This window comes from Phoenix dactylifera, chromosome 9 (assembly GCF_009389715.1).
Source record: "Phoenix dactylifera cultivar Barhee BC4 chromosome 9, palm_55x_up_171113_PBpolish2nd_filt_p, whole genome shotgun sequence".
NCBI lineage: Eukaryota > Viridiplantae > Streptophyta > Magnoliopsida > Arecales > Arecaceae > Phoenix > Phoenix dactylifera.
The window spans coordinates 1,440,481-1,511,163 of NC_052400.1; the positions used below are offsets into that span (position 1 = coordinate 1,440,481).

The window sequence follows — 70,683 nt, forward strand, 5'->3', positions numbered from 1 at the left end:
ATGCAGTACAATACCTCAAACAAGATACATAGTGTCATGACTATGATTGACATATACAGAACGCATTTATATTTGTTAGCATTAGGGCATGCGAAATTATTTTTCATCCATCTCTACGAGCTTATACATGGAATAACCTTCATAGGCTCATGCGTGAGATTTTGTTTAGCAATCTTGGACGAGGTTATGATCTTAATTAATCCAGAGCTAGAAAAATAATTGCTATAAAACTTGAAATTGAGATAATGAGACATGGTTGATCAGACATATGAAACCCATGCTGAATAAAAGATTTTACTTGTTGGTATTTGGGATACATATCCCTTTTGATAAGCTGGATATTTGATGTATGTATATGCGGATATTTATTAGTTTAATTAAGTTATATTGGATATTTAAAAAGAGGTTTCATAATTTATATTTTTGTTTTGGTGTCACTTATTGTTATTTTTAAACTATATTATTATATTAGTGTGAATATGCAGAAATTTTTATCGGGCTATAAAGCTCACAACCCTCTTTCTTTTTTTTAGAGTTGCAGGTGTGTAGTACTTAGCTATAGTTGAGATCACAGGTGGAAAGGGATGAATAAAAAAAGCATCATTGTTACTAGTTGGATGAATGAATTTAACTTTATACAAGTTTGTTACTTGTTATGAAATGAGATTATTTTTGTTTAAGGATATTGAGGTGATAATAAATTTTTAAGCCTAGCATATTTTCTAAGACCCTGCCCTAGAGAGTATACGGCCATGTCACGTAACTGACTCGGGTGATGGGTTTCGGGCGTGACAAATACTATGCCTTAAAATTGCTTATCAAGTATAGGATATTAGAAACATATTGAACACACTCATATTAAAATTAATTCTTAGAGCATGTATTTTGAACATTTGATATTGCATTATTTATTTCATTCATTAATCATTTTTATTATTAAAATTAAATTCTTTGCACTCTCTTCGGGCAAAACAAAAAAAAACAAATAGAGTAGTTCTATTTTTGCAAGAAAAACTACCTTTGTATCTAAAATCATTGACATCTAGATATAATAGCAGTTTTTCATGCAATGATCATTTCACTTATCAACATTGTGTATCATCTAATATTGTCGTCTGATACAACCTCCTTTGCTTATCCCTACCTTCTTACTAATTTTTTTTGTTAATTAATTACATCATGCTGTATAGTGAAGGTTACTTTCTCGTACTTATAGTGAAGAAAAGCATTTATATAGTGGTCGTGCACAGACATATGCATAAAAATCCTATGTGGGAGATAATCCATATGAAAAAATAATTAAAATAATTAAAATATCTTTAATGGATAGATGATTAAAAAGAAATATTTATATGACGATCGCGTTGAGAGACAAAAAAAAAATAATTTTAATATTTTATTTAATTAAAATAACTATGATTTTTATTAACGGTGTTAGGAAAACTGTTATATTAGGAATATTTATGAAAAATAGTGTTTTAACAGAATACATAAATAAATATAAATTTTAAAAAAATATTTATACAAATTTAAATTAAAAAAAAAAAGAAGTATTTATGCAAAAACAACCCTAACATAAACCACGTACAGAAGCCTGTCACAACACATAAAAAGAGGGTGGGCGTAGGCGAAGCGGTTCCCGGACGCACCCCAAGTATCTCTCCACCGTTATATGGTCGGAATCACCCGCGAAACTGCGGTTCAAACCCTCCTTCCCTCCCTTCCTCCCTCTCTCTCTCATGGCGCCCACTTCTCTAATTCCCCTGGCCCTCTCTTTCCTCCTCTCCGTCTCCATTAACCCAACCCTACCTTCCTCCCTCATCAACGAACTGAACCAACCGCCGCCGCCCGATTTCCCGGCAATAGTCTCCAACAACTGCCTGAAAGACCCCTCCCTCCGTTACTGTAACTCCGCAGCCACTGATATCACCAACATCTACAAATCCACCGTCGTTGCCCGACACCTCTGCACCGCATCCAACAACTCCGACTGCAACCTCTCCTTCGCCAAGATCGACCTCCGCTCCCGTCCAAAGGTCTCACCTTTATACCTCTCCTTCGCCTTCTTCTGGAAGTACTGCCCCTTGTCGGTGCTATCCATCGATCTCTCGAACAATTCGCTCGATGGCCCGTTCCCATCTGATGTTCTCCAATGTACCCAGATCCATTCGCTCGATATAAGCCTGAACAAGCTCGATGGGACTCTCCCTTTGGAGAACTTCACCCTCCTATCCAACCTCTCCTTCCTTAACCTGTCCTACAATCACTTCTCGGAAGGCAACATAGAAGGAATCGCATTCTTCGAGCGCTTTAACTCCTCGAGCTTTCTTCACTCGGGTCTTTTCCCCGGCGACCACCACTACGGGTTCAGAGTCACCACAGCAATCTTATTGCTGATTGGTGTTTTGGTCTCTGTTGTCTCAGTAGTAGGTTGTTTTGGATGGGTGTTTGTGCGTCGACCGGACCTTTTGCCGTCATTTCTTCGGAGAAGCCAGAAGTTTACACTGGCAATGCTCAAGAAGTCTACTGATGGGTTTTCAGAGGATAATTTGGTGCGGAGAGGAGAAAGGGGGGAGATTTACAAAGGGAGACTCAGAGGTGGGCTTGAGGTTGAGATTAAAGTACAAAGAGGGAGGATTTCAGTCGAATCGCGCAGGGCCTTCGATGAAGAGTGCCGGGTTCTTGTGCAATTACGACATAAGAACTTGGTTAAGGTGCTGGGTTGGTGTAATCAGAGGGAATTAAGGGCTGTAGTGATGGAAAGGATGTGGGTCTGCAGTGTGGAAGGGTGGCTTTTGGGATCGCCGCCATGGAAACAGAGGCTAAAGGTCTCGATGGGAGTGGTCGAGGCGATGTGTTATCTTCAAGAGCAGCGGCCTTCCGTCGGATATGATCTTAGGACCAGAAATGTGATGCTGACCGAAGACAATGAGCCTTTGATTTTGAAGTTCAAGGTTCTGGATCAGAACACCGAATCAACAAGTAAGTACTGAAACAAATGGCTTCTGGGAAATGGTTGTTTCTTCTCTTTTTTTTTCTTCTGGGTACTGAGTTCTTCTCTTTTTAAGTACTAATAGTAGTTCTAATAGTATTATTATCAGATGTTTTAATCTATTGGAACTTATTTCTCTATTTCAAATGGTTTATTCATAGGAGGTCAGCAATAAACATTTTTTACTTACATTTAATTAAATCTCTCCAAGAAGTTAAATAATTTCTTAGTTTATACTCAATAGCTTATACATATATATACATACCATTAAAGATGGCTGCTTCAGTGATTTCAGCTTTGTGTCATAGATGTGGATAGACTCTCTTTATTACCTTAAGTTATTTAGATTACGGAAAATTGCCGGCCTTGTGACATTCTACGAATAGTATTAAAGGCATGCGATCTCAACGAAGTTTTTGGGTGGGGTGATCTCCTCCTCCACTTAAAAAAGTCTTCCACGCATGTTTTGACAAAACAATGCTCAATTATAAAAAATAAAGAAAAAGCAAACATGTTCCCGTCCTTAATCATGCCAAATGTTTCATATGGCATCTACATTCTTGTATATGCTTATAAAGGAATGAAGAAAATGATCATTTCTATCAAGAAAAAAAAGAAGAAGAAGAAAATGATCATCTTCCAATATAATATTTAAGATTAATGTGTTATGGTTGACCCTTTGCTGAGAATGTAGACAAATGATTGCTAATAAGATAACATCTTAGAACGTATACATTTTCCATGAGTTTGGTGCAGCACACAAATAATTTTGACAGACACTGCATTGTTTATGCTGACTACACTCCGATTCACCGCAAAGAACTAATAAGCTAGGCCGATGTGCATCAAGTAAATCATGTGCCCTAATTTAGACCCAATAAGGAGTTTTATTTCTTCTCTTAGAGTTCAAACAGCATTGAAGGAAGATTTATAGAAGGTTATTGTTAGGCCTGGTAATATGCATTGTTGATGCTTCCCAAAAGGCCAAGTTCAAGTTATTAGTTGACAGTTACATTACAAGTACTTGAAGAACAGAGTCTCCAAAAACCAACTACACAGAACAGTGTCATCTCTTGCTATTTTGAGAGAACACCATAAGTGGTATTTTTTCTTAAAAGCGGCAATTTATATAGGTCTAACGTAAGTATATCCTGCCAAATCATGAGAGAGTAAAGAGTACAAGGGAGAGAAAATGTCTCCTGTAGATGTCCAGAGGAATTTTCCGAAAGGCCGGGCGACGAAGGAGGCGACCAGTTTGATGTCCTATTCGCCTCCCGAAACATATGTACTGCCTGAAAGCCGCCTATCAGATGAGAGGATGGCCATCACCATACCTATCCACACCTCGGATCCAGTCAATCACCACAGAAGAATCTCCCTCGAGATACACCCACTTGGCTTCGAGGAACCTCCTCGTATAGGACTTAGATATGACTAAGAAATCCCTATGCTTTAATTTTGTAAAAGTAATATGTTTTTACTATTTGGTTGCAGACATTTACAAGTTTGGCTTGTTTCTTTTGGAGTTGGTGACCAACAAGCGTCCGCATGAAGCATTCGAAAGAGGTGAAATGGGGTTGATCGATTGGGTCAGCATGCATTACCCTGGTCATGAGAAGAAGGTAATAGATGAGAAGATGAAACTCACCAGCACTACATACAAGCAAATAAAACACACCATAGACATCGGACTAGCATGCACTGATCTGTCTGCAGGTCATCTGCCGACTATAAGCCATATTTACAGCACTCTTCGTAAAGTTGTTCATCTTCTCTAGTTCAGACTGCTAAAAGCCATAGAAGACCTCACAAGTAAAGGAAAGAAGAGCGAGGAGACACAACATGTACATTTCTCATGAAGACAGAGACCATAAGCTTGCGAGCGCCATGGTGATTTGCTGCACTGCAGCAGCCTCCTCCTGTTTTGTTTCTGTATGCCAATAATTTATGGTGAATGTGAATTGGCTGGAGAATATTTTTTCTTGGTGGTTGGTTCATCTAAGAGTTCTTTGATTATTCCTTGCAAGAGACTGCCATATATTTTTAGTATCTTGACATGAACCATGGTTTTGAAAAGCTTCAAGTTTGAAAAATGTTTGGCTTGATAAGCTACCACATTTTCAGGGGCCATATATAGCTATCTGAGAGTTTTTTTGCCATAGTTCTTAAAACAAATTTTCTTAAATCATATTTCTTAAATCATACACGAATAAAACATTGAATGGTTTTATAGAATTCGTAGTCCATAAATAAGTGTTTAACAGTAGAATGAATAATGATGAAATTATTCTTTTCATAATAAAAATATAATTTTCGTAAATATGAAGTTCATAGTTCCTAAACGGGCCATTAATATTAAAATATTCATAAAATTATTATTTTATAATAAATTATGGGTATCATAATACCGTATGCTTGATATTTAATTTTAAGAAAATATAATATCATCAATATTGAGTATCATAAGCATAGAAAATATATAGAAATTTAAAAATTAATATGGAGTGTCAGGATTACTTGCAAGTTCGAAAACTACTAAGTAGTATAAGATTTAGTTACCTCTTTTGTTTTAGACTTTCAAATTTTACTAGGCGAACCAGCTAAACCTATTTAAAGATATTAAAAGCGAGATTAATTTTTATTCGAATTATAATAATAAGAAAAAAAAACGGTTGGTCGGATGATAGTGTTTAACAGCTCCAAGCAAGTCAAGTCTAAGCAACTCGATCAAGGAATCATTGGGTATAGACTTGATCAGGGCTAAAGTCATTCGACAAGGTTCATCATCAGTGGGTTCCAAGGATACTAATAGGGATGGGATGATCGGTCCAGTAGGCGGCTTGGGCAGCAAAGTAGTGTAGGATCTCTTTTCAGGAGTCAACTTGAATCCATAGAATAGGGAGATAGAATTTAGTTCATGGATCCATAAGTCTTCTTAAAGAAAGAAATAGGGAGATGAGAGAGAAATAAGAGAGGGATGGCTCTCTCTCCTCCCCCCCCCCCTCCCTCTTCTTCTCTTCTTCTTTCCTCTTTCTTTCTTCTTCTTCTTGCAAGTAAGTGGGTGGTTCAAGGTGGTTTCTGTGGCCGAGGTCCAGTAGGTGGCAGTAGGCTATGGAGACATGAGGCGGAGGGAGGCCGGCGACGACGAGCGGCCGTCCAAAAATCAAACTAAAAATAAGGCGGAGAAAGGGATTTATTGGCTCGGTCATTCTCGGATCCTAGCCTACTTGCTGGCTGCTGGCGTTCTAGCTCCGATGGAGGCCGATGCAAGAAAAGGGACGAGGCCCTTGGCGACGAACGCCAGCAGCGATGACGGTCAGAAAAAGGGAGAAGGAGGTGAAATAGAGCAAAATAAGGGATCTTTTTTCTTGAGCAGTTTTTGGTCAATTTCTTGGCCGGCAGCCAAGAATCCTAGTCGTCAGAAGAAGAAGAAGGAAAGGGGAAGAAGGCTAGGGCATTACCTTGGTTCCGGCAATATCCGACATTCCCAATTTTTGGCGAGCCTAGTGATGGGATGCCATGAGTTTGAAGGGAGAAAAGAGGGAGAAAGGGTCGAGACACTCGATGGTGGTGGAGGGCTCGTTCTTATAGAGGAGCCCCTATGGTCTTAAGAAAAAAATCAGTATAAAAATACTATTGCAAATCTTTCCATTTCAGATAGGAGCAAAGATGATGGGAGAACAAAATAAATGATGATATTCTGCATGTTTTTAAACCCTTTAAATGTTTCTAAATAGAAATTTCAATGTTTTCAAGATATAGGATGAATGCATGAAATAAATATTATGCGAACAGGTTTCTAGCAATAGAACAAAAAAACTTAATTTGTCTTTTGTTTCTATGACTATGGACTGGATAAATGATTTGAATTACATCCCCTTCATGGTCCACCATATATTTGGGTATTCCAAGGGGGAAAAAAAAAGTCACACCACAAACAAGCTTTATTGCGAAGCTTTATTTGGCGGTAATTTAACCTTCCCTCCAATAAACGAATACAAACCCAGCCTCACTTCCATGCCAAGTCCAGAGGTGTCACCATGGCCCTTCCCAGAGCCGCCTACCTCGCCAACCTCCTCCAATCCTTCATCACCAAGCGATCCCTCCGCCCCGGCAAAGCCGTCCACGCCCAAATTTTCTCCGCCGGTCTCTCCGCCGACACCTTCCTCTCCAATCGCCTCATTGAGCTCTACTCCCACTGCGAAGCTCTCAGCTACGCCACCAAAGTCTTCCACTCCATCCCCCACCCCAATGTCTTCTCCTGGAACGCCATCATCTCTGCCTGCTCAAAAGCCGATGATTTGGAGTTCGCCCACCAACTATTCGATCAAATGCCCGACAAGAATGTCGTGTCGTGGAATACCATGATCAGCGCCCTGGCGCGGGGTGGGTTGGAAAGAAAGGCGTTGGATTTTTATTATATGATGATCGAGGAAGGACTCCTCCCGACCAATTTCACCTTTGCCAGTGTGTTGAGCGCCTGCAGGAACCTAATGGCTTTGGAAGATGGGAGGCAGTGCCATGGGCTCGCTGTGAAGGTTGGTCTCGATGAGAATTTGTTCGTGGAGAATGCATTGCTTGGCATGTACACCAAGTGCGGAAGTGTTAGTGATGCATTTGAGATATTTGATGGGATGGCACGGCCAAATGAGGTGTCATTCACTGCCATGATGGGTGGTTTGGTGCAGAGTGGTTCTGCTGAGGAAGCTGCGAGATTGTTTGGAAAGATGCACAGGAATGGAATTCCTATAGATCCGGTTGCAATTTCGAGTATTTTGGGTGCTTGTGCCAGAGCAGAGGATGAGGAATCAGCTTTGCTTAATCAAAATTCTCGGCTTTATGGGATTTTAGTTGGCCGATCGATACAAGCTCTTTCAATTAAGTATGGATTTGAATCAGGTTCCCATGTGGGCAACTCATTGATTGATTTGTATGCAAAGCATGGTGACATGAATGAGGCAGAAGGGGTGTTCAACTCACTGCCTGGTGTTAATGTTGTTTCCTGGAATATTTTGATAGCCGGGTATGGTCAGAGAGGTGACAGCAAGAAGGCGATAAATATGTTGAAACTAATGCAGCAATCCGGTTTTGAACCTGATGAGGTGACTTACATCAGCTTGTTAGCTGCTTGTGTCAAGTCTGGCGACATTGCAGCTGCTCGAGAGATGTTTGATAAGATAGCAAGCCCAAATGTGACTTCGTGGAATGCAATACTCTCTGGGTACTGCCAGGAGGAAAGCTATCAAAAAGCAATCGAATTGTTTCGAAAAATGCAGTTTCAAAATGTCCAGCCAGATCGAACCACTTTGGCTGTTATCCTTAGCTCATGTTCAGGAATTGTGTTTCCGGAATTTGGAAAACAGGTCCATGCTGCTTCCATAAGGGCCATGCTTCATAATGACATGTTTGTTGCCAGTGGACTGGTGGATATGTACTCAAAATGTGGGCATATCAAGGAGGCAAGGCAGGTTTTTGATCGCATGCCGGAGAGGGACGTTGTCAATTGGAATTCGATGATAAGTGGCTTTGCTCTCCACTCATTTAACAGGGAAGCTTTTACTTTCTTTAAACAGATGCGAGAAAATGGCATGTCGCCCACTGAATTTTCCTATGCGAGTGTGATAACTTCATGTGCTAGATTGTCTTCATTGCCTCAGGGAAGGCAAATCCATGCCCAGATAGTGAAAGATGGATACGATCATAATATCTATGTGGGGAGTGCTTTGATAGATATGTATGCCAAATGTGGAGACGTCAATGTGGCACGCCAATTTTTTGATAGCATGCCGATGAAGAATATTGTTTCATGGAATGAGATGATACATGGATATGCTCAAAATGGCTGTGGCGAGAAAGCTGTTGAACTCTTTGAGTACATGCTAAGTACTGAAGAGAAGCCGAATAGTGTGACATTCATTGCTGTTCTTACTGCATGTAGCCATTCAGGAATGGTCGATGGATGTATGAAATACTTGGATTCCATGGGAAAGGAGCATGGGATCAAGCCAATGGCTGATCACTACACCTGTGTAATCGATTGTCTTGGTCGTGCTGGTCGCCTGAAGGAAGCAGAAATGATAATAGACCAAATGCCATGTAAAGATGATCCTATTGTGTGGGAGGTCTTGCTTAGTGCTTGTGCCGTTCATGGAAATGCCAACTTGGGAAAACAAGCTGCAGATCAGCTCTTTCGCCTGGATCCACAGAATTCCTCACCCTATGTGCTTCTGGCCAATATATATGCTGCCCTAGGCCAATGGAATGATGCATCTGCTGTGAGAGCATTGATGAGTGAGCGGAGGGTGGTAAAGGACCGAGGGTATAGCTGGATGGATAACAAGAGTGGCGTTCATGCTTTTATGGTTGATGATCTGGGGATTGTGGATGGCAAAGATAGTGCTTTTGGTGCAATGAAAATTGGCAAAAAAGATGAACACTGCACGGCTTGGTGAGGACTTTGGGATCCCCTTGTGTTATTATGGATTACTGGTGACCAATTTTTGTCAGGTAATTGAAGCATGGGACTAGACATGCAATGGTTGTGATGCACCAACAATAAATAAACCTTAGAGCTGGCATAGTGGTTGGTTGCTATGGAACCATCCTATCAATCGTCTTAAGTGAAACTGAAAGGCATGTTTCTGTGCCAGTTGATATTTCTTTACACCTGGTCCAGCAAGAGCTGAATCCTTGCTCGAGAAACCTTGCTTTTAGTAAGGGCTTATATTTTTCTCACATTTTACACTTGCCACAACGTGGCATTGTTTGCTTTTCTGCTACTACCCAGCAGTGAAAGAAGAAATGCACGAGTAGATTATACTGCTTTCAAATTGTTGTGATAAGTCATACATACTGTGGAGGACAATAGTTACAAAAATCAAAGTTACAGAATATATCTTGGATGGCAGAAGTAATTTAAAACCTTGCAGGATAATGAGGAAATTAGCTGTGATTAGGAGGTTGAAAGGACACTGCAGGACTGTCATTTGAAGACCCAGTACAGGTGAGTCCAGATTGTTCTACCATGATACATTTTTATGTTTAATACCCGCTGTTTTCTCTAATCTTGACGACAAGACTAATCTGAGGCTTCTGATGGTTTTGACCTATCAAAGATGCAGGAGGTAGATTTATTCATCCTGTTTTGATTCTGTGCTTGTAAATTTTCAGCTCTTTGTTGTGCTGCCAAACAGTGTGCACACAAGGCTATGATATCATATTGGCATGAAACATTCAATTAATTCAGTGAGATCCTCGGTCAAGAATATCATCTGAACAGATTCATATGTTTATTCCAGTGGTTGGCGCAATTACTTCAGTTCCAGGGCCACCAGTAGAACCAAGTTGTCGAGTTAGCATCAATGGGAAGCCTCGGTAGCTGCTGCTGAATGGATAGATTCCAGGGTAAAGGATGGCCATGTAATAAAAAGGGGAACCCCTTTGGTAGAATTTTTTGATTGACCAAAATGGATTAATATTCTTTACTACAATGCTGACATGCCCATTCATCTTTTTAAATGGAATAAATCTGAATTTTTTTATCAAAAAGTTATCAGGATCGCTAATTGAGTTGAAGGATATGAAGGAAGCTCATATCAGATGTGGTCGTATAAATAACAAAGAACCATGGGCGCATCTGTGACATTCAGTGTTTAGTTTTAAGTTCAGGTTCTTGGATGATCATTTCTGACATTTTTTTTCTTTTCCTGATTCTCAGTGCAAGCATATCCTGCTTCCCTTGAAGCTTCATGACTGAAGTGCTGAATTATTAGTGACACATGAAGCACGTAAAGATCTCAGGGCATATCAGAGAAAGTTGCATGCTACCTCCAAGGCAGAGTACTAAAGCAGAAACTCCTTGCAAGCACAAACCTGCATACTTAGATGTTGCAAAACAAAATTTCTGCTAGCAATTTGTATGTTTTATCCAACCAATTTGCTCATTTGCTGTAGATTAACTTGAAATGTTCAACATTACTCATTTCTCTCCATCCATTAGATTACTAGCATTCAGAATTCAGAACACCATAATGGTTGCATAAAGACTGAAATTTTATATGACACCCATTAGAATGATTATATTGAAATGGATGCCTTGTGAAATTGTGATTAATGCAGTTTAACTTGTTAGAACATGCCTATTAACAAACAGGATTAGATAAGGTCCAAATAAGCAGGAGAGTCAAGCTTTGTCAATGTTTGATTAGGAAAGACAGCATTTAAAGGAATAATATTTAGCCAAAATAATTAGGCTAACACGTTCACTATTCAAAAAGAGAGAAACCAGGTGGATTTATGGTAGAAGCTTCATCAAGACCCAACGTTATATGAGGGGAAGAAAGCAGCAAGTGAAATAACATATTGCAAGACAAAAATATGTAACCTGAAGAAAGTAACATCTTCAGACTAATTAATAATTGAAATATACTCTGATCATTTTCTTCGATATCCGGTTATATTGTAAAATATGAACTTTTAAAATGAGGTTGAAACAAACTGCCAGACATTTTTCTATACAATTTTTGAGAGTCCATATCCATCTCTCTTTCCATCAGCTTTTCTCATAACTAATCTGGATTGTCCAATAAACATAATCCTAGTCCACAGTTTTCCATAAATCTATTGCTTGAAACTCATACACAGGACAACTCTGAGAAGCATTTATTCTGGTGCTCACACATCTTACCAGTCTTGGTCCCCATGCTCCAAGTGATGACAGATTATGGAACCCACATCTAAGAAATTAGTAACATCAGGAGTCGCAACAGGGTTCTCTAGTAGCCCATTCAGTCCAAGACCCATCATAGACTGAAACATCTGGCTTTCCAATCCGATGGAGACCCTGCATAAAGATGAATCTGTGACTTCTCTCATGCTGAGGTGAATGCCTTGTAAAAAGAAGAAATAATTTCTTCTATCTTACCAGCACAAGTATGCAAGCAGTTACGCCGGTACCACAAGAGGCGACCACAGGGCGATCCAGAGAAATGCCTGCAATGAATTTTAATCTTTCCTTTATCAAGAAACATGGTAGGGATGGCAACTTCTGTATTTGAACAAAGGACCTCTCTTCAGCCATGTGCTGAAGCGAGGAGTGCCAACCAAGGACTCAAGTGCCAGTAACCGGCAGGAATAGCATGGCGTTGTACCATGCCAAAGTACAAAAAAATAAAAAGGGCTAAACACTCCTTTTACTTTTATTTTAAAAGGAATTCATAGGTGTTGTGCTGATCCATGCATGTCAGCTGACATGAACCGGCCGAAGCAGCATTTGAAATCTTGGTGCCAACAAATAGTCCCAAGTCTTGTTAGAAAAATAATGAAATTAAGCAGCCAAATTTGTCACCAATAACTTAACCAAAATGATATGCCTCTCTTTAAAAATTATACTGTCCACTAGGAGGACAGGCGGAGGGGTTGATGTGTGAGAGAAGCAAAAGAAAAAGAAAATCTAAAAAGCTTCACTGTTTAAATTTAAATTACACAAAAAGGCTTATAACTTTCGGCGATACCTGAGAGAAGCTGATTATAATCAAGTGGTCAACAAACTCACAAATTTAAATGATGATAGCAAGAATTTCTATTATTCAGCAGATCATATATCTGATCCTAAATTCCTACAGTGAAAGTGTTGAAAAGAGGACGACTGTGGCATGCTTTTAATATCAGTTACAATGGTGGAAACAAAATTATCAATAAAGCAGTAAGATCATTACGTGTTTAAAAGGCGTATCTTGAAGTGTCTTATCTCAAGCATATTGCAGCTTACAGGACAATTTCCATAGATGGAGTCTTCAGGGGTCAAAGCCTGTGAAGTGAGAAATATTCTCTCTAGCACCCAAATATTAACAACTTTTATATTAAAAGAATGACACTGATGCTACTTTCTGGATCTGGACATTAACATTGCTCAAAAGCCTCTAAAGTGTTACAACACTATCGTGCGACAACTTATAAAACTAAGTTCCAGTGTTTGATAGAAATATTGTGTACCTTAAGCACATTCTTTGTCAAGTTTGGTTCCCTTGTGTACTCATAACAGAAAACATCTTTTCTTTTGGCTGTCAAGAGTATCCTATATTTGTTCTTTTATGTCTTATATGTGATTAATAAGACTGCAAGAGGAATAAATATCAAAAAAGTTTCTCATGCAGGGCATATCAATTAACTTTTAGCCTCCTCAACTTACAGAACAAGATTGGGCAAAACTTCAGATAAAAACAAGGAAGCTGGACGACTTCTGCCCAGCATCCAACTGCAGAAAGTGATGTTTGGATGGTATTATGAAGAATGCTGCTCTCACCTTCTTGCTCAAATCTTTTACGGAGTCCATCCACTGGCAAGAGCTTTTGTGAACCATCCAGCATCTGAAAAAATGTGAAGCAATTTATAATTAAAAAAGAAAAAAAAAAGCACAAGCACTCTGAGAAAATGAAGAACCGTAAACCACAGAGGACCAAAATACAAAAGCTCAAGCACAACCAGGAAAATTTATTGTCTGCTGGAATACAGTTCCAAACATCACCATGAAGGCAGTGCAAGCTTGACCTGAAGACTGCTGTTATCAACCAAGGTAATATGCATAAAATCTCAGATGTGGATCTTATATGTGAGCATAGAGTTGGACATTCTATACACTGTTCAAGGAACTAATATATTCCAACTTTGATTCAGCATCTTCTAAAAGCAAAAGGTTACAGTCAGAAAGGAGAAGATAAGATGGACCCCAAGATTAATACGTAAATGTGATCTTGGGGCAAACAAAATTAAAATATTCTCCTGGTAGCTTCTTTCTATAGCTTGGAAAAATAAATACATGTACATCATGCAAGAGCTTCAGCATTAACTGCTCCTGACTTGTATTACTGAAAGATCAGCAGATGATCACCACAAGACAAAGTAGTCTCCACACCCAATCATGTTAAATTAGATTATTCCATACACCTATAACCTGTTATTCAAATATGGTGCACCATGAACTCCAGAGGCTGGTAATGTCAGGAAATTTATTTCAGAATGGCGATGGAAGTCAGTCCAAACTACTGACTATGAATTGTACAGAATAACTGGATCACAAATAGATGTCAGAAAACCACAATATAAGCTCTCTGAAACCTTCTTATGCGAGCACAGCACAATCTCGATGCAACTTTTCATGAACAGTTTAATCTAGGAAAAATGCTATTTCATGGCTCTTCTCTGTTTACACTTTGCCAGGACTTGAGGATGTTCCTTCACTAGTTTGTGGCAATATTTAAAAATCTGCCGCCTCAGTTGCCCCAAAATGTGCCTAGATGCCTGCTTTAACCATCTTATCATGTTTTAGAGCTGAGGATGAAATTAATCGACATATTCAGATTGATCGTTGCCAAGTTGGCATCTTTCATTGAGTTGCTAGATCTTATTTGATATATCATGTTTCAATTTTCAGATTGTAACTATTTTTAAGATTGCTACTAATTTCCATTATCATTTTCCCCCCAGGAGCTGTGCGGTAGGGGGGGGGGGTGTTTGACTTTGACTGTTGGGTGCCCCATGTAGACACCTGCACAGCACCTAGGCAGCAGGCAGGCCCAATCTGCTGTTTCGCCACCTATATAGTCTTTTAGAATATTGGTTTGTGGAATGCTAGCATGCTACAAATTTAAAAAAGAAAAAAGAAAAAAAGGGCAATGGTTACTTGTTGAAATAAAAGCTGACTAACGCATATAACATGCTAAATCCAGATATCTTACATGAAGATGATGAAGAGACTGAATCATATCTTGCACTATATTATGCAGGATGTCTTAAATATTACCTAAAAGCTAGGTTTTCCATTTATTGAAGACTAGCAAGAAAAAACTAAAATAATTTATATAAAACAGAAATTTTGAGAACCATGATCCAGAAAATAAATAGACTTCAAAACTTCTTTTCAAAGATTCAAATCACACAAGCGAACGATAGACTTGGCAATCACACAAGCTAAGATCATAGACTTGGCACAACCAAGTCTATGATTGTGTTATGGACATTCGCCAGCCATGCATTCTCTTTGACAAAAGATACGATTTTGAAGTTTTACTAGTTACTAATTTTATTTTTTAAAATAAATGAACTTGTCCTCGTAAAATCCTTAGAAGCAGGCCCAACACCAGACTTTGAATGAATTTACTAACTTAATTGAAAAAATTCAAAATCTCGAAAATTCCTAGACACCTCACCTGTCTTTCTTCCACTAAAAGTCTAAAAGGAGGAACAATGATAAAGATACTTCAAGTAACCAGCAACTGCATAAGAAAGCAACAAAGAGATGCTATTGTCCCCATTTTAAGGACCACAACTTATTTGAAAGGGGATTAGTGTTGCAAACCAAAAACATGAGATACAAACAATCCCAGTTGGCCTTATAAATCATAAATCTATTGAGAGTAAACCGTTATACTTCCGAACATCAAAATGGAACCAGGTATCCAAAGTATCTAAGATTCTCATTCAACAGATGCCATGTCACGTGGATGCCAAGAAGACTACCAAAATTCTCTCCATTGACACAAAATCAAACAATTCACGTATCCTTCAATTCCATTTTTTGCAATTTCAATCAACATCAGATTCTTCCATCCTGAGATTTCTTTTATCCAGCGAGTGGAAGTCTTTTTAAATCTCTGCATGTCTCCTACATATTATCTTCTATTAGTCAATGAAGAAGAGATTAGACTGCTTGGTTACTTTATTTTACACAGGAAAATAAGATTTGTTTCATGCGGCCTTTACACCATTCTCCTTCCATGATGCAAGATCCAATGAGTAGTATTTAGGCTTCTTTTTCCATCTCGATAAGTCGCTTTTGATGAACTCATGTTTTTCAGTTTTTCCCCAAAGAAATTCAATCAACCATTCGTGAAAGATATCTCCAAATTCAGGGATTAAGATTGCAAAAAGAGTTAATTCCAACTACTCTATTTTCAACCTTGAATTAATCATTTCAAGATAAAAAGTAAAAAATATTTTTCACTTGGACCTGAATATACCATCATATTTTTTGCTTAGATGTAGCATCCTAGACATGTCTTCAATTAGAGATGTGAATATACATGTGTGTATTTTCATTTTCACAAGAATAATGCCACTTATAGATACTTGTTTAATAGATGAAATAGGTTATGGTATGCAGTATCCAGCAATATATATATAGATAGATGTTTATTAACAACCCTCTCTGAACCCTCTTATGCTTCATCTACTTTTTTACTTCATGATCGTTCTATTTTGTTCTGAACCTTTCTTTTTTATTTGGGTTAGATTCTAGCCAAAAATATTCATGTTCAACACTTAAGAATGCATGCCTTGATTAGCACTTACTCTCTAGTAGTATAATTTGCACACTCTTCTACAATTCTAATTGTATAATATCTTTTGAATGCATCAAAAAATCATTTTCATATATTGAATCATGACAAGAGAGCAACACCTACATGCTCGAAAAGGTCATCATCTCAAGCGTTAAACTTTTGTGAGTCATGACAAGGTGGGAAAACTGAGGGTGCCTACATATCTGCAAACTAGCATCATAATACATTGATCATGGATTACACGTGCAATGAAGTGAAGATGAACTGCATTGGATAAATCCCTGCATGGGTTTCTCGATTCTTTACACTGTGGACTCATGATATACAATGGTGGAAAAAGTTACTCGGCTAAGATACATTCAATATTACCTTCTTTAGTGAATGATAGACACAATTATAAAAGAACAAACCCCCTCTCCACAGGATCCATTGTGTTCATTTGTATAACAAACTTTTATCGTTGTATCCTTCTGTACTATTTCAGGATTAAATATTCTGCCCCCAATTTTCTTCAAGGCCTACCATCTTTGGTTCCTTTTTTTGGTGGGGGTGGGATTCATTTCTTGTTCCTTTTGGTTCAATTGTCTGTGCAAACCCAACATTTAACTCCTCTTACCGTGCAACTAATTGATCAATCCTCCCCCCCCCCCCCCCCCCCCAAAAAAAAAAAAAAAAAACCCGGGGAAAAAAAAGATACTATATTGGTGAAATAGGCGACCAAATCAGCTTGTCTTAAACTTGATAAAAACATCATTTGCACAATTTCTACCTGTGGAAAAGGAATGCATTTACTTTTAGGTATATGACCACTTCTTATTCCTGGTCGTGGTTCTGGAGCTGCACCATCAAACCTGTAAAGAGAGAACCAAAATATCACCTTTATATGTGATATTGCTTTCCAGCAACAGTTTATTAAATCAGTTGAATACAGATGTCTTTGTGAGAGGAAACAGAAATAAAATGTAAGGTAACAAAAGTAATCTTTTCAATGAAGGGAAATAGACCCCTTAGGTATGAGGGTACAAAGAGCATATCTACAGAACATATGCTAACACTATGATTAATAAGAGTAAATATCATTTACAATCATACAAGATTGCAGGCAATATGAAATTATTTTTTCTTTTGCTAAAGACAAGTAAATTATGCACTTGAAACAAAGTCAAGGGTGGATAGACCCTAAACCCTAAGTTCCTATGAGACTGAGAGAAGCATGCAGCAGTGGGTGTTTTCGACAACAGAAGATAGGCTGTTAGAGATGGCAAACAAGAGAGGTGGCAACTGACTATAATTCATATGCAAACAATAAAGCCTGAACTTCCGTAAGATTTTAGAAGGAAAATGGAAGTGGGTGCTGTTGCATCTGCATCTTGATAAAAGTGCAACTCAGTCACTCAATTTCGTTGTCAATTACTTGATGTGGCTCATGTTCATCACCATGTTAAAGAAAACATAGATTTGACACTCTTTTATGATGGATATGATTCCTCTCAGCCCATATGATGTAAATCCAATTTCAAACTCAGACTCACGTTACGTTTATATTGGAAATAATAGACCCTTGTGGTAAGCTTCCTTAGATCTCACAATAAAGTTCAGATGTGAAGAAATTCTGCAGTAAATCTAGTCCAAGATCTGCATGGATAAATACTTAGTTCAATTTAAAGAATAAACTAATAAGTAGAGAAAATAATTAATAAAGAATGAGAAAAGCTTCTATTTCTGCATTAAAATTCTAAAATTATAGCAACATGTCTCCCTTTTCTAAAATTCCTATCCGTTCCTCAAATCTTCTCCTCAACTTTTCACTAGATGGTGAACTCCTCTCAAGGATTTCTCTCAACGAAAAAGAAGCGTACCATTATAAGGTCCATAGCCAAAAGAAATAAATATAAGGTTCTACCATCATAGCTTAAATTATAGACTGGCTTGTCATACTGCATACACAAAATTTTATACTATCTAATCTTAAGCAAAAGATTATTAATATATGCAAATAACTTGCTGGAAAAAATCCCAGGGCATACATTTTACTCTCCTCACCAGAGCATCCTCTGATCTCTCATACATAAGATTCCATCATCTCCTTTGGTTATCCATCATGTTGTCTCAACTTATGTCGTGCCCATTTGGGTGGTTTTAGTTTTCAAGAAGCCAAAGATGTAATTTTAGCTACAAGGATGAAAAGATAGCCTTGAGGGGGAAAAAAGAAAAGGAAAAAACAAAGCTGAACAGCTTAGATATGTCTAAATCCCCTTGGACAGTGTCATGCAGAAATTTTTAGATCTTTGATGGTCAAAGGTCTATCTTCATTAGGCCATTAACATGCCACCATTATGAGAATCTTTAATGTTTGTCAAGAAGAGGATTATAGCTGTCTTATATAAGTTAAGGTTCCTGCATTAAGAATTAATATATAGACAAAAAATTCACCGTTCCTTTGTCTGTAAGAGGTCTATGACCTAATTCTACTTAGGATTTGTTGAGCATCTCACATTATTTCCAAGCAACTGGCCAGAGCACGATTATTTCAAGAGAGAAGAATTTATAAGTACATCATGTATAAATTATTTAGTTTAAGAATAAAACATAATCAAAAGCCTTGTGAAATTTATGACTATGAAAATGAAGTCCCTCGATATGGAAATAAAAAAGAAATTATTAGAAGAGTAGGTCAGGCACAAAACTATAGAATGTAATCCAATATATTTTAGTGGTAAAAACACTTGCCCCCAGGACATCGAGAACCTTCTATCAAAGGAAGATATTAGTAATTTACCTGGCCTTTGATCGAGCATCTACATGTTGGTGTGTTTGGGCATCCATGTTTTGTTTGATCTGAAATACATACCATTATAATGATGAAGGATTGATTACTTATGAATTTATCATTCAGATGTTAATTATGAATTTCTTAAAATTATCGTTCATAAACAAAGAGATTCAAAGTTCAAAAACTTATGCTGATGGACCTTATGGTGTGTATGAGGGACAAAATAATGTATGCATGGAAAATTGATATGGAAGCTTATATGGTGCAATACTTCTCATGCTTAATCTATAATAAGGTAAACGCCCCTAGTGAAGCATAATCATCAGGTTACTGTTAATCCACAAAATTAAATCATATTTTCTGCATATTCAAGTTAGCAACTGCCACCTCATAAATGCAACTACATGAGATATTGAGTTTGCTATCCCTAAGGAGCAACTTAAGTGGTTTAAATTCTCATAGATTATCCCACTAATATCATGCTGACAAATCACAGCATGCTGATGTTCTTGACTTATTATTCATAGAAAGTAAAAGCCAACTAATTTTTCTCTTCTTAATTCCAAATGAATCATGTATATGCTGCACCAATGGTCATAATCCCCATGAAGAACAAAATATGTTCTCTTTTTTATTGAGTATACCTGATTAGCCTACCATACAGAACAAGAATATCGACCAAATTTGGAGTGCATCAATCAATTCATATAATGAGAAAAAAGAGGCCTCACATTTAAAAAAAAAAAAAATCTAATGTCCAACATTGGTTGCTGGCATCATTGCTATCCATCAAGTACTCCATTTTCCAATTATTGCATGCATCACATGTCCTTGTATGAAGGAATCATGGATCTCCATCTCATCAGTTAATGAAAAATCCCCTTTTTTTTTTGAGCAATACCCAACATTTGAACCCTGGACCTCTTGATAGGCAAACCCCCTGGAAGTGTTTTGCCAACCAATTGTGTTAACAGCTGTTGGCTAATTAATGAAAAAGTCCTGCCTCTCCTCATCCACCTTATCAACTATTTTTTTTCCAGGCTGCACTCCTATTAATATACCATATTTTGGAAAGAGGAAAACAAGGAATGTAATATTAAACCACCAGAAGGCAAATAGTCTGCGCCTTTATATGTGGCTGGATGCACAAATGCATGCAATTCCAACCGCTTCATGGGATCGCAACCATGTAACAAGTATACCTCCCTCCTAAATCAGTCAGCGCACGGCAAGGGTCGGATGCAAGTGAAATTTTATATAGCGCCAGACGTTTGTGTATTACAGTTTTTAATTAAATTCAAATTGATTATCACAAGTCTTTTCGATATAAATACTCTCAAGGAAAATTTTCTAGCAGCAGGTTAGCATCTTAACTGGATGGTGCAATTACTAAGAAAGATCCTTAAAAGCCAATGGTAGTCAATTGAGGTCAAGATGCTTCTGATGAACTCAGACAAATTTTGCTTATCTGAAGCCAGCTATATTATACTCTTGGGTCATATCCACCAAACTAGCAAAGATTCATATTTTCCCTTTACCAGTTCTATCCAATCCTACACAGTCTCTTCATTCCAGACTTACAGACTCCTCTTTATCAAGCTATCAAGCACATTAGATGATACCAAGTACACTCAAATAGTAACTTACAAGAAGAAATTAACGTTCACATTTCTGACTGCTGTAGCTAATTTTGTGAAATATAGTTTGCTACTAATTCCTATTATGGATCACACCTTTGAATGCGCAACTAACACCCTAGCATGACCATGAATGAAGCTAGACTCATTTTATCCAATTTTCAATACTATACTTTATACAGAAAGTTGACAATTCAAACATCTACCCTCCTCTTGCATTTGGAATTTTAGATCATTTTATCAACAAAATTCAGGAGACAAACTCATGTCTGAAGCAATCAATTGGCAAAATGGAATATGATCATAAAAATGAAATACCTTTGCAAGAAGAAACTTAAGGTACTTTTGCTTGGTAGAGAATAAAAATGTTGCATATGAAAAAAATGTGGTCCTTTGGTGCAATATGATGAGCCAACTAAAGGCATAATAGCTCACCTAACATTCAAAGTCCCTTTTACAAGTCAGAATTCATTTGTCTGCATATGACAATCTGAAGCTTAAAAAGGGAGGTTTGGTGAACTTGAGTTCCAGGTCAAGCTTGCTGGAATTGAAACTTGACTTCTGGTGACTTTCAACATTCATCTTGTTAAAAGTTAAGGAACTTAAGCACATTTGTAGGACCTAAGTGGCCAGATTGGCTCAAGTTGAATCCAGTCAGTTCTAATTAGGCTGGGATGAACTTGATCAAGTCACCTCAGGCAAAGTAAACTAAATCTGATTCGTACCTTTCCATTTCCTTAGTCAAACTTAATTCTGACTGTTTTTAAACGAAAATCAAATCAGTTAAGTAGAGTCGGTGGTAACTCAACAAATCCACTTACTTGGCCATTTTCACTGAATCAAATACTTGAAAGTGTGAAATTCTACATGAACTCTTGTTCAGGCTTTCCAGTTATCCTGACAAAAGACATTCTTAGTGACATCGTTTACGTCTATGTTGTTTTAATGCCTCATATGTACATATCCAAATATATTCCCTTAAATAGCCTCTTAAGCATTTTCTTATTCAAAGAAGGCTTCACTGAGCTGCGATCTAAAGTCTCCTACTAGTATGGAACTATGCTTAACCTTAACTGTTTATGTTTCCCTTCTAAAATGCACTCTTTCCGGAAGTAAACATACTGAACATCATTTGTCCATGTCATTTCCTAACGATACATCTCAACAACTGCATTTTCAAAATTTCAGCATGCTTAACAAGTTCAATGTGTAATAATCAACTGATGTAATCTGCCAATCGGAACAAAATGAAAGAGTCTATGGGGAGTGGGGACAAGAATAGTTAGCATTACTACTTAGCAGTAAAACATACATGGTAATCTAACGATGAAAGTAGGAGCACATGGAAATGTATCTGTCGAACTACCTAAGTTCTATAAGAAAATTCTCTCTTTTAACTTCAGGGGTTTTGCCATCAAATATATTAAGATGTTTTGCACCACAAAATTTAACCAAAAGATAAGTCAAAACGAGTTAGGTGCTATGATACAGTTCCACAAAATGGTTTACTATTCGAAAGCTTGTGAGCAAGAACCTACAGAAAAACCATTTAAGATTTAAACTTTCACATACAAAATAATGCTTTGAGGTGTTACATAGCGTATTAAAATTATTCAAAGATCAATCACCACAAAGAAATGATTAAGAATTTATGCAGAGATCATTCCAGGAAGGAGGAATGAAGATAGCAAAGAGATCTGATAAAAGCTGGGTTAAAAAGAGAATCAACACCAGGGTTTAGGAGCCAATACAGAATCCACATCTGAAAAGGAAATCTGAAATCCGCTTTGGAAAAAACAGACAAATTAACTGGAATTTTCATTCTATGATATCCCTATATTATGACCTTGAAACCTAACTGTCAACAATAGTTCAAAAACCCAATGATAATCCCACTAAATATATGATGATCTGTCTAACAAACAAGAATCAAAGCACAAGTAACTTATTTTGACATTATCCCCCTCAAATTAAATAAAAAATTCTGGAAAACGAATTATATGAGTGGAGTCTGAAAATAGCAATCGTATCAGCTAGCAGATCTAGCTTGTACGTCATTCAGTTAATAAAGAATTCTGCTTCATGACAGGCCCAATGTGATGCATAACTGCCATAACTGCCCCAGGTTTTAGTTCAAGGTGTTCCCATCTCAGTAACGCTGCTCCACATATGATATTGATGGCTCCAATATATGAAAGGTTATAGTAGTCATCTGTGCTCAGTTAGAAGAAATAAAGCCTTTGATTTTCTATTCTTCAAGCGGATGAGATAAAATAATCCTAACCTGTTCAAGCGTCCAGACTAAATGAGGTTGAAATTTTGCTTCGAAAGTGAGTGGGTTAACCTGGAAAAAAAAAGGAACCTCCTCATTAGAAAAATATCATGATTGGTTCATACTTTTATATTCCACAATAGAAAAATCGTAAATATTGATTTAAGCAAATCGAAAATTTGTTTTTGCAGTAACTTATGACTGTGGTCAACTTTTCAAGTATGGTGAATAAGCAGATCTCATTTAACTTATAAAAATAATTTAATTGCTCAAAACACACTACAGAAAGTTTATTAAAAGAGGAAAATTAATTAAATTCATGTTCATTTCTTTACTACTCCATTCACTTGATTTTCATGTCTTTTCTTTTTCCTTGCACTAATTGCACATAAAACAGATCCAGATGACAAAACTTTCCTGGTAATTGCTATCATTACTATTCCACTTATAAAAGTTACTTGCAGAATTCCTCCTGCTTCTTATCCCTCTATTTCATGAGTATATCCCTTAACCGCACATCTCCATCATGATATATGCCTACTCCTTCCCCACATGTTTCTACTTTACCCTACAATATGAATGAAAATGTATTTTAATCGAAAAGTGTTTTTCGAACGGATTTGATCCTCTCTGCTCGAGCGAAGCGACAAAGCGTGCGCTTCTTTTTAGTACCAAGCAAGGTTCACTATCGAAGTACCGGACCTTGTACCAGTATACCTAGTATGAGGGTTAGTTTAGCATACCAAGACTCACTACACCCCCATATTGAGTCTCGGTTCAGTACCGGTATGGTATGCTTGGTATGGGATGGAACGCACCGGTATGGTGAACCTTGGTACCAAGAGTATAATAAAAGATTTCATGCCAACATCCTAGACATAATTTCCTAATAGATTACATATAAATCTTGGAGTTTATTGATTTACCAACAAAGGATACAAGTGACCATCTTAGTTATAGAAGTCGGTGCAAATGTGACCTCATTTTATATAATAGAGCATATAGAGTGCCCAAAAAATCAATCAAGACAACTGCATTGATGGCCAGGTATGTGGAAGCCACCCTATCGATCCTGCCTAGGGCTTATTCAGCACTCACAATAAGTGGGCTACATAGATGAAACCTAGGAGGTTTCATAAGCCCAAATGGCTACATATACAGCTCAGACTCCGTTGGGCGGGCAAATTCCAAGCAGATTCCAACAGGCATTGAGCATGTCAAGCACATTTTAAGCACACCAGGCAAGGTAACAAACCCACTCACTGATCGTTCATCTCACCCAACTACCCTATGCCCTAATTGAGAGGGGGAACATAAAAGAGGAGAAAGTGGGAAGTGTCAGACTAGGACCTCTAAACAAACTGATAAGTCCGAATGTTATGCCATTTTTTCCTTTCTTTTATTTCTATTTACTTCCTTCACTTTTGTCTCCTCATCAGTTATGCCTAGAGTGTTTTTATCCTTTCTTTTGTTTCGTTCTTAAATAGTTCTATGTTTCTACTAAAATATGTTTTTTATTTCTAACTATTTCTAAATATCAACTACCTAGGCACCCACTTACAACCCTGGTGCTTTGCAGTAGTGGCACGCATATTTGTTGCTACTTTGTAAACATCACCCCATAGAGAGCTAGGGAGAATGCAGGAGTGCAGGTTATGTAAAGCAAAACTGTCATTATAATCCAAAATTGTGTTTTAAAGAAATAAATTAGCAATTTTACCCACCTACCAGTCACATAAGTATACTTACCAATTGTCCATGATAAACCTTTTTGACAGCTTCATTGGCAGCATGAGCTTTTAAAATTGCATCACTGGAGGCACTAGATTCAACATCAAAACCAGAAGCACGCCACTCTGGCAAACCCCCATCCAACACCCAAACCTTATCATGTCCAAAGACTCGGAACATCCTATACAATGGTCAGGTATCTTAGAGTTAGTAACCTATCAAATTGTTACTGAAAAAGAAATCCCACTTTTTGTCAATGAGATAATGTACATGAACATTATGCAAAAATACTAAATCAAGCAAATTTTACAATATAAAAGCTTAATTCAATCCAGCTGGGAGGACATACGGACTTGGCATTCTCCAAATTCTTAGAAAGTCAATGTGCCTAGAAAGTGGATCACAGAATTGCTAACTGCTTGGCTAAACGATATATGAAGCTACATAGTTTTTCCAAGAAATGTATTATATTCAGGTCAGCATCAAGACAAAAGATCATCAAAACAGGAAAAAAAATGTAATCACATTCTTAAAATTTTCCTTCATAATTTATTCTTGATCCTTCGTCTGCAATATTTTGTCAATTTTAGCACAAATCAGTAAGAAACTAATCTTTCTTATATTTTCAAGTATTCATTACAGATGATGTATGCAAAGTTTGAGATTTTCCCTAAATATTTTTGAGCTTTCTTTTTATCTACAAATATCTCATTTTTTTGCATATCATTTGTTCAGTCACCAATATTTTCATTATACCCACCCAATATTTGCAGAATTACAAATTCTTCCGTCAAAACAATTCAAAACTTAACTATAACTACATTACACTAATTATGTCTTATTATATTGCTGACAGAAAACAGTCATAGATGCCAGCAGGAGACATCATGTTGTTGTACCTATGGCACATGCTTCTTTAAACTATTGCAGATGTATAGTTTCTTTGAGTAGCATTTATAACATTTTTGGAAATTTCCTGAAGCCATCCATATCAATGTCCGCCGTACCGGGTCCGGTAGGCGTACCGGTTGCCTACCGGACCGGTACGGGCCGGTTCGTACCGTGCTCCGGGCGGTACGAACCGGGAAGCTCTTCCCCACCGGAACCGGGGAAGAAAAAGAGAACCAGAGAGAGCGCGGGGAAGAGAGGGAGGGAGCCCACCTTCGGCCGCCATCGGAGAGCCGGGGGGGCGCGTCGGAGGCCGGCGGGGGGCGGCGGAGCCCGCGGGGGCGCTGCGGAGGCCGCGGCCGCGTTTTTTAATTTGGAGATTTTTAAGTGAAGTCGGCAACCGATTTGCCGACTTCACTTAAAATCCCCAAATTAAAAAACGCGGCCACGGCCTCCACAGCGCCCCCGCGGGCTCCCCCGTCCCCCGCTGGGCTCCGCCGCCCCCCACCGGCCTCCGACGCCCCTCCACGGCTCTCCGATGGCGGCCGAAGGTGGGCTCCCTCCCTCTCTTCCCCGCGCTCTCTCTTTTTCTCTTCGTCTTCTTCGTCTCCGGCACGAAACCGGCCTGTACCGGTTTCCACGGCTCCGCCGTACCAGTAGCTGGCCGGACCGGTTTGTACCGGCCCGTACCGGCCGGTACGAGCCGGTTCGGCATACGCTGATCCATATTATAAAGCAAAGTGAAGAGAAATTTCCATTGCCACCAAGCTCAGAAGTGGTCAACTTTGATTATCCAATAAAAAAAAATTCTAGCTTACCACCAAACACGAGCTGCACTGAACATGCCCTTCCCGTCATAAACAATAATGGAATCCTTGTTGTGGATACCAAGAGCAGAAACAGCAGCAGTGAAAGCTTCTTCTGTCGGCAACATGTGGGGTAACTGATTCAAAATACATGCATTAGTTCTTTTTATAGGGCCAAATGGTCAAATAAAAGAAACCAGAAATTGGAACTTTTGGCTATGAATTTTCTCTCAAAAATATCCTGCAACAACAAATACCAGAAATTTTATGACAGCATTCCATCTTTGAAGTGACTATCATATTACAATAAATTAAACAGCTAGAGCACGTAACTCAACTTATAATATATGTTGCATAACCTGCAATGTCCATTTTCTAATGGTAATATGTGCTAATTCATAATAATTGTGATTGTTGGAATCAATCTGCAATTTGGACTAAGATAACGATTCTTTTGTCAAGTAGTTCATACTTCATAAAGTACTTTCTACAAGATAGCGAAGAAAAAAAATCTAAAATATGGAATGGATACAAATGCAGTCGGTTTTAAGGTTATCCCGAAGCAATCATCATACTAAAGATCTTTGGAAGACAAAGTTGGTGAGACAATAATATGACAATCCAACAGAGAAGTTATTCTTATCTGTAAGGCACTTCAGTGAAGCTTCACCATTTTCTTTTTATTTTCTTTTTTTTAAATTTTGCTTGCATGTTATGGATATCTCTGCTTAGCATAAATATGCAAGAAGAGGGTGAGCCTAGGCGCAATGGTAAGGTTGCTCTATTGTGACTTGGGAGTCATGGTTCAAAACATAGAAACAATCTCTGGAGGCTTATACCTTGTACTATGGAGGGATAGGACCTATACCTTGTATCAATCATTAGTTTAACATAAGGATTTCAACCTAAAAATTGGAAGGGTTAGAAATTATCAAATCAGAACACATTTATGCGAATGAAAAGCATGAACAACTTGCTCTTTTCTGTTATGGGGACCCTGGAAATGATTGGAATGGAAGAAATAGATGGGAAGGGTGAACCATGTTGTATGTCCATGAGATGATTAGCATTTACAAGGAAATGTCTTTGTTACCCTGAAAACTTCTGACTTGAGTAATGAATACAAAATAGCATATATGATGAATAGCATAAATGATGCGACTATTATTTTTTGCAATGAATTCAATGTGTTAATAAATGTGAATTGTTAAGTTAAAAACAATATATTGATCTGACACCTGATGTCACAACATGGCAATCAATTTTTATGTCAGGGCATGTCGGAGAATGTGCAGTTGTGCACTCAAGAAGAAATGGATTAGAGATTGTCTAGACACATGCGAGCATCTAAAGAAACAAATGGGATAGCCAAGTGTATTTGGGCTTCTCCATGGGATTCTAGAAAGTTCCACAGTTCTCAAGGGCTTCTTGGGAAGTGTAAGGGTCACAAAGAAGGCTAGTCATCATCAAAATGTGAATACTGCATAGAATATCAGAATGAGAAAGGGGTTGTAGATTTCCTATTGCCATTGGATGATGCCCGTGGAGGGCGGTTGACTAAAATAGAGGATCCTTCATCTGTAAGCTTGCAAGTCCTATGCAACTTGCAGACACTAAAATGTCAAAAGAAGCTTATCACTTGTCTTTTGGATGCTCTTCTATGTGTTTGGATCTCCAAAAGCTAAGGGTGTTGGTTTAAGTTTTGATAAAAATTCTTCAAACATACATCAAATTCTTGGTTGGGTTTGACACGTATTTTGAAGTTGAGCCCATCTGATCACTTGGACAATTTTCAAGTCTCAATAAGCTTTCAATGATTTGTTCTTTTTTAGATTGTTTGATGCAAGGTTTTTCATCTCACTAATTCAGTAAATCCAACAGCAGATAGTATGCAGATGATGTTAAATATATTTTCAAATAAGTATTCCAAGGATTTAATTATCAGTGCATAACAGTCCGTACTGCCATACCAGTAAGTTACTGCTATGCTCTCTGTACCAGTACTGTATTGACAACTAGTATTGCATCACTATTTCGCTGTCCGGGCACCAAAAAGCATACCATGTGCTAGTATAGTATGAGTACTGTAGTGGTTCGGTGCTGATACAGGCACAATACCAGTACATTAAACCTTGATGAACTCCAATACACATGAAAATCATATATAACATTATAGATACCATTAATTTTGGGATGATCTATTGAGTTATCTAGTTTTGTTCCCTTGTTTGATAGGATTTTGGATCTGATTTCTCATATTTGAACATAATTATAAAAATATGGCAAAACAGAATATAGTCATTGAATAGCATGGACAGCCCTTGATGTTGATAATCTTTTTGAAGCTCTTACTCAGGATGTAAAATTGTGCTTGTCATGAGAAATTCCATGAATGCCAGCATATTTGTTGTTTAAATCTTTCATATGGAGTTTGCCAAGCCATCCCGAACCAAGCAGTTAGGGGCATACTAAACTGAATTAGTCCCTAACCAGGGTAGTTTGCCGCATCGAAATTGGTTTAAGAGGCGTTCAAAGGTTTTCCCTTTCATTCGCTTTGTTTCTTTGTCTCCATCCCCTCATGCTCATCTCGTCTGCACCGACTGACACCGATGCAGATAGCTCCCAGGTAAGCCACCCATCTCCCGATCCCTCTCCCTGTCCCTCCCTCCCTCTCTTTATCTCCTCCTCCCTCCCTCTCTTCCTCCTCCGTCTCCCTCTTCCCTAGTGCGGCCGCCTCGACACCCCCATCTTCTTCTTGAGCGTGGTCCACATGTCCACCACTGCAACTATCGCATCCCGAGTCTTCTCGCCGGCAGCTGAAGCTCATGTCTCTACCCTCCCAGTTTGAGAGTTTCTTCTCATTGGCATCCCCCCAAGCCCTCCCTCTCCTTCCCCTTCTCCCTCCCTCTCCAGCCGAACCAGTTTCCTCCCTTTGACTGTCTCTATTTTCGTACACCCCGGAATGGCATGATACAGACCTATATCATGGCGAACCGGCCGCCGGCCAGTACGCTCTCTGGTACCGATTTGACGATCCTTGCTTTGATTCTTACTCAATATTTATCATTGAAAAACATAGATGCATCCAGAAAGCAACTACAAAACCAGTTTGGCTAGCAAGGTATGGAAAAGATTCTTACTCAATAAATTGAGGTTTAATGTAAAAAAGGATAGACCAAACTAGTTTGGAATTTTTATGATAACTTTGAGTTTACTTAGGATCTGTAGGATTATGGATATCTTTATGCTTTGATTACTCCTTTTCTTCTAAGTTACTGTAGTGGAAGAAATAGGTTAGATTCCTTACCTTTTCTTTTCATGATCTAGTTACAACTAAATTTTTTGGATCAAGTTACAGCTAAATCAAGGCAACTGTTTGTCTTTTTTAACAATATTATAATATATAAATATTTTGGAGGCTTGATAAGAAAATATTTTAGGTGTTCAGAGCAATGACAGAAGCCATTTTGGTTGAGTTTATAAAGATGAACATATTACATAATGACACATATAAATACAGAAAACCAAAAGAAAATTATTCACAAATATGAGAATATGCCAGTTTAATTAGAAAAAAGTCACTATATAAACAACCTAAACTGCAAGCCTTTCTATATCATGACAAACTGACAAGTGCAGAAAGATGTCACTCAATTAGGAAATAGAATGCAGCATCATCTGCAAGCCTTTCTATATCAATCAATTTTATTTAGAGCGAAGGAAAACAAGGAAAAGAAGAGCTTATCTCACATCAGATGTTTGGTCAGATATTCCATCAATATCAAAGAACAAGGCATTGGGAATGTGAGCCACCTGAACAAAATTCAAAAGTGCATAGTTGTTACTATGAAGCAAACTAGGGAAAAGTGCTGGAAATAAAATTTTATTAATCATCCAAATGTATCTTCTAAAAAATACTTGACAAGAGATTGGCATGGTAATGCAGAATGTAGATCAGCTTAAATGTCCCTGCTAAAGTTGCCGAGCTGCTAACTTCGCAATTAGTCGGGCTCAAACTGCATTTTTAGGATCACCCATGGCAGTTTTTTTTTTTTGACTATCACCCATTGTTCTTATGAATCTTTCCCAACCCCATTAAACATAACAACTTAAGTCTCACTCTAAGGACACCAACGTAAAAATATGTAATCTACCTATTTTATGCACTGCAGCTGATCAGAAAAACAAATCCAGGAACTCTTCTTCTCCCTCACACTCTTTCATGATCTCATTTCAATCTTTAGTAGATCGAGAACAATTGTCCAAACTTTTCTACACATCTTTTATGATACGATACAATTTTGACCTTTTGTCAACATATTTTGGGAAACATATAACAGTTCGATACTTTCAAAGGAATTAAAGTAAAAGACTATGCCATGAGATAATACCAACCATAATATGCAAGCCTACAAGCTATATTTTTTTCATTTAGAAGACCAATAAGCATCACTAAAATGGGTTGGTGAGATATAATTCAAAATTTGCATCATATGTCAGTAGTCAAAACCAAGGTTTGCTGTACCTACCTATACCACCCTGCACCAAGCATTTCATACCACAAGGTAAGGTACCACTATTTCCCAACTCAAAAAAATGTCATTTTTGAGATGCATGCATAGAAATTTCTATGTATGTGCCAAGTCTGCCATCAAAAAATGCCCCTTACATCACAACATCATGCCATGAGAGTGTATTTTCTTGGCTATGACACCATACAAGAATGAACAAATAGCTTCAAAAGGGTCCATGTCAAACAAATTTCCTAGATGCCTATCCAAAAGCATTTTGCACCACAACAAAAGATGTAATACTCATTACCATAAAGCATCTTGACAAACATTCTACCAATGCGAATCAGCTAATCACCAATTTTTCCAACCCAAAGCTTATGCGTAAAAAGAGACAAAATCAAGTAGAAACATGGTTACAATAATCTGAATTTCTCTTACCATTTTGCAGCAAATATGTACTTTCTAACCAAGCTACATTGATTCTTTCAAAACCATGAGTTGCGCCTTGAGTTCAATCAAAATTCAAATCATGGATTGCAGTGAATATGCACTCTCATTCTTTGATTATAACGGATTGCAGAACTCATAGAAAAGATAATATACTCATAAAATTTATATTACAAGCATCACACAATCAGCACCCAATTCTCAGATTGGATGCTTTGCCTTTATGTCATTTATAGCAAATTCTAATCTTTGTTGGGGTCCAACATGTTTGTGGCTTTTGAACCTAGTGATAAAAGTCTTGATAATTTCCATGAATGCATGGGAAGAATTGCCCCCTCCGGCTCCCCCCTTGAGTGTCAGTTTTTAGTTGATAGCCAATCATAAAAATAAGCTGTAGCAATGGAGACAATCAAATTTAAATAATTCTGAGAAAGGATTTGGAAAAGCTAGCAGTTACATGAAAGATGGTGCCAAATGGTTGAGGCAACGCTTGATGGTTATGAAGGGTTATAGTTTATTACATAATATTTCTTCGATGCATACTGAACCAATCTTTTATTTTTCATCACATGAAATACATTTGCCCGTTGAAAATAAAATATAGATATACATCAATAAACACATGACTCCATGCAATAAACTTATCTTGTCATAATACGACTTTCCAAAACAAATCTTCAGTGCAAAATCAAAATAGTTCGTAATATATATACCCTAAATCAAACAAGTAGCAACAATAAACTGTGCATGTCTTTTAATACTTCTGTTTTCTTCCCCCTAAATAAAATAGTGTGATTGGTTACAAGAAACAAAATAAACAAAAGGCATTCAAGCAACTTTCAAACCATAATAAGTTACAGTATGCCTCAGAAAATTTCTTTTAATTTGTTAAAGCAAGTGCTAAATGCTCAATTACAACAATATTCATACTCTTGTAAATCACAAGCAAAAAATAACAAGAACCTGCATAACGATGAACATAACAATCTAAAGAGGCACTGGGCAAATTTCATAAAGAAAAAAAAATAGAATTGTCAAACCTGATATTCTTGAAGCGGGTTTCTTTGCTCATGTGGCATATACCAAGAAGCATCCAATACCTTAGAGAAAAACAAATGAATAATTAAAAGCATGAAATGAGAGAAGAAAAGATGTATGCAGTATATGTTCTCTTCTACAATTGAATTCTTAGACTCTTTTCTTAAAAGTTGCAGATAAATTCTGCTGAAGCACACTAACAAGCATCTTTGGCAAGTTTGATCCTGACTTTTAATTAATGAGTTTCCCATATCTGAAAATTTCTCTTCTTGGTCATAAACATTCTAGATTGTAAATTTCTAACAATAAAAGCAAGGTCCGCCGTACCGGGTCCGGTAGGCGTACCGGTTGCCTACCGGACCGGTACGGGCCGGTTCGTACCATGCTTCGGGCGGTACGAACCGGGAAGCTCTTCCCCGCCGGAACCGGGGAAGAAGAAGAGAACCAGAGAGAGCGCGGGGAAGAGAGGGAGGAAGCCCACCTTCGGCCGCCATCGGAGAGCCGCGGAGGGGCGTCGGAGGCCGGCGGGGGGCGGCGGAGCCCGCGGGGGCGCGGCGGAGGCCACGGCCGCGTTTTTTAATTTGGGGATTTTAAGTAAAGTCGGCAACCGATTTGCCGACTTCACTTAAAATTCCCAAATTAAAAAACACGGCCGCGTCCCCTGTTTCTTTCGAAACAGTGGACGCGGCCGCGGCCGTGGCCTCTGCAGCGCCCCCGCGGGCTCCCCCGTCCCCCGCCGGGCTCCGCCGCCCCCCACCGGCCTCCGACGCCCCTCCGCGGCTCTCCGATGGCGGCCGAAGGTGGGCTCCCTCCCTCTCTTCCCCGCGCTCTCTCTTTTTCTCTTCGTCTTCTTCGTCTCCGGCAAGAAACCGGCCTGTACCGGTTTCCACGGCTCCGCCGTACCGGTAGCTGGCTAGACCGGTTTGTACCGGCCCGTACCGGCCGGTATGGGCCGATTCGGCATACGCTGTATAAAAGCTTGTGTGTAATGTTAGTAATAACTTTGTAACAAGTTACATTATGGGTTCATTTATAAAGAAGATTGATAGCTCCCGAACAGCACAGCTTTCAATTTTTTTTTTCTTTTTCTTTCTTTCATTCTCTTTTTCCGTTTGTTTTTTCCTCTCCTCCCATGCTGAAAGACATTGTATACTTTATTTCGGGTACAGTGCTGTCTGAATCATCCATAACAAAGCCTGCACCAACCTAGAGGAAGCTGCACCAAATGCATCCATAGTTTCCCCCCCAACCCCACCCCCTCTTCCTCCCTCTCCCTCTCTCTCTCTCATGAATGGACAAACACAAGCACATGCATTAAAACACCCATGCACCCCCTATCTTCTTCAGACATGAATCTTCCACCATCAGAGTGGCATCTCGTAACTGGATTAAACTCTTTTCCTTCATTATATATCATAATGAGGAAACCGTCCAAATTGCATAAGGAAAAGCCCGCATATCAGTATAAAGATACATGGTCAAAAATGTCTGCACTAGGGAATGATAGCACAAAGGAAAGTGAAACAATTTAGCTATTATGCAACCAGCACTAGTAGGCATTCACCTTTACATCAGGATCTCCGAGATTAGCATGCAGCCACTCAGCAGAAACCACAGGTTCATTATGCCCCATCGATTGAGCCGCCGAAGGAGAGGTTGTCCCACTAGATGAAGCAGTCACAGCACAGCAAACAAAGCCCAAAGTTGAAGAAACCAAAGAGGGATAGTCGACACGATTATAGGAGACTGTTCTGAAAACAAGTACAATCAAGAAGCACTAAAAACCAGACAAGACCAGGCATAGCTGCAAAAAAAATAAAAACAAGATAAAAAATCTGCAAAAACCCCTTGGCACCAAATAAAGTCTCATTTTGTATTGAAAATGGTCATTGAATACGTGCTAAGTCGCTGGATATAAACAATTGATAAAGCCAAACCCAGAAAAACAAGTCGATAGAAGGAACACAAGCAATTCAAGTCTTAAATAGCCATAGAAAAGAGGCAAATTTGCTATGCATCTAAAATCGAGAAAACCAACGCTGAATTACAGTTGATCGGATTGAAAAATATAGAACTTAATGACACAGAAGAAGATCGGATACAGTTAGAAACCATAGAAATAACCAAAAGCCACCAAAAAAATTCGAATCTTTTGAGCATAGGAAGTGAAAGATTCAAGCTTTGCCTTGAAATCAGTACCATGGAGCCGGGAATCGTTGGGGAAACAAGCCGTAGAGCAGACCGACCGGATATACCCACGGATGCCTTCGTCGGCGAGGCAGATGTCACACGGAGAGTAAAGCGGAGTGTCAGGGAAAAAGGAGTTCAGGGCACTGGGATTACGTTCGAAGCTCATTTGAACGGTTCTGATTTTTTCCTGATTGTTTTATTCCTTACTCAATATCGAATTAATGCTTGATATATTAAATGTTAGGAATTTCTTTTGCCGGCGAGGGATTTTTGTTTTTATAAATTATTATTATTATTATTATTATTATTATTATTATTATTATTATTATTATTATTATTATTATTAAGCTGATAGATCATGTCATTCTAAGACGACGGCCTTAAAAAAAATTAATAAAAAAATGATGAAGAGGGAGGAGCGAACTTATAGCTATCACAAAGCTAACTACCAAAGAGCTAGACAATATATGAGACGACCCAATCAGCTGCCTCATTCATCTCTCGCTAAGCATGGGTGACCTCAGAGGCCATACAGTTCTCCAAAAGGTTATAGATGTCTTACAATAGTAGGTGCTACTCATCTATCCTAGTATGGTTCTGGATCCACCCAAGCACAATTATCGAGTCCCCTTCCAGGTGGATATGCTCCGCCCCCAAAATGACATGTGCTTCGGTGATCCCTTCCTGAGTAACTCAAAGCTCGGCTCTAGGAACGGAAGTATCATAGAGTCGACCGCCTTTCGCTGTAATCAGTATGAAATCAGTGTCTCTGATCACAAATCCAGCACTTCCTCGTCTCCCATCCTCATGCACGCTACCACCAAGGTTCACATTGAGAAAGCTCGAGGATAGAAGCTTCTAAGAGACGAAAATCGGCTGAGTCACTCTAAGAGCTTGAGCAAACTTATCCGTATAAAAAAGCGCCCCATCATTAAACCTTTGTTTTTTTGAACTTAACCTAGACACTGGACATGATCGTCTAGATCGTTGGAAAAATCATATTTTTATTTTCTTAAAAAATATAAAATTTTATTTTATTTTTATAGAAATGGCCGGATTGCAAGCAACAGCATTCAGTACATCATAAATTGACGCTACTATCTTATAACCCTTCAATTTTCTTAAATCAAAGCTAATACTTATAAGTTTCTGAAAATAAGCTAGCGAAGAATCCATCTATGGGTTGGGAAGGAAATGGGTGGGTTGTGCTTTGTTTGATCCAAGCTAAAACCATAAATTTGCATTACAAGCTCATACTTAACCATAAATTTTACATAAGAAGACATAATTATTAATTTGCAAAAGAAAAATGGATTACATATTTGAATAGAATACACATTTATTTAGACCATCACATATCTTGTACTTAGAAAAAAAAAAACAATTCAAAGACTGTAATTACGTGTCACTTTGCAAAAAGAAATATATTTTTTGCAAAATCTATAATTAAGTGAATGCAAGATCAATTGTTACATTTAATCAAATATACAATTGAGGCTTTCTAAACTAATCTATGGGCCACGTCCATTAGGGGTGAGGAATACATACTTGCATGCATACAAGCACACACAAACACAGATGCATCCACACACGCGTACAGACACACATGTAGACAGATAATGTATAAATGCATACATGCACAAAAGTTATTTCATAAGCATCTATCAAAGCTGAGGCAAGCTTAGCCAGCCTTGAAGCAAGTACTTTTGTATAGATTATTTGAAAAAACTAATAGAGAGAGAGTTTCCCTTGGCTCAAGCGGACCTTCATTCTTTGGAATAAGAGCAACATTAAGCATAGTTAATGTGCTCATGGTCGAGGGTTCATTTGTAAAACTCCTCAAAAAAGGCAAGGGTGTTAGAGTTTAAATCATTCCAAAATCTTTAATAGAAAGCCAAAATGAATCCATCAGGTCTAGGTGATATCGTGCTTCCAAGTGCAAATATTGCATACTTGAATTCTTCCGCAGTAGAAGGCTCAGTAAGCAATTGCAAATTCATGCCATATTTCTTGTACAATTTATCCCAATCAAATGAGATTGGATTGTCATTAGGGCATCCAAAGAGTTTTGAGCAACAATCATGCAAATAGTTTGACATATCTACTTGGGCATTCATGATTTACCAAGCACATAGCCAATGTAGGTCTAAACATATGCCTTCATGAGTCCTCGTACACTTGCTTATTTAAATCCTGGCATTTTTGTCCAAATTCAATTACAAACACCATGATTCATCCATAATTAACCCTAAATGAAGAAGTGCTACATTATCTCGTAGTCCATATAAGCCATAGGCTAAGTCCATTTTGATATCATTTGTAACAATCTAGGTTCTTATCCCAAAAAACTAGCCAAAAAGTGTAATTTTGCATTCCTTAACCATATATAAGTATCCAAGTTGTACAAAATGTATACCTGGTGCAAACCCAAGATCCTATTATTGATGCCAATGGTTGAAATTGATGAGAATTGAATCTTTAACTTATCAAGGACACCGAGCCTTAAGTGGAAGATTGTGTGAGAGAACTTGTGCAAGCATGTCATCCCCCATTGGCTATGCACTTGATAGAATTTGGATACTTATAAAAAGCCAAGAAATCCAACTGACATATTTTGGTTAGCTTTTTTAGATAAAATCTTAGATTATTACAAATGGTATCAAAACTATAAAAATATTATCCATCTCTTTCAACCAATTCTCTCCTCCAATAGGTCAGATGTAATCTTAAATGCTTATGGAGCAAACTTCTTAAAATCTGTTGGATTCACTTGATGCTCCTGCTGGCCCAGCACCCCGTTATTGTTGAGGAGTTACTAATATTGTTGCTGCAAGTGCAGTAGAAACCTAAATAACATCTTTCATTTAGTATTTTTGAGTGAGATTCTGAATTGTTATAAATGGTATCAAAGAAAAATCCGCTCATGACCCATGTGGATTAGGGACACTACAACAAGAACTCATTTGGATTAACCATAGGCTGATCGTGACGTTTGTGAATGAATTTATAGTAATTGTGATGGAATTTAAATGAATTTGGACCTTACTTTAGTGAGAATGCTAGAGCTTAAATGGAAGAAGTATGTAAGGATATATGCGATCATGTATTTAGTCTTATATTGGCTATACAATATATCAATCTTAAGTACCTTTATAAGGTAATAAACCCAAATAACATCTTTTTGCTAGTTGCTTCCGGACGATGTCTTGAATTATTAGCTCTGCTTCCACAAGAGGAAGCAGAGCTATGGAACCAGAACTCTCTGGGCCTTAAAGTAACTCTTTTTCTTAAATCAATGAAAAATTGTTTCCGTTTATGTGTTCATCCGGCATTGCAAGCTAGAGGATGTCTTAAGTTTAGTAGCTTGTTCAACGATGTGTGAAATCTCATCATGATAGAACTTTAGCTGATCTTCACTTACGCACTATGCACAAACTATTTTGGATCCGATTACAATTAAGTTAATTTTATCAAGCGATGGATGGAACTTTTGAGTACTAATATCAGGTTTCAAGGCTCGTGGACTAACATTTTTTATTTTTCCGAGGGAATAGGACAGGAAGAAGCCCCCAATATTTAATTTAAAGGTTGGCCAAGTTCTAATACAATTGGAAGCATCGCTGTATCCAAGTCCTCAACAGGAGGGGTTTCAGAGATTATCAAATTTTATGCATGCTATAGCTTGTTGAAGCCAACAACCAAAACCACTATTCATTGAACTAAACTTCTGAGAATATATTGGAGTCATATGAATAGGAGCTGGGATATAGCCTGAGTTTAACCTCAGAATCAGACTGACAATCCGTATTTTTTGACTTAAAAAAAAAAATAAAGCGAGAGAGAGAGAGAGAGAGAGAGAGAGGAGAGGGGGATCAATTTAAAATATTTTTTTAATTTAAATAATAAGTCTATAAATATAATTTATCTAAAATTTTCTTTAGAGCTTCAACATTATTTCCTCATTTGTTTATCCTTTTGCGGTATACATGTAATGCATGCTGGTAGATTATTTTTGTATTTTTTGTAGTCTCATTTTTTTTTACTATTTTTGGTGTTTATTAGTATTTTTTATGACATCATAAGTCATGATTGAATCGCCCATACATGATGCAAACACCAACATCTACCAATATAAATGCCAACTTCCAAAATATTGGATATAACTAGCACAAGAAAAAATAACCATATAGCCGTTTCTTGATTCTTTTTGTTGACTAAGGTTCATCTGGCAAAGATAAGATTTTGTAAGACTTCTATACCCAAACCAAATGCTGTCATTGTGATTATCGACTAGATATGAGATAATTTATTTTTGAGAGAACAAGTGACAAACATAGTTGCAAAAGAAGAAAAAAAAAACTAAGTTTAAAATTTTCATATTTTTTTTAAAAAGCTCTCTTGTCAGAAAGTAAAAAATAAATAAAAAGGAAGGTGAAGGAGAAAAAAAAAACAAAGGCTCATACATTAAGCGCAAAATATATGATCACCACAATTATATTAGTTTCTTCTTTTCTTGAGAGCAGTCTATTACTTTTGTTGATAAACCATTTTTTCTCCGGCTGGCCATTATATTTCTTGTCAGATATGTTTGATAAGAGGAATAAAAAAGAAAAAAAAAGATAGGATTAGAGCAAGAAAAGATTGCTTTTTCCCATGGACATGTCCGATATTCTTCTCAGGTCTTATTATATTTTTCTAGCTTGGTGCCCAAGTACAAAAATGATATCATGTAGCGTATACAACCCTTATACTGGACAAGAAACATGCTAATATACATTAAACATCAAAAGAAAAATTCTGTAACCGACGAGTAATTTTTCTTAACTATACAAACCGATGTATGGTAGCATAGTTGGATTCTCATTCGACACCTCTGTTGCTAGAAAACTTCAGTTAATAGGTAGCAGAAACTAAATCCTCACCCATCATTTACTCTTTTCCTGTAACAAGATACAAATCCTACTATTAATAACCAAGCACTTTGTTTTTTCTATTAATATGAGCAATACTGCCACTGATTAATAATAGATCACAAGCATCCATGCATCCCAGCCTTTGACTGAAACTTGAAAAACATCAATTAATAATAGATCACAATCATCCATGCATCCCAGCATTTTGACTGGAAACTTGAAAAACATGAACTCAAACATGAACTCCGCGCAACATGAACTCCGGGCGGGCAGGCGGGGCAGGTGCGTGCATGCGTGCTGACCATATCTAGACAAATAACAGCCCTTTAAGTGTTAGGCTGCACCGAACCAAAATTAAATTTGTAGACTATATGTTCTCTCCTTCAAATAATAAGATCTTACAAAAGTGTCAATAGACAAACTTGACACTACTGAAGGAGGTTCCCAGTTTTGCTAAACAATCAGCTGCAACGTTCTCACCTCTATGAATATATGTAACTCTAATCCTGCTGCGTCAATGAAGAGCCAAACAAATCTGATCGAAAATACCCTGTATTCTCTATGGGGAAGACCAAATTATACATTCAGTTATTATTGGATTTCTTTAAGCTGGAACTTAATAATCGTAATTCTTAGATTCTTAAGAAATTACCCTTGTAATGGAGTTCTTTATATTTCTATCCACAAAATTAAAACCATCATGCTACACAATGAGGAGATTCCTGAGAAACATCTTTTATATGAATCTATATACTATAGTACGCCGTACTGGCCCGAACCGGACGGTACGGAGCGTACCATACCGTACCGGTTCAGCACCGGTATCCGGTACGGATGGCGTACTGAGTGTTGGTACGCTAAAAAAAAAATTTATACCGTGTCGTACCGACACTGTGCTAATGTAGCACCGGTATGGAGTCTGGTACCGAGACAACGAACCTTGATGTATATACTGACAAGTTTGCAATGAACAAAGAAATGACTTGCTAAATCATCATAGCAGCATGCAACAAAAAAATCACTTGTCTTAAGAATACAACTACAATGTTAGTGAATACATCTTTTCTAATAAATGTTGCCTCCTTCGCTAAATTATGATAAAGGTGATCATAAGAACCTAATCATCAACCTTAGCATTTGTGCCAATGATGATCAGAGAATCATGCATAAGTTGAGAAAGAGAATCTATTCACCTCATTGACTGTTGCTGCCTCTTTAGCACTTCCCTTTTATTTTCACCCCAACTTTCTCCTGACTAGTCCTTTGAAGAAGTCAAAGCTGCAAAAGCATGTGATGGGTGAGTTAAATAAAGCATAGACTCAATTGTGAAGCTTTAGAAAGAGACTTCCTTAACCACCATAGCTTTATAAGTATATGGACTAAGTTACATTTACTGAGGGGGGAAGAAAAAACAATGCCACCAACCAAAGCTTATAAGGCAACTATATTATGAATAAAGGTAAAAGTGCACTGACGACGGAGAAATATTAAAATTAAGAGTAATCAATCTTAGAATTATAACATTGCATGCCAATGAGAGGTCTTCAGAAATATGTGGGGGTTTATCTCCAATTTAGCCTCAGCCCTTAACTAAGGAATCAGAGTTTGACCTTCTCTACACCAGATCTTGGGAAGCTGTTGCCAAATTCCCTTGTTGAGTAGGTGATTAGAGAGGGTAGTCTTATCATCCTACAAGATTGTTTTCAAGCCATTACATGCAGTGGTAAAATTGTACTTTTAAGTCATGATGCATACACAGCTCATCAATCAGTAAAGGAAAGCAATACAAACACAAGCAACCTCATGAAACATTCCACTAATAGATGCCACATGACCTTTCCACAGCCAGTCATTATATGCTATAGTTCTTTTTTTTTCCCTATTGGTAGACAGAAAAGAGAGAAATAGAGAACTGACTTACCTATTACCATCAGGATGAAGTTCATAGCTTTTCTTGTCCTCATCAGTAGCCAATAGATATCCAGATGATGTCAATCCCTGAATGATGTAAGAGATATCACATGGATTGTAATTTTTTAAAGAAATTCTACATTTCCACATTACCTGAACTGTAACTACGATCTGTTCCACAGATTTTCCCTCATGTTGTTCCTCTATGATAACTTTCTGGCCACTGTAGAAACAAATGCAAGCTTTTTACAATGCTAGCACTAGAATCAATACTGATTTGCAGGAATAGTTGGATTCAGGTGCTTGAATAACATATCAATATGATTGCAATGCTAGTTCCACACTATGAACTAATCGATATAATTGTAACAAAAAATAAGAACCAATCTGTACTCCACAACAAATCGGTATAATTCTATGTAGGGATACGTCTGGACCAAATTTGTGTTGGATTTTCCATGGTTCCTGATGTTGCATATTTCTGTAAGGAGTTCAAGTGGAAGCGGGAACAAAACAACCCAATCCGGACTTGAAGAAGAATGTCCAAAAATAGGCAATATTTTAGTTTTGAAAAATTCCAAGTAACATCATAGGTTTTCTCTTTTTTTCTTCAATTATTAAATCCCTCAGTGTCTACACTCGGTGAAAGTCCATCATGCTAGAGTTTGAAGTAGCAGATGAATTAAAGCTTTGGCCGCACAAGCAAAATAGTTTGTCTTAGATTAAATAGGACAATAAAACAATGTTATAAAAGGAAGTCCATGGTTGTAAAGAAGACGCATTCTATTCTATTTCAATAAAGTATTATTCTTTTTAAGTTATGTTTCTTGTGAATTCAAGAGCTCAAGGATCTATGAGCTACAAGTAGATCAAATTCTTCGTATCAGCTTGTGTATTAGGTGGAGTGACAGTGTTCTCTTTGCAAACTTCTCAAGGAGACAATGATCTTCTCGCTCTCCATGCTTGTGCTGCATTAGGTGGTGCCAGAAAAGAACTTTCCTTGGCTTGATGGCATCAAACAACTGCAAGAACATCTCCGCAAGCAACAAAATGATAATCTCTACGTTATGCAGGACATCTTCAATGTGCCTCTTGAGGTGATTAAAAAATCAATTCGACAAGTGGTTGATGGATTGTATCAACTTTATCTCCAGACCAATGTACGACCAACAACTGCTAATGGCACTTGCAGATGGGTGGATAATGATCAGGTACATGTTCCAAATCACCAAATTCAGCCAATATAGAAGAGCCTAGCAAAGAGGAGATTGATGAAGTTATTCTACAAGGAGGTGCTAGAGAAGCGAAATAGCCAGATTGAGTGGTACAGGCCAGACTACTTCAAAAATCATACCATGGTTAGAGGAGCAGCATCAAAGCATTATGGGCGATGCCAGGGAGCCTAAATTGTTGGCCTAATATGAGTATGTAAAGGCACTTGACTCATAAGTGCCTAAGGAGCTCAAACTTTTGCAGTATTAGGAGGTATCATACGTAGCAGTAAACTTGAAAATTCATCAAAAATAGCATAGATGGAATTTTGGTATAAAACCACTTCCTGCACATCCATTATCAAGTAAGCTTGCCAAAACAACTTGAATCATATCAATTGGAGGTCAGATGACAAAGTTACAGTCAGGATACCAAACCTGTGTCAGTATAGTCTCATGTTGTGAACTGGCGGCCAGAATCCACTATTGGAAGTCTACCAAATTACCAACAGTGACAAGACCACTGTTGGTACATTTTGGACAGCAAAAACCATGCTGTCAATTGATTTTTGAGTCCAAGTTGCCCTGAGGGTCTTTGGATGGCAGTTAGTATGCCATCCATACCCCACAGACTGCAGTTAGGTCACTATCAGTTGATTTTTAGCATCAAATCACTCTTAAGATGGATATTTTGTTTCTAGAGCCTTCTTTTGGAAGTTTTTGAGTCCTATTGAGTATTAAGAGAACTTCCAAATTTTTTTATCAATGTATGAGCCCTAGAACACTATAAATATCCCCTGTACTCCCATCTTTTTGACCATAATGAATAGTGAATTGAATTAAAGTTTTGAAGCTCTCTTTGTTAGTATTCCTGGCTGTCCGATGTACTAGGCATTGCCAAATTTGGAGACCTACCACAGATCCTATAAGAGGGCACTCTTCTTTTGATATGCAGCAGGATCGATCTAGAGTTGGATTTTGGAGTCAACTGATTTGAGAAGAGAAATTCATGGTTTGTACATGCACTAGATGTAGGCAAGTACGTTGCGGGTGTGGGGAGAGCGAGTACAAAAAGAGGTGGATTTAAAATTTCACCCACCCACTAGCTTGATGGATAGGTAACCGCTATGTGATATGATGAGATTTTAGGATTTGCGAAAGAGGATGTATGATTGCTAGTTAAACCATGGTGGAACCGTTGGCCTGCAATGCAACCACTAAAATGAATTAGTCCGGGCCAATGGGCTAGACTAGAGCATTTACCTAGATGCATTTGGGTTTGGTCTCTTCATAATTTTGCCAAGCCCGAGCTAGCCAAACCTAGAGAGGGATGAGGGTGGTCAGAGAGAGGCATAGAGGTCGACCCGATCAGGGGGAGTAGAAAGGAGGCTAGCCAAAAAGGGACAAGAGAAAAAAAGTGTGATTGCAAGCATGGTCTACTGTGCCGGTACCGGATATCGGATTACCGTGCCTTAATCCAGAAATGCAATTAACGCTACGCGCCTTTTTCTATTTAACAACCAAATAACCCCCACTTATCCTGACCCTGTCGCATCATAAACAACACACCTTTTCTCTCCACTTCTCAACCGAAACGTAACCCCGCGCAGTGGGACTCCCAACAACTTCAAAAGTTTCAAACAGAGGAGACTAGCCCATATAGGATAGGGGAAGAAAGAGAAGTGAGGAAGTTGACTAGAGAGGGATGAGGGTGGTCAGTGTAGGATAGAGAAAGAGAGAACAAGACAGAGAAGACTAGCCCATACAGGATAGGGGAAGAGAGAGAAGCGGAGGAAGTTGACTAGAGAGGGATGAGGATGGTCAGAGAGAGGCATAGAAGGTTGACCCAATCAGGAAGAGTAGAAAGGAGGCTAGCCAAAAAGGGACGAGAGAAAAAAAGCATGATTGCAAGCATGGTCTGCTGTGCCGGTACCGGATATCGGATTGGTTGCCCGACGGTGCGGGTCAGTACGGGCCCGTGCCGTGCCCTAAATCAAGAAAAGCAATTAACGCTACGTGCCTTTTCCTATTTAACAACTAAAATAACCCCTACTTATCCTGACCCCACCACATCATAAACGACACACTTTTCCTCTCCACTCCTCAACCGAAATGTAACCCCGCGGAGTGGGACTCCCAACAACTTCAAAAGTTTCAAACAGAGGAGACTAGCCCGTATAGGATAGGGGAAGAGAAAGGAGAAGCGGAGGAAGTTGACTAGAGAGGGATAAGGGTGGTCAGAGAGAGGCATAGAAGGCCGACCCGATCAGGGGGAGTAGAAAGGAGGCTAGCCAAAAAGGGATGAGAGAAAAAAAGCGTGATTGTAAGCATGGTTTGCTGTGCTGGTATCGAATACCGGACTGGTTGTCCGGCGGCACGGATCGGTACGGGCCCATGTTGTGCCTGTACCAACATAGTAGAGGAAGCAGGAAAAAGGGCAAACAAAAAGAGAGAGAGAGAGAGAAGGGGGCGAGAGGGAGGCAGAGAGGGGGATGGGAGAGAGAAAAAGAGAGAGAAGTGGGAGAGAGGGAGGGGAGAGGAGGGTGGCGGAGGCCTAGAAACAGCGGACCCGGCCGCGGCCTCCGCCTTCTGCCACAGCGCCGGCCTCCAACTGCCCTCCGCCAGCCTCCCTCCCTCCCTCTCCCTCCCTTTCCCGCTCGCTCACTCTCGTTTTCTCTCTTTCCTTCTTCTCTCCCTCCGGCAATGGATTTCGTTTTCATTGCCAGAACCGTCTCGGTCCGCCGTCAAAGCGGCTTGATACCACCAGAACCGTCCAGTTCGAGATGGTTCCACCTACCCTGATTACAAGAGTGGAATAGGAAGGGAGAAAAAGCTAGCACCAGTCAAGGGCTAGGTAGAGAAAGGAGTGTGCTAGGTGGGGCGACATCGGCCGGTGGAAAATAGGGCAGGAGAAGCATGCTAGACTAGGGTTTTTTTCTTTCTCCCAAATCCCATCCTTTCTTTATCTTCTTTGTTACTCTAGATTTTGCAATGAAATAAAAAATATAACATATAGCCATATACTATGTAAAGTACACAATAAATTTCATATATGAAATATTAAATAAATATAAATTTATTTATCAGGCCAAGTCAGGCTAAGCTAGGTTAAAAAATAAGCTCCAATGGGTCCAACTTTTATCATGCTTGAAAAATTGAGGCCCAACCCGATCCGTCCGGCCAAAAATCTCAACCCCGAACTCGACAAAATCAGGTTGGGACTAGCTAGGCCATATAGGCCAAACCAACTTTACTCAAGTCTACACCCAGTTTAGACCACTGGTTCATATGCTAGTTTAGATTGTAATTGTTTAAATAATAAATTGAATTACAACTTGTTTTGAAAAAACCCATTCAAAGTAGCAAAGGATAGAATGCGGCAAATCTAGTTTTAAGAAATACAATCATGGGCAACAGAAAGGAGCCAAGATTGTAGATTGGCTTAACTATGAAGGAAGTGTTGACCCCAAGGGCTGATTTTGATGACCACAAAACATTTAACTATGATTCTAAAGGTCGTAGAGAAGAGAAAATCTATAAGGAAGACCTAATGGCAAATTAACGAAATCTACAAGAAGTGCATGAGTTGAGGGTTTTAACCCCTAATATAACATCTAAAACAGAAAGGAAGAGTTTAGAGTTCAAAATCCAACATACATATAGAAAAGAAGGGTTTTTCATAGCCAGATTCAAATAGAATAAGTGTACCTTGTCATTTATAAGCATAGATAGAAGATGGAGGAGGATATTGAGTTAAGCACTACATTTACAACTAAAACTTATGAAAACCAAATTTGTGCAGATGTAGAATTTTATCAAATTCCAATTAACAAAAACATATAATTCTATATTGCATTATTTCACATAAACTAGAAAAAATTATGATTCACCAATAAACAACCTAGATAAAAATGAATATTTAATGTATCATCAAACAAAACAATGGTAACTTGTATCCAAATTAAAATTCTTAATGCTGCATGTCTTTGATGGGATTGGTATTTCTCACAATTTAAGCAAGTATTTGAAAACGAATTCAATGTATTATAATTGAATTTTGAAAATGTACCATCATGGTATTTTATAGGTTACAAGAGTTCAATCAAAACATCAATAAAAGAAGCATTGTCTGCATATATATAGATAAACTAATAGTCATGGAATAGCTTCTTACCTATGAAGCCATGTCTTATAGTATAGCTCCTCAAGAACTTGAAAGCCTAATAAAAAAGATGGTAAAGTTCAATAATTGTTAAATATATTCTATATCTGAACTTTTTTAACTAATGGCAAACACACAAAAAACTAGTGGTATTACACCCAGGCATGCTCCAAATGGACTATAGGAATGAAGCGTCATCAACAAATAAGGCATCGATTGGTCAGTTTGTAGATGCATGAACTATAAAAGTCACTAATCTGCAAGGGAAGGTAAATCATGAAAATGACCAACTACAATAATGATAGATATAAAGTGACGTTGACATTCTTAATAAAAATTACATAGCATGCTAGCAAGGTTCACAACCTACTATAGCTATTCAATTAATATGTCATAACGAAAATCATCCTTTACCTTTAGAGTAAGAAAAAAAATTCTTTACAATATGTCCATATTTTGAATAACAGATTCCCTTCAAGAACTACAATGATTATTAGTGTTTCTCAAGGCTCAAGGTTTTGCATACCAGTTTCCGTATCTATACTAGTTCCAAACCGATAAACCTTGTGGACTGAGTGCTCGTACAATATATCTCTTGGTACCCATACTCAAGACATAGTCCCTATCGATACAGTACAATATGCCTTGAAAAACAGTCCAATGCGATAACCATGTCCCTCACCCACCCTCTTGCAATATTGGTGCAACATTGTCTGCTATGTCACGATTAACTCATCCAAGATGCAGCTCTCCCACCTTTTGCTACTTAACAAATATAATAGATGACAAGGTTTTGAAAAATACCGATACCGAACCCCGTACCATTTTTCCATCAGGATGGTACGATGACGATACAATTCTGGTACTAACAATACATACCGAAACTAACAGTATTAAAAAGAATGAAAAACCATATATATATATCAGTAGGTACGCACCGCAATGCTAAGGTGATATAGGAGAGAGTAAAAGAGAAAGGAAGAGATTGAAAGATAGGGGTGAGAGCGAGAGTGAAAGAGAGAAAATGAGAGGGAAAGGAAGATGGGAGGGAGAGACGAGAGAGAGTGAGGGGGAAGAGAAACGAGAGGGAGCGAGTAAGGTGGTGGAGGGCAAGCTGAGTATGCTGTGACAAGGAAAGAAAAACAGGGGATGCAGCCACCTATTAGAGAGAGTGAGGGGGAAGAGAAATGAGAGGGAGCGAGTAAAGTGGTGGAGGGCAGGCTGATTATGCTGCGACAAGGAGAGAAAAACAGGGGATGCAACCACCTATTAAAAATAAAGGGAACCAGCTCAAAGGTAGGCCCATCAATATGCACCAGTACAGACCAATATGTAACTGGTGTTGGTTTGTATCAGGACATGGTATTATACCAACTCGGTCTTTAAATACTTAGTATTTAAAATTTGAACTCAAGATTTCATTGTACAAAGTATAGAACCGATATAACCTCATAAAATATAAATTAGATTAACGACTGTCAAACCATCCCAAACTAGGTTATTCGGGGGGCACCAGACTGGATTGGCTAGTAATCAGGACGATTCGGCCAGTCAATTTTGTTCAATCAGAGTTTTATAAAACACCCTCCTCTCTCCTCTCTCCAGATCCTCTATCGTCTCTTGATCCTCCTCGCCTCTCCCCTCTCCCTTCTCTCCCTTTCTCCCGGTCTCCCTCTCCCCTCTCAAGATCCTCTGCGACCTCTCTCGTGATGATTTCAGAGATAATGATGACAACTCAACGGTTAAGGTTCCACAATGATGACTCCGTGGCTAGGATTAGGGCTCTGTCACCACCACCGTCGACGATGTTGGAGGGAGGTATCGTTGTCCCTCCCTCTCTCTCTCTCTCTCCCCCTCCCTCCCTCCCTCCTCCCCTCTCCCTCTCCCTGGTTCTAGTACACCTCGGATCAATACGGTACAACTAGTATTGACCAAATCGGTAGCCTGCCGGTACAACCTCTGATACCGGTCAGCAAACCTTGAATTGGATTAGTAATGATTCCTTCCTTTTCAATACTAGCAAATAAGTAACATCATAATTTTTTCCTCTTCTATTGAATGAAGCAGGTGGAGCTCATTCACTCCTCCCTTTTGTCAAAGAAAGGAAAAGGTAACATCACACTCTCCCTTAACTTATCTATTAATACTTACTGAATTAAAAACAAGAAATCTACCTTTTACTATAGGCAAGAACCTCTAGCATGAATCCATTTTATCTAACTTCTGATCTTAACCAGCACTAAAATATGATGCCTTACACAAAATAGTTCAGTTTTGGTCAATACTGATTGTTTTTTCTTAAAAATATTAGTAATCTAACCAAAAAGGGCAAATCCCAAGTTTCAACACCATCTGATTGAAAAGTTATGCAGGCCTCTACACACTAATGGAAACCCTTCATCAAACCATTATGGCACAATCTAACCCATCTCCTTGCTAGCTTACATAAATTCTTAGTGTCCCAACACCATCAATCATCTACTCAGCAAGGATACTGAAATGTTAAATCAACAAAGAGAAGGAAGTGTCCATTTGCTCAATTATACAGATCAAATACTAAGAGATATCATTCACTAAGAGATAAATGTTGGCATCAGCAAAAGAACATTATACAATTCAACAATCAATGAACCCATACACCTCAAGAGGTAATAACAATCATTTATATATGATCCTGTGTCCATGACCACCACAAGTGATACATGCCCCAAGCTTATTTTGGCAGCTAGCCTAGCAAGATTAAGTCATTATCACCCTTCAATGAATCCTTTTCTTGCTTCAAGCATACAAAAAAGGTGCCAGCAACAAATGTCATAGTCAGGAAATTCATATGGTTGTTAACTAAATCATGTATGTCAAAATAAAACAACTTGATGCAAGTGAGATTTAAGAAATCAAAGAAACAAACATTTGCACTCAAGTAGTGACATAGAGAAGGCATAGAAAAAGGTAGCATTTAGTCAAAAGATCACCTTGAATCAAAAAGATCTCATAAAGATTTTCAAAGCTATTGAAAAATGCTGCAAGTATATCCTCCCTAGTTAGTCGATTTGTACCAGAACCCCATTTTTGCAGTGTTGTATTCAAACACGTGGTTGGCTTCTCATTATCCAAGTTCAAGCCAATACCTACAAAACACCACCATGCACCTTAACAAATCCAATATGGAAATCACTTTTATGTGAATCACTTCATAAAATAAAAAACGTAATGTTACAGGGCCAAGCACGGTACCAAAAGGCTGCTTCATAACTGAGGTGTGACGTGACAAAAGGGGATTGGTAAAGTTCGGGATTGGTAAGGAACCAATCCCCTTCTGACACATGAAACTTTTGCTCTTTTTTTTTTTTTTTTGATTGTACACAAAACTTTTTCTCAGTAACAAGTTCAGGCCTCAAAGCATTTTTGTATAATAAAATGCATAAACAATGGCAACATACCAATTTACCAGTCCATAATAGAAACAAGTAGATCAGTTAAAATTTCTAGTATTCTTGGAAGAGAATGGACATCAAATGGAGAATGATTGGCCATGATCTTCAACGTCAGTTTTCCATATGTTTTGTCAGACAAATTCTAGGGGCATACACAGATCAAAGCAAAATTAATAGTTAAGGATATATGGAGTGACAAAAAGGAAAAGACATGTTTACCAGAACAAACATTGAATTTCTTTGATCTATAGGTTGAGGTGCAAAGGATGCCTCCAACTTTAAGCCCATCTAGATATAGATCATTGGGCCACTTTATTCTAACATCAAGTTGCGGCAATCCCTGAAACGTGTTGTAATTTCCGAATTAAATCATCTCAAGTTCAGCTCTAAAAATGAAAATGATTCGAGAGCAATACTTGGAAAACAAGACATAATGATTCATCAGATCGTTCCAACATCAAATATAAAGAAATCCATTTATAGAAACTTCAAGATTACTTTGGCTCGGCATGACTCGTTGATCGCCTCTGTCACTGCGAGAGACACGACATACTGTAACAAAGGCAGCTTGCGCCCATCCTCCATTTGTAACGTAAATGAGAACAGAAGGCAACCCTCCGGTGAGTCCCACGCATTCTTCGCTCGACCTTCAGAAAGGTTCAAGATTGGATTTTTATCAAAGAAAATTCACCACGACAACATGAAGAACAACCGCATCAACCCCCAAAGCCAAAAGATTTCGCTCACAATACCTCTTCCTTTGAACTGGATGTCGGTAATACACACCGTACCTAGTGGAAGCTCTGAGAAATTCCTGCCAAAGAGAAAACCAATTCAAATAAAAGTATGAAGAATGAGATTTCGAAGGAAAGAAGGGATTTTTCTCACTGGGAAACGAGGTCGTGGGTGGAGGAAAGCCTCGGGGACCAGATGAGTAGCCTCCCGAAGAGGCTGGTGGAGAGGGCGTCCATGTAGAGCTGGGAGTTGAAGGTCGGGGGAGTAATGGAATCCATCTCGTGTTGCAATAAAATTCTAATCTCTTCTTCTTCGCCTCCGAGCTTTAGGGTTTCAGTCTTGGACTTGAGCGATTGCGCAAGGTCGTTCTCTTCGGCGGATTTTCCGGCGAGGAGGAGGAGGGTGGAGGGGCGGTGGCCGTCCATGGTGGTGCCGCTGGAGGAGGAGAGGCGGTTGGTGGAGAAGGGTTTGGTGGAGGGGGATATGAGTGGAGGAGGAGGGATTGGAAGGTGGGGCGGCGGCGTGAGGCAGCGACGGAGGAATCGGAAGGCGGCGACGGCGGCGACGGAGGGAAGGACGGCAAGAAAGAAGGGCATGCCTTTAGTTTCAAAGCGGGTAGTTGGGTTGGTCGGGCCGCCTTGCGACGTCGATGCTGTCTATGTACGTGGGTCCCGCCAAAGGTTATACACGTGTCAGATTTGAAAGGCCAGTGCACATTGACTTATCCGCCCTACTGTATAGCCTGGAACACGCATTACATGGATAATGGTTTTTTAATTCCCACCTTTTATCCCATGACCATCCTATCCCATAAGGGATAACTCCGATAGGATAATTTGGCTGTCTACAAGCATTCTGGGATAAAAAATTTTGCAGAACCCGATTCTGAAAGTTTGAAAAGTTCATTAGACCCATTAATACCAGTTCGATACCTTAACATTCGATTATATTTATCTTTTATCATACTCATTTCTATTATTTACATCAATCTCTTTTTACCTTGTGGCTTAAGAATTTTTTTGAACAAAATAAAAACTCCTTAGCAATTTGTTCAGAAAAATTTTGAACCATTTCTCAGCTTGTGTGACATCCTTCTGAAGAGTTATGCTGATCTTCTTTGTACATTCCAACATTTTATCAAATGTATACGAGGAGCCAGGGCCTCTTGGCATCACTTTTACACAAACAAAATTACTCGAAGGAATTGGGTAGAGGGAAAATGATTTGAAGTACTTGTGCCTTTCAACACTCCTAATGCTAGCTTCACGGCTTGGTATCCAATGGCCCCCTCTTATCAACCCTATGTCGTAAAAATTCTTATATTTTATGTTGGCAGAACTTTTCCGAGAGGGAGGCAAAAATTTCATGCAACGGGGATACTTTTTTCGTGAACAAATGATTGTGCCTTAACCATGGTCTTATCATAAATGGTGAGATGAAAATTTTTCTCAAAACATGGAACATATAGAATTTCAAAATTTGGGAAAAAAAAAAGTATATTGATTGATGTCGTCAACGACTGTTGGGTGACAGATATTCCTATTCGATTTAGCCCACCATGGTTGATGTGGAGTGTTCGGGCCTCAAGGTGAGCGGCTTATTCGGGCTAGGTGAGAGGAGATGGGATTAGGTTTAGTTATGCCGTCTTTTGGTGATTGATTAGCGCAGTGGATCCTGGTTGTTCCAGTGCCTAGGAGGGGGGGATTCGATAGTAGGACATGGAGCTCGACTTGTAGATCCAGGATGAGAGCTAGTGACCTTGGGGACCTGTACAGAATTGAGGTACCTCGATAGTTGGATGGTGGCTCGCTTTGGAGGATTTAAGTTCACCACCGGATCACTTTATTCCTCTAGAAGGTGGCGTGGGGCGGCTTCCCGACAAGGAGCGTATTGAGTGGGCTGGGTATAAGCATCAATTTCATTTGTGACTGGTGTAGAGAGGAGGAGACCATTGAGCACATACTGATCAGATGCCCAAAAGCGGCTCAGGTGTGGCAGTTCGCAAGCGGCCGTTGGGGCTTCTTGCAGCCTTCGACCCCAGTGGCATCTTTCCTTGATTACTTGAAGGGATTCATCAGTAGATCGGTCGCGGCATCTAAGGGTGTCATTGCTGTCTATGTTGCATATTATACACGGTTGGACATGAATGTCAGAACCTTTGAGGTTAAAGGCAAAGCTTGATGATCGTAGCTGCCAGAGTGGTTTTTCAGGCAGAGGAGTTTGCCCAGACTCAAGCTATCGGAGGATCTGGGATAGCTAAGGACATTTGGGTCCCCTCCTTAGCTCTTGGAGCGATTCGGATGATTTTCGTCTTCTGGGAGCCCCATCCCAAACTTTTTCAAGGTGAGCTTCGACGGGAGTGTGCTTGAGAAGGGATGTCGAGGAGGTGTGAGGTTTGTAATTAGGGATGCTGACTCCAAACTGATTGCAGCAGGGTATAGCCATCTCTATGATATTTCTGTATATGGAGCTGAGCTAAGAGATGCTTGGAAAGTGATCACCCATGCACAAGTCATAATGGGAGCAGAACACATCTATCTAAAAGGTGACTCGGCTATTGTGATCAAGTGGATTCAAGGCTATGTGAGAGCAGGGGACAAGCACCCGCTGCTATAGGACATTAGAGATCTTTTAAGTTGTGTGGCTTTCTGGGTCACTTATGCTTACCGTGACGCGAACAACGCAATTGATTGGGTCGCCTCGTTCGTTGCACAGCACTCCGGCAACTGGCTGTGCGAAAGCTACAACTCTGTTCCACCTCTCCATCACCTTCTTTTTTCTGATTTTCTTGAATGCACTCATACTATAAGGGTATGATGTATCCGTCTTATCCAAAAAAAAAAGTATATTAGTTATTTCATTTCACCAAATTCTTTTAGCTATAAATTTGTCACAAGTTGCTATTGTTCTCAATGGATCCTCATGCTCTAAAATGGTATATGATTTTCCCTTTATTTTTTCAAAAAAAATTAAAATTCAAGACTCTTGGAACTATATTTTTTTTAAAAAAAGACAGATTTAGTAAAGCTTCATCTATAAAGTCAAGTGAACTGCATGTGAAGAGCGTGTGCTTAGTTCCACATCGGTTATTCACTAGATAGATTTTGGATACTTATATAGGATCAACAAACTCAAATAATACCTTCCAGCTAGCCATTTTGGATGAGGTCCTGAATTGTTACAAATAGTATCGGAGCGGATCTGACCCATAACATATATAGACTAGAAGACACTACAACACAAATTCTTTGGAACTGACTACGGGCCGATCGTGGTGTTTGTAATTAGATTTGAATGGATTTGAACATTTAGCTTGATATCCTTAGATCTTGAGTACTTATATAGGATCGAAGAATCCAAATAATACTTTTTTTATTTCTTTCCCTTCTTGGTTGGAAGAAAATAAAGAGCAAGGTGACCTAATAGAAAGCTTCCCCCCTAATCTTTGCAAAGGCTACATCCTAGTGGATCAGCTTAGCCAGTGTATGATCCAATCAACAACAACTCATTTCTGGACGTATGATTTTGTGATGGAGCTCAAGAACATATGCAAAAAATATAAATGCTGATGACGAAGCTTTAACTTGTAGTGTCCTCTATGGCAGATCTTATGCAACATCTGAATTTGTAAAATTTAATGCCTAGAGATCAAGTAGCTCCTTTGCAATCCATAAACAAATTATATAATAGAGAAATCTAGTCTAATTCAGCCAAATAATCTCCATGCTTAGTTACATATTTGTTGCACCACTATACTTGCACAATTGAAGGGATAATATCATTATTGATTTTTTTTTTGGTACATATATCATTTTTGATTAGATATAAATGGTTTGGTGAAAATAAGACAATGCTTTGTGAGGCACTTGTTCAAGAAGAATCTTAATAAAAAAAATTTATGCTACAAAATTGTGTAAAATATTTATTATATTTTTAATAAAAAATTTATCTTATTAATTTTGATGGCTTAAAAATAATTTTAAAAATAATATTCTAATTTTCAATTGATAAAAAAATAAATTTTGTTACGCCACTAATAATTTTTTTATAAAAAAATTAAAATTTTATTTATAAGAGAAGACTAGTTTTCTATCTTTCTCGATTGACAACTGAAATGAAACAAGGCCTTTCTTTCGCTTTCGTCGAGCACATTTTCCCTCCACCTTTTTCCTCCTCGAACCAAACGAGTCCACGAGATTTTCACACAATCACACCAAGCGACCCTCGCTCCCTTTCCTGCGGCTCTTGAATTCCGGTATCCTAGCAACGGTCCCCCTCTCCCTCTCCGCCGCCGTCTCCCTCCTCCTCCCCTCTCCTCCTCCGCCGTCGAAGAGCGAGCCGAGCAACCGCTTGATCGCATCGGGGGGCAGGAACGCCCTCCCCTCCACCACCACCCCGGCGTTGGCGTGCAGGAACCCGGCGTACGCCTCCACCACCACCTTCGCCACGGCCTCCTTTATCTGCTCTCTTAGATCCCCGTCCGGTACGCAGTAACCGCTCCGGTGCCTCCTTAGGTTCTCGTCCAAACCCATCATGAACGCCTCCACATCCCCCGTCGCCGTCAGCAGCCTCACCAGCGGGCCCCACGCCTCCTCCTGGTACGAGTACGCCGCCTCCTCCGCCGCCGTCTTGAACCGCCTACGCATCGTTTCCTCCCCGACCAGCGCCGCCAGCTCCGATCCCCTCGTCCTCATGTAGATGTACCAGTACGCGTTCATCGCCATCACGTGCGGCACCACCCGGTCCCTGCTCCCGTACTCGCCCCGCTTGGCCTCCACGTTCCTCTGCAGCGCCTCCAAGACGTTCGACAGCGCGTCGCTGAGGAGGTCCTCCTCCTCCGCATCAGGCCGGGCGGCGAGGGGTCCGGCCTTCCACACCGCCTCCGTCCGCAGGACCCGCTCCATGGACGCCGCGTAGCCGCCGCCGGCGAGGCACTTGAGGTAGTTGACGGCGTAGCGGACGATCTTCGGTACGGAGCCGTCGCGCGGCGGCGGTGCCCTGTCCTGGAGGCCCTCGATCTTAAGTCCCAGCTCCCAGAAGGCCCTCGCGGCGGCGTGGACGAGGAGCTTCTGGAGCTCCCGGCAGCGGGCGCGGATGTCCCCCCCGGCCTCGCCGTCGAAGGTGCTGATGAAGGCCGGGCGGATACGGTCGAGGGCGTCGAGCATGTCGAGCAGCTTGAACAGCTTCTGCGGCTCGTTAGAGCTGCGGGCCACGCCCTCGCCGAAGCGGAAGAAGACGGCCATGATCCTGTCGGCGATCTTGGCGAAGCACTCCGGCCAGACGGCGCCATCCATGACCCCGCCGAGGGCCCCGCGGCAGAGCCGCTTCTCGGCGGCGAGCACCAGGCGAACCGCCACCTCGAAGTGGTGGATCCAGAGGGAGATGGCCGCCTCCAGCCCCTCCCACTCCATCCCGTCGATCTCCTCCGGCGCGTACGCTCGCAGGTACTCCGGGCTCAGCCGCATCAACGCTTTCGCCGCCCGACGGTACCTCACCTTGACGAAGATATCGATGCAGATATCGAGACAGTCGTTGGAGGCGAGGGTTTCGGAGATTCGGCGGAGGGCCTCGATCTCGAGCTCGGAGCCCAGAACAGGAGGAGAAGGATCGGTTGTGTCGTCGCCTCCGTCAACATGGGCGGCGATGTAGCGGTGCTTGAGGAGGTCGAGGATGGCCTCGTAGTCGTTCTGGAGGCGGAGAAGGGCGTCGTCGAGGGGGCCGTCGTAGCGCAAGCCGTCGACCTCGGCCTCGTAGAGCTGCTCGAGGGCCACCAGCGTTTCCCTAAGCCGGTGGATGCGGAGTTGGTCTGTGGCCCTCGTCCGGCTGAGGAACTCCACGGCCTCGTGGAGCCTCTGGACCGCCGGCTCGCACCCGGCCGTCACGGCGGCGATGGTCTCGCGGAGGCGGTCCACGCATTCGACGAAGTCGACGAGACGGGGTATGGAGGAGGTCCTGGATGAGAGGCGGAGGAGGCGGCGCTGGAGGGACTCCACGAGGGCGAAGCTGCGGAGGAGGGAGAGGGCCGGGGGGACGGCGCGGTTGATGCGGGCGTGGAGGGCCTTGGTGGCCATGGCCTGCGACTGTAGCGGTGCCACCGCCTCGGTGACGGCGTCCAGGGATTCGAGGCCGAGGGAGAGGCGGGCGTCCACGGCGGCGAGGCCTTTGTCCATGCGGGCGGAGGCACGGAGAATGGAAACGATGTTGGAGCGGGAGGCGCGGAGCGCGGCGATCACCGCCTCGTCGTTGTCGTCGACCGCCATCGTCGCTCGCTGCTCCTCCTGGGCAATGTGGCGGGGGGGAGAGAGAGAAATACATCCTTTTAATATATAGCCGTCTGATCAACACCCAGCTGGCTTCTTCCACGATCCGAGAAGGACAGGAGGAAAACAACACAATAATCGGTGCGGCCGAGGCCGAGGCCGAGGCCGAGGGAGAGACGGCAGCACGGCAGCGATTGGATTGAATCCCCGATGCCCCAAGAAAGCGAGAGCAACAAATTGACCCCCGTTGAGCTTGCCAAGGAGGCGGGTCCGGCGACTTGTATAAAACCTTGGGTATTAGAACTCGACGCTGGACCGACCGGGCTAAGGGTCCGGGTTATATCAAAATTTAGTATACTAAAAATATCTGTCCGAAAATGACACGGACTTTTGCATCTATTTGTAAAACTAACCATTTAAACTATCTAAAAATTAGAGGCCCATTTGGTTCGCGGAAAGTATTTTCTCTCCTAAAAATATAATTTCTAAATAGTTGACAATGTAAAAATGACAGATTTACAAAATACTTATGTCTGGTTGATCATAAAAAGTTATGCATAATTTCTATTATATCTTACATAAAAATTAGATTTTTACTGTCTTTTTAATGCTGAAGGACTTTTTTTTAAAAAAAAATAGAGTGATTTTTGGCTCATGGAAAAAAGACTTTTTCATGTTTCTCATGAAAAAGACTTTTTCATGAAACGTCAGAATCAGATTTTCATGGAAATACAATTTTTCCGTCTTTCTACTTTGAAAACTCCAAACAAATAAGAAGCATCTCATTACTTTTCCGTTGACCACACTTTCTCTCCTTTTTTTCGTGAACCAAACGAGTCCTAGAGGCCAATAAGCCACAGACTATGTGACCTACCACTCCGAAGGCATCCTGTAGGCCAGAAGGAGGAGTTGCCTCACTGTGATTTATTGCTTTCTGATATTATTAAGTGCATCCATATTCGTAATGTATGAAATGTCTATTTTAGCGCAAAAAAAAAAACTAAAAATAAATTGTAATACTAATTTAGTCACAGTGCTCATCTAGTTCATGGAACAATCTGATGCGATTTCTTAGGTCTCCTTCCCCTACCCCCGAATAAGTTTTGTTACGGGGGAACTTAGCCACCATGCCCCACGGGACCGGCACGCGCGCCCAGGAAGACCACGGCTGCCCCCTGATCCAGCACTCCGAACCCGAGTCGGATATCTTCGGCTCCGCAGCCCGACCCCGAGTCGGCTGCCCCCTGATCCAGCACTCCGACCCCGAGTCGGATATCTTCGGCTCCGCAGCCCGACCCCGAGTCGGCCGCCCCCTGATCCAGCACTCCGACCCCGAGTCGGATATCTTCGGCTCCGCAGCCCGACCCCGAGTCGGCTGCCCCCTGATCCAGCACTCCGACCCCGAGTCGGATATCTTTCGACAATGACAGGCTATTCCCCAGAGGCACGCCGCGGCCTCCTGCTCCACTACTCCCTGCAACGGCTATATCCGATGCTGCTCCACGATCTCCTGTATCAGCCGTACAAAACGGAACTCCACTACGCCCTGTCATGGCCGTACCCGGCGCTGCTCCACGACGCCCTGTAACGGCCATGTCAGTGGCCACTCCATCGTGCCCCACGATGACAAACCCCCCTGAGAGACCCCCCAGCCAGGTATATATGCGGATGGGGGGAGAAGGGGGGGTAAGCAACATCTCCCAGAGCATTCTCTTATTTGCGATTATTATCCTTCCTCCTCCTCTAATCTCCTCTGACTTGATCGTCGGAGGGCCCCCACTACCCCAGTGGTGGTGCGAGGCTTGTTTGCAGGTCTCCCGGTGGAAGGTGGAGCGCAACCAACACCAACCAAGGCAACTCAGACGGAACCCCGTTCACACCGTCGTGTCAATCGTTCTTGGTTTGGACCACCAGCAACAGTTGGCGCTAGAGGAAGGGCCGAATCTCAGAACGATCGTAATGGCACGGCGAGGTGGTCGTGGAGCTTCCAATGCTTCTGGTCGCAGAACCTCTCGCGCTTCCGGCCGGGAGGCTGCTGCGTCCCCAACACGTTCTCAGCAGCACTCCACCGCCCCACCTCCCATTCAGACGGTCGAAGCTGCTCAGTTCGACCAGCTAGCCCAGCAGGTTCGCACCCTCACAGAGGCAGTGCAGAATCTGCAGGGTGTGATCTCTCGGGTGCCGCAGCGGGCTCAGGAGCCGCTGCTCCCCGAACGCTCGCCTGTCCCTCACCACCCGCGCTCCTTCCTCTCCCATGGAGAGGAGCGCCGGCGTGAGGAGGATTCTCGAGTGCGGTCCGTTCTGCCAGGACCTTCTCATCGGAGCTGCGCGGGGTACGAGAGGCGGACCCGGGCGCGTTCCCAGACACCCCAGTCCTCAAGGAGTCCGCACTCCAGCCGGTCGCCCTCGCGCCGCTCCTTATCTCCCACCCACCGGTCGCGCTCCCTGGACCGGCGGGTGGACGACCTCCACAGACAACTCCAGGTCCTGAAGGGCCACTCCAAAGACCCCTTCGCTGACTTGGAGATCTCCTCCCAGCCGGCGCTTGCCTCGAGGATCCTGCGGACCCCAAACCCTCCGGGGTTCAAAATGCCGGCGATCGAACCCTACGACGGGGCGGCGGACCCGCGGGACCACGTGGAGAGTTTCAGGACTCTTATGCTCCTCCATGGAGCATCGGATCCTCTCCTCTGCAAGGCCTTTCCGGCAACCCTCCGTGGCCCGGCAAGGGCATGGTTCGCCGGCCTGGAGGCTAACTCCATCCAGTCCTTCGACCAGTTCACCCGCCTCTTCATCAGCCATTTCGCCGTCAGTAGCCGACGACGGCTGGTCTCCGACTCCCTCTTCGATGTCCGGCAGAACGAGGGAGAAAGCTTGCGGGATTATCTCACCCGCTTCAACAAGGCTACACTGGAGGTTCGGAACCTGAGCCAGGAGGTGGCTCTCTCAGCCCTGAAGCGTGGCTTCCGGAAGGGCAGACTCACCTTCTCCCTGGACAAACGCCTGCCACGGAGCTTCCCGGAGTTGCTGTCTCGGGCGAACCAGTATGCGGACGCCGAGGAGGCGGCCGCCCACCGGAGCAAGGAGGCCGCCGAGACCCCTCTAAAGCTCGGGAAGAAAAGGCGAAAAGAGGCATCCCGGAGGAGAAGCCCGACGCCTCAGCGTCGGCGCAGAAGCCCATCACCAGCGAGGAACCACGGCGCCCCACGCCCTCGTTCTCCGCACCGACGCTTCGACCGATACACCCCACTCCTGGCTCCCCGGGCCCAGATCCTTATGGAGGTCAAGGGGCGAGAGGACCTCCCGGTCCCAAGGCAGATGAAGAAGATCCCTGGGAGGAGGCCCTCTCGGGCGTACTGTGAGTACCACCGGGACCACGGCCACGACACCGAAGACTGCTTCCAGCTTCGGGACGAGATCGAGGCTCTCATCCGCCGAGGGCGTCTCGGCCGATATGTAAACGACCGACGTCCCCCTGCAGACCCGCGTCCGGCCGACCCGGCCCCTCAGGAGCCTCGGGAGCAGAATCGGCCCGTCGCGGGCGTGATCCACACCATCACTGGGGGCTGCTCTCGGCCCGTGAGGAACGCAGGGGGCTCGGCGGAAGCATCAGGGGTGGCCGTCGCGAAGAGGCAGCGGGTCGGAAATGTAATCACTTTTTGTGATGAAGATGTAAAGGGGGTTCAGACTCCCCACGATGACGCCATGGTGATCTCCCTCACTATGGCGAATTATGATGTAAGGCGTGTTCTTGTGGATAGTGGAAGCTCAGCTGACATTTTGTTTTACGAGGCCTTCCAAAAGATGAGCTTGTCCCGACAACTGTTGCACAAAACATCCACCCCCCTCATAGGATTCACTGGAGACGCTATCTCGGCCGAAGGTGTCGTTGAGTTGCCTGTGACTGCGGGCGTCGCACCCGCAGAAGCCACGGTGCGGCTCGGGTTCTTGGTCGTCCGTGTTCCCTCGGCCTACAAAGCAATCCTCGGACGACCCGGACTGAACGCCCTTCGCGCGGTAGTCTCTACATACCATTTGCTCATGCGGTTCCCCACGGCGGCCGGGATTGGAGAGGTCCGAGGTGACCAACCGACCGCACGACAATGTTTCCTAGCAACTCTCAAAGGAAAGAAGCCCGCGGAGGCCCTAAGCGTCGAGTCCCTTGACGCCAGAGACGAGGTGGCTTTGCGGCACGGGGAGCCGGCCGAGGGTGTAATCGAAGTTCCCCTTGAAGAGGGTCGCCCAGATCGTACGGTCCGGGTCGGTGCCAATCTCGACTCGGAAGCTCGGCTCCGGCTAGTGGAATTCCTCCAAGCCAATGCTGACGTATTTGCCTGGTCGGCGGCCGATGTACCTGGGATCGACCCGGAGGTCATTTCTCACGCCCTCAACGTCGACCTGACCCACCGACCCGTAAAGCAGAAGAAGAGACACTGTGCCCCGGATCGGATCCGGGTGGTCGACCAGGAGGTAGACAAGCTCTTGGAAGCAGGCTTCATAAGGGAGGTGAGCTACCCCGAGTGGCTGGCAAACGTTGTACTTGTCCGGAAGGCGAGCGGGAAGTGGAGGATGTGCGTCGACTACACCGACCTGAACAAGGCGTGCCCCAAGGATAGCTTCCCGCTTCCACGAATAGACCAACTGGTCGACGCGACTTCCGGATATCAGCTGCTATCTTTCATGGACGCCTTCTCCGGCTACAACCAAATAATGATGGCTCCGCAGGACGAGGAGAAAACGGCCTTTATAACAGACTGGGGGCTGTACTGTTACAAGGTAATGCCCTTCGGTCTGAAGAATGCTGGCGCTACTTAACAGCGCCTCGTCAACAAAATCTTCAAGGAGCAGATCGGCCGGAACATGGAAGTGTACGTGGACGATATGCTGGTAAAGAGCCGCCATGCGGATCAGCACATTACGGATCTGGAGGAGACTTTCGCCACCTTGCGGAAGTTTCGTATGAAACTAAACCCAGCGAAGTGCGCCTTTGGTGCTTCGGCCGGGAGGTTCCTCGGCTTCATTGTCAACCAGCGGGGGATCGAGGCCAACCCGGACAAAATCCAGGCCATCCAAGATATGTCCCCTCCGACCAAAGTGAAGGAGGTTCAGGAGCTCGCTGGAAGGGTCGCCGCGCTCGGACGATTTGTGGCAAAATCGGCCGAACGCTGCCAACCGTTCTTCAAGGTGTTGAAGCACCCGAAAGACTTCCTCTGGACGGCTGAATGTCAAGTGGCGTTCGACCAGCTCAAGGAGTACTTGGCATCTCCTCCCCTGCTGTCCAAGCCGCAAGAGGGGGAGATGCTCTACCTTTATCTGGCGGTCTCCCCAACCGCAGTCAGCGCAGTATTGGTTCGGGAAGAGGCAAAGCTTCAGAAGCCTGTGTACTACATCAGCCGAGTCCTCCGGGATGCCGAGACACGGTACACGAAGGCTGAAAAGATCGCCTTCGCGCTGCTGACCGCGACCAGGAGGCTTCGCCCCTATTTCCAGGCTCATTCTGTCACCCTTTTGACCGATCAACCACTGCGGCAGATCCTCAGCAATCCTGAGAATGCTGGACGGCTGGTGAAGTGGGCAGTAGAACTTGGTGAGTTCGACATTCGCTACCAGCCCCGACCCGCCATCAAGGCCCAGGTGCTCGCGGACTTCCTCGCTGAGTGCACTGTGCAGGAGGCGGAACCTAGGCCGCCGGAAACACCCAGCCTCGACCTCCCGATCTGGACGCTCCACATTGATGGGTCGTCGAACCCTGAAGGTGGAGGAGCTGGGCTGGTCCTTACCAGTCCCGATGGAGTGATAGCCGAGTATGCCTTGAGGTTCGGATTTCCAGTGACTAACAATGAGGCGGAGTACGAGGCCCTAGTCACGGGACTCAAACTCACCAAGGAGCTCGGCATCCGGCGTCTGAAGGTCTTCACCGACTCCCAGCTGGTGGTCGGGCAGGTCCGAGGGGAGTTCGAGGCACGAAGCCCGACCATGCAGAGCTATGTTCGGAAGGTGCAAGCACTCATTCCAGACCTCGGCAATGTTGACATTCAGCAGGTCCCAAGAAGCGAAAATGCCAGGGCCGACAGGCTGTCCCGCTTGGTGGGCGCAGACGCACACAACTTGTCAAGGGCGATATACCTGGAGACCCTAGACGCCCCGAGCATCGGCGAGGCTGGAGCGGTGATGGCGATCGATCCAGAGCCATCTTGGATGGACCCGCTTGTAGCCTACCTCGCCGAAGGGATCCTCCCTGAAGACGAAGACCAAGCTCGGCGACTTGTTATGAAGTCCGCCCACTACGTACTTTATGAAGGGAGGCTGTATCGGACCTCGTTTACCGCCCCCCTCTTAAGGTGCCTCCGCCCCTCGGAAGCGGCCTACGCCCTCAGCGAAGTCCACGAAGGCATCTGCGGATCGCACTTGGGGGCTAGGTCTTGGCGCATAAGATCATGAGGCAAGGCTACTATTGGCCGACCTTGTTGGAGGACTCGAAGGATCACGTACGGAAATGTGACGCCTGCCAGCGCCACGCCAACGTCCAGAGAGTCCCCTCTGTTCCCTTGGCGCCAATCACCGCACCCTGGCCCTTCGCACAGTGGGGAATGGATATCCTCGGACCATTCCCCATCGCTTCGGCCCAGCGGAAATTTTTGGTTGTCGCCATCGACTACTTCACCAAGTGGGTGGAGGCAGAGCCACTGGCCACTATCACGGAGGCGCAAGTCCGGAAGTTCGTAAAGAAGAACATCATTGTCCGATTTGGGGTACCTCGGGTCCTCATCTCAGATAACGGTCGACAGTTCGATAACAAGCATTTCCGGGACTTCTGCGAGGAGTTTGGGATCGAGCATCGGTTCACGTCCGTGTCGCATCCCCAAACCAACGGCGAGGCCGAGGTCACAAATCGGACAATCCTCCAAGGTATCAAAGCGCGGATCGGGCGGACGGGGCAAGCTTGGGTCGAAGAACTCGAGAATGTCCTTTGGGCGTATCGGACCACGCATCGGACTCCTACCGGGGAAACGCCTTTCAGCCTAACCTATGGCACGGAAGCCGTTGTCCCCGTAGAGCTCGGACTCCCCTCACCTCGGGTGGCCGCGCACCGATCCGAGGCCAACTCGGAGCAACTCCGAGGGAACCTGGATCTCTTGGAAGAAGCAAGGGAAATGGCGCAGGTTCGGATGGCAATGTATCAGCGGAGGGTGGCCCGATATTACAACTCCAAAGTCCGACCGAAGCTTTTCAGAATCGGAGATCTGGTGCTAAGGCGAGCTAGAGCATCTCAACCTACGGAGGGTGGGAAGCTAGCGCCGAATTGGGAAGGCCCGTATAGGGTTCGCTGGGTAAACCGACCTGGCTCCTACCAGCTAGAGGCCCTAGATGGTCGAGAAATTCCGAGGAGCTGGAACTCCGCTAACCTGCGGGTATATTACCAGTAGAAAGAAGAAGCCGGAAAGACAGATCAAGAAAATGTATAACACTTTTCATTTCAATAATTTCTGGTCACAATGGCGTGCTCGTGTGATTACAAGGAATTCCCAAAGGGGAATTAGGGAGTAAAGAAAACAAAGAAGAGGTGGGGACTCCGTGGAGCTGAGGATCGAGGATCCCGAACCCTCAACCCAAAGCGGATGCAATCCCACCGGAAGTGGGTGCTTCTAACCGGAGGCGCCATCCACGCCTCACGAAGAAGACAAAGAGCCGCCGCAGAAGAAGCTCCCGCTGCCCCCAGGGGAACGCCGCCTCCAAAGGATATTCCCATCCTCCCCAGTGGTAGGAAAGAGAAGGGATACAAGGGGGAAGAGCATATGGAGGCGCGGTCCCGGATTGAGCGTCTGGTGCAGAGCTCAATCGGGAGGCTGGACTTCAAGGAGGGGAGATGTGATCCCGGATGAAACGCCTAGAGCGGAGTTCCGTCGGGGAGACCCTCCTTGTTGATCCCAGATGAAACGGCTAGTTGGCTGAAGTCGCAAGGGGAGCGCCTCCCCTTTCCTTCGACAGGAGCCTCTCAGTCATATGCCAAGGAGGAGGTCCACGATCCATGGCAACCTGAACAGCTCCAGCTTGGCAAACTCCGTCGTACCTACACCTGCATTTATAGCCAAACTGCGGCCCCCTGGTCGTTCCGATGCGGGTGGCTCCAACAAATGCGGACGCATTGGATCCGGAGCCATTCCGGCTCCCGAGGCGTATCTCTCCGCGATTTCCTAAGCGTCGTTCTCCTTAATCCCATTCTTTGTGCAGGACACGCCGGGTGGCATGTACCCCTAGGTCAACCTATCCCCGCTCGCGTCCAGGCCGCATCCGCCTCGAAGAACGTGCGTATCGCGGCCGCTTAACTGACACTCCCCACAAGCAGCAACTGGCGATCTGATTCCCCAGGTAATGCACTAATTAGCGTTTAATGCTCTTCTGGTGTTCCCCAGGCAACGCTTGGAGAAGAGGAGAAACACGATCGCAGCTGACCACGGAGAAATCCCGTCGGGCAGCAAGCGACAGGCGCACGACCAGCGAGCGGAATTCCCTGAGGCTTGACAACCCTCAGATGCCTGGCTAGCCCGATGATCATCCCGGGAGCAGACTAGCCAGAAGCCCCGACCGGTCGCCTCGGCTTGCGCTAGCCTTGGCCGACCAACGAGCGGAATCCCCTGAGGCTTGACAACCCTCAGATGCCTGGCTAGCCCGATGAACATCCCGGGAGCAGACTAGCCGGAAGCCCCGACCGGTCGCCTCGGCTTGCGCCAGCCTTGGCCGACCAACGAGTGGAATGTCCCGAGGCTCGGCCCTCGGATGCCAGGCTAACCCGATGACCATCCCGGGAGCAGACTAGCCTGAAGCCCCGACCGGTCGCCTCGGCTTGCGCCAGCCTTGGCCGACCAACGAGTGGAATGTCCCGAGGCTCGGCCCTCGGATGCCAGGCTAACCCGATGACCATCCCGGGAGCAGACTAGCCTGAAGCCCCGACCGGTCGCCTCGGCTTGCGCCAGCCTTGGCCGACCAACGAGTGGAATGTCCCGAGGCTCGGCCCTCGGATGCCAGGCTAACCCGATGACCATCCCGGGAGCAGACTAGCCTGAAGCCCCGACCGGTCGCCTTGGCTTGCGCCAGCCTTGGTTGACCAACGAGTGGAATTTCCTGAGGCCTAACCCTCGGATGCCTGGCTTAGCGCCGGAAGAATTTCCTGAGGCCTAACCCTCGGATGCCTGGCTTAACGCCGGAAGAGTTTCCTGAGGCCTAACCCTCGGATGCCTGGCTTAGTGCCGGAAGAATTTCCTGAGGCCTAACCCTCGGATGCCTGGCTTAGCGCCGGAAGAATTTCCTGAGGCCTAACCCTCGGATGCCTGGCTTAGCGCCGGAAGAATTTCCTGAGGCCTAACCCTCGGATGCCTGGCTTAACGCCGGAAGAGTTTCCTGAGGCCTAACCCTCGGATGCCTGGCTTAGCGCCGGAAGGGTTTCCTGAGGCATAACCCTCGGATGCCTGGCTTAGCGCCGGAAGAGTTTCCTGAGGCCTAACCCTCGGATGCCTGGTTTAGCGCCGGAAGAATTTCCTGAGGCCTGACCCTCGGATGCCTGGCTTAGCGCCGGAAGAATTTCCTGAGGCCTAACCCTCGGATGCCTGGCTTAGCACCGGAAGAATTTCCTGAGGCCTAACCCTTGGATGCCTGGCTTAGCGCCGGAAGAGTTTCCTGAGGCCTAACCCTCGGATGCCTGGCTTAGCGCCGGAAGAGTTTCCTGAGGCCTAACCCTCGGATGCCTGGCTTAGCGCCGGAAGAGTTTCCTGAGGCATAACCCTCGGATGCCTGGCTTAGCGCCGGAAGAGTTTCCTGAGGCCTAACCCTCGGATGCCTGGCTTAGCGCCGGAAGAATTTCCTGAGGCCTAACCCTCGGATGCCTGGCTTAGCGCCGGAAGAACTTCGGGAATCAGAAGTCGGCAAAACGCAACCAAGAGCTAAAAAGAGGAAGGATGAAAGCGGGATGAAGAAACATTCAACTTGCATTAATTTTCATTGTCTCAGGGCCGAGGCCCATACAATTTGGCAAAATGCCGACAAAAAAAAAAAAAAAAAAAACAACGAAAGGTACAGAAGGTCAGCTTGGAGGGACCCCCGGGTCGGGAGCGTCGCGCTCGTCCGCAGGGGGTAGGGAGGCGGTTGGAGAATCAGCAGGCAATGGCGCCGGAGAGAAGTCGAGAAGGGAGATCCCACTCAGGTCAACTTCGGGGTACTTAGCCGACACCCTTGCGAGGCCTTCCTCGAAGCCTAAGATGAAGGATTCGGACCCCGCGTCCGACGCGTCACGGATGAACTCGTCAGACTGACGATAGGCCCGTACCGCCTCCGACATGTCACGGGTGAACTCGGCGGACTGACGATAAGCCTGCACCGCCTGACGCCCGATCTCCGCACTCTTCTCGGCCAGCACCGCCTCCGCTCGCTCCGTAATCTGAGCTTTAGCCTCCAAGACCTTCGCCACAATCCGGTCGTCAGCCTCGGAGGAGACCCTCAGCAGATTGGCCTGAGCCTCCTTGTGCTTCGCCTCGGCAGCAGTGCGAGCGGCCTCAGCTTCCTCCAGGCGCGAACGAAGCTCTTGGTCGTTCGCGCGGAACTTCTCCAAGGCCGACTCCAATTCACCCAGTTTCGCCTCAAAAGACCGGGTTCGGTTGCGGGCGTTATCGGCAGACCGCTGGGCTTTCTCCCACCTCTCTCGATAGTCCGCGACCTTCCGGGACAGCTTTTCGGCTCGTTCCTCCGCCTTTTTGATCCCGCTTTCGAGGCCCGAGGCAACCTTGAGTTGCTCCTGAGCCTCCAACAGTTGCTTCTCGAGGGCGGCGAAGCTGAGTGCCCGCTCTTCGGCCTCCCGGAGCCTCGCCTCGAGGTCCCCGGTCGTCCTGCCCGCCGCAGCCGGGCCTCCCTCTTCCACTGCTTTCAGCCGGTCCTCGGCCTTCGCCAGAAGCCCCGCCTGTTCCTTGTAGCACTCCTCCAGACGGACCATGTACTGGGCGAGCTAAGAAATAGAAAAAATGAGGGCGTCAGGCGGAGAACAACAGAGCCGATAAATGGTGAAAAGCGGCCAGAAGAACACTCACCGACATAAGACAGACGCAGCTAGCAGCCCCAACGTCAGAGACCTCCAACTCCCGGACCCGCCGACGGTCCTTCTCCAGCAGCACTGTTTCGATGAGATTTCGGGCGCCGTCGGTAGTGAAGGCCGACCCCGATTTCTCCCCGGAGCCGGATGGTGGTTCTACAGCCTTACCCTTATCCGTCGCCTGGAGAAGAGTCCTGCTGATTGTGCTCGGGGCGGGGGACACCCCAGGAATTGATAGGGTCCCGCTCGGCCGAGGCCTCGGCGCGTCCCTCCTTGAGTCATCAGGAGCCGACTGAGTCGAAGGCCGGGCCGGGGACCGATCACGTCCGACCCATTTGTCTCGAGCAGGCTCGGATGATACCTCCGGAATAGCGGCAATCTTACCACCGGAAGGCTGATACAGCGTCAGCTGCCGGTCCGTGCCCACGGCGTCTCCCTGATCGGCGGGCCCGGACTCGCCGGTCGGCGTCGGAGGCACCTCCTTGCGGGACTTCTTCGCCGGTGGGGCCCCGCTCGGAGGAGCTCGTTTCCTCCTCTGGACTGCTTCCAGTAGGGACGTCCTACTAACAGCCTTTGCCTTCACCGACCGCATGACGTCGTCGATCTCTGCAAAAAGGACGGGATAGTCGGAGGCGGAGAAACCAAAGGAAAGAACGGGACGAAAGAAGGGAAAGAAGTCAAGAAAGAATCGGTGGCGGACTCACGGTCGGTGGGGACCGAGCTCAGACCGACATTCACCAAAGTGTCCTCGGAAATAAGGCGGGCCACCGGGGGGAGCTGGCCCTCGGCAACCAACCCCTTCAAGGCGGCCAAGCCATCGGATTCCTCCCTTGACAGTCTCGATAGGCCGATCGGAGACTTCATCGGTGTCTCCCAGGTCGCCCTGATTTCCCAAGAGGGATCTGCATCAACAAAAAAGAAGCGCTCCTTCCAGCCGTGAATGGAGGTAGGAGCCTCCTTGACGAGGCCGCACCCTCGCCGCGCTGCAAAGCACCACCACCCTTTGTCCTGGGGGTGCCCGCTCAGGCTGTAGAGCTCCCAAAAAACATTCAGGGTGGCGGGAATCTCATGCATACGGCAGAGAACCTGGAAGACCGTCAGGGCACGCCACGAGTTCGGCACCAGTTGCGTCGGCGCCACTTTTAAACCCCGGAGCACCTGCACGACTAAGTCCGAAGGGGGAAAGCGGAACCCGGCCTGGAGAATGCCCTCATTAATGGCGATCTTCCCTGGTGGAGGATGGGACATCCTCTCCTCAGGCCCCGGGAGCGTGACGTTGCAGGCCTCGGGAAGGTGGTACCGAGCCACGAGTTTGTCTAAGTCTTCGGCGACCAGCTCCGACTTAATGTGGTCTGCTCTCACTTCGCCCATTCCTAATGGCCAATCCTACGGTCGGGACGGGGACAAGAAGGGGGGAAAGACCGGAACGACTGGAGTGCACTGGTATAAAAGGAGAAAGTATGGAGAGCCCTAAGTAGAAGAATGGGGTAACTCACCGGAAGAGAAGGAAGAACGGCAACAACGGCAGCGCAAAAGAGAAACTCGAAAATACCTGTAAAGAGGAAGACGGACGGGGGAGGGCCCCCGGTTAAATAGGCGGAAAGGCGGGTGACGCCTCGATGACGCCAGAAGACGCCTGGCTGCCGAAGGATCGCTCGCGCCCCAAAGGCAAATCGACACCATTAAGGAAGGATGTCCGCCGAAATTCTCAGCCTGCCAGATCAGCGACAACCGCCATACGCCATAAAGAAGGCGGGAAACTCAAAGAGCGCGCGCCTTTCTGAGGGATGGTGGCAATCTCGAAGCATCACTCCCTTCACCCGTTCCCCTTCTGGTTCCAGGCTCGGGAGTGGGGGGCTACTGTTACGGGGGAACTTAGCCACCATGCCCCACGGGACCGGCACGCGCGCCCAGGAAGACCACGGCTGCCCCCTGATCCAGCACTCCGACCCCGAGTCGGATATCTTCGGCTCCGCAGCCCGACCCCGAGTCGGCTGCCCCCTGATCCAGCACTCCGACCCCGAGTCGGATATCTTCGGCTCCGCAGCCCGACCCCGAGTCGGCCGCCCCCTGATCCAGCACTCCGACCCCGAGTCGGATATCTTCGGCTCCGCAGCCCGACCCCGAGTCGGCTGCCCCCTGATCCAGCACTCCGACCCCGAGTCGGATATCTTTCGACAATGACAGGCTATTCCCCAGAGGCACGCCGCGGCCTCCTGCTCCACTACTCCCTGCAACGGCTGTATCCGATGCTGCTCCACGATCTCCTGTATCAGCCGTACAAAACGGAACTCCACTACGCCCTGTCATGGCCGTACCCGGCGCTGCTCCACGACGCCCTGTAACGGCCATGTC

The 70,683-nt window shown here is 43.1% G+C and overlaps 5 protein-coding genes across 15 annotated transcripts; 2 read left to right on the forward strand and 3 right to left on the reverse strand.

Moving 5' to 3' along the window:
• Window positions 1–1,637: 1,637 nt before the first annotated feature.
• Window positions 1,638–5,030, forward strand: LOC103719634 (probable LRR receptor-like serine/threonine-protein kinase At2g23950). The gene is made up of 2 exons (XM_008808971.4): window positions 1,638–2,982; window positions 4,487–5,030. Exons 1-2 carry the CDS (start codon window positions 1,740–1,742, stop codon window positions 4,768–4,770), a joined length of 1,527 nt encoding a protein of 508 aa, XP_008807193.3. The 5' UTR covers window positions 1,638–1,739; the 3' UTR covers window positions 4,771–5,030.
• Window positions 5,031–6,796: 1,766 nt separating this feature from the next.
• On the forward strand, window positions 6,797–10,540 carry LOC103719625 (pentatricopeptide repeat-containing protein At4g20770). 2 transcript variants are annotated; one of them, XM_026809447.2, is made up of 3 exons: window positions 6,797–9,499; window positions 9,922–9,995; window positions 10,163–10,540. In XM_026809447.2, the coding sequence occupies exon 1, from the start codon at window positions 7,033–7,035 to the stop codon at window positions 9,442–9,444; it is 2,412 nt and encodes an 803-aa protein (XP_026665248.2). In that variant the 5' UTR covers window positions 6,797–7,032; the 3' UTR covers window positions 9,445–9,499; window positions 9,922–9,995; window positions 10,163–10,540. The 2 variants fall into 2 exon arrangements, with proteins under 2 accessions (XP_026665248.2, XP_026665247.2); XM_026809446.2 differs by having other exon boundaries at window positions 6,797–9,995; window positions 10,291–10,540.
• Window positions 10,541–11,367: 827 nt separating this feature from the next.
• Window positions 11,368–34,807, reverse strand: LOC103719624 (thiosulfate/3-mercaptopyruvate sulfurtransferase 1, mitochondrial-like). Of its 5 annotated transcripts, none has more exons than XM_008808960.3 (12): window positions 34,635–34,807; window positions 34,000–34,181; window positions 32,438–32,497; window positions 30,187–30,249; window positions 26,449–26,573; window positions 24,761–24,923; window positions 23,024–23,083; window positions 19,109–19,167; window positions 17,099–17,180; window positions 13,296–13,359; window positions 11,916–11,983; window positions 11,368–11,834 (listed from the first exon to the last, which is right to left on the reverse strand). In XM_008808960.3, the coding sequence occupies exons 1-12, from the start codon at window positions 34,789–34,791 to the stop codon at window positions 11,745–11,747; spliced, it is 1,173 nt and encodes a 390-aa protein (XP_008807182.3). In that variant the 5' UTR covers window positions 34,792–34,807; the 3' UTR covers window positions 11,368–11,744. The 5 variants fall into 5 exon arrangements, with proteins under 5 accessions (XP_008807182.3, XP_008807178.2, XP_026665250.2 ...); XM_008808956.4 differs by having other exon boundaries at window positions 34,000–34,239; window positions 34,635–34,779; XM_026809449.2 differs by having other exon boundaries at window positions 34,000–34,186; window positions 34,635–34,766.
• Window positions 34,808–39,254: 4,447 nt separating this feature from the next.
• On the reverse strand, window positions 39,255–51,618 carry LOC103719623 (biotin--protein ligase 2-like). 6 transcript variants are annotated; one of them, XM_008808954.3, is made up of 10 exons: window positions 51,145–51,617; window positions 51,009–51,070; window positions 50,755–50,903; window positions 50,476–50,596; window positions 49,795–49,950; window positions 46,835–46,880; window positions 41,603–41,672; window positions 41,460–41,536; window positions 40,765–40,816; window positions 39,255–39,565 (listed from the first exon to the last, which is right to left on the reverse strand). In XM_008808954.3, the coding sequence occupies exons 1-9, from the start codon at window positions 51,585–51,587 to the stop codon at window positions 40,774–40,776; spliced, it is 1,167 nt and encodes a 388-aa protein (XP_008807176.2). In that variant the 5' UTR covers window positions 51,588–51,617; the 3' UTR covers window positions 39,255–39,565; window positions 40,765–40,773. The 6 variants fall into 6 exon arrangements, 4 of the variants coding, with proteins under 4 accessions (XP_008807176.2, XP_038985692.1, XP_008807174.2 ...); XM_008808952.3 differs by having other exon boundaries at window positions 39,277–39,565; window positions 40,732–40,816; window positions 51,145–51,616; XM_039129764.1 differs by having other exon boundaries at window positions 41,460–41,672; window positions 51,145–51,618.
• A 1,499-nt stretch (window positions 51,619–53,117) lies between these two features.
• On the reverse strand, window positions 53,118–57,251 carry LOC103719622 (exocyst complex component EXO70I-like). Its single transcript, XM_008808949.4, has 2 exons — window positions 55,339–57,251; window positions 53,118–53,181 (listed from the first exon to the last, which is right to left on the reverse strand). The coding sequence occupies exons 1-2, from the start codon at window positions 57,249–57,251 to the stop codon at window positions 53,118–53,120; spliced, it is 1,977 nt and encodes a 658-aa protein (XP_008807171.2).
• Window positions 57,252–70,683: the final 13,432 nt, after the last annotated feature.

Bases quoted from the DNA above. Each gene is read 5' to 3' on its own strand.
- LOC103719634 (XM_008808971.4), top strand. From the start codon at position 1,740: ATGGCGCCCACTTCTCTAATTCCCCTGGCCCTCTCTTTCCTCCTCTCC. The intron at 2,983-4,486 runs GTAAGTACTGAA...ATTTGGTTGCAG, and splicing joins TCAGAACACCGAATCAACAA to ACATTTACAAGTTTGGCTTG.
- LOC103719625 (XM_026809446.2), top strand. From the start codon at position 7,033: ATGGCCCTTCCCAGAGCCGCCTACCTCGCCAACCTCCTCCAATCCTTC.
- LOC103719624 (XM_008808960.3), bottom strand. From the start codon at position 34,791: ATGAGCTTCGAACGTAATCCCAGTGCCCTGAACTCCTTTTTCCCTGAC. The intron at 23,084-24,760 runs GTAAGTATACTT...TTTTTTTTCCAG, and splicing joins AGGTTTATCATGGACAATTG to GTTAACCCACTCACTTTCGA. The intron at 11,835-11,915 runs GTAAGATAGAAG...ATCTTTATGCAG, and splicing joins CTGCTTGCATACTTGTGCTG to GGTCTCCATCGGATTGGAAA.
- LOC103719623 (XM_039129764.1), bottom strand. From the start codon at position 51,587: ATGCCCTTCTTTCTTGCCGTCCTTCCCTCCGTCGCCGCCGTCGCCGCC. The intron at 51,071-51,144 runs GTGAGAAAAATC...TCTCTTTGGCAG, and splicing joins ACCCACGACCTCGTTTCCCA to GAATTTCTCAGAGCTTCCAC. The intron at 50,904-51,008 runs GTATTGTGAGCG...ACCTTTCTGAAG, and splicing joins CATCCAGTTCAAAGGAAGAG to GTCGAGCGAAGAATGCGTGG.
- LOC103719622 (XM_008808949.4), bottom strand. From the start codon at position 57,251: ATGGCGGTCGACGACAACGACGAGGCGGTGATCGCCGCGCTCCGCGCC. The intron at 53,182-55,338 runs GTTGCTCGGCTC...CCACTCTGGCAG, and splicing joins CCCCCCGATGCGATCAAGCG to CTACGATCATCAAGCTTTGC.